At 36.8% G+C, this 68,756-nt stretch overlaps 5 protein-coding genes and 1 non-coding gene across 8 annotated transcripts; 5 read left to right on the forward strand and 1 right to left on the reverse strand.

Annotated features, from left to right (window-relative positions):
• Nucleotides 1–36,805: 36,805 nt before the first annotated feature.
• Nucleotides 36,806–40,142, forward strand: LOC111890436 (probable alkaline/neutral invertase F). Its single transcript, XM_023886555.3, has 4 exons — nucleotides 36,806–37,432; nucleotides 38,411–38,851; nucleotides 38,950–39,508; nucleotides 39,581–40,142. The coding sequence occupies exons 1-4, from the start codon at nucleotides 36,806–36,808 to the stop codon at nucleotides 39,883–39,885; spliced, it is 1,932 nt and encodes a 643-aa protein (XP_023742323.1). The 3' UTR covers nucleotides 39,886–40,142.
• Nucleotides 40,143–41,707: 1,565 nt separating this feature from the next.
• On the forward strand, nucleotides 41,708–43,026 carry LOC111890438 (dof zinc finger protein DOF2.5). Of its 2 annotated transcripts, none has more exons than XM_023886557.3 (2): nucleotides 41,708–41,940; nucleotides 42,041–43,026. In XM_023886557.3, the coding sequence occupies exons 1-2, from the start codon at nucleotides 41,917–41,919 to the stop codon at nucleotides 42,674–42,676; spliced, it is 660 nt and encodes a 219-aa protein (XP_023742325.1). In that variant the 5' UTR covers nucleotides 41,708–41,916; the 3' UTR covers nucleotides 42,677–43,026. The 2 variants fall into 2 exon arrangements, with proteins under 2 accessions (XP_023742325.1, XP_023742326.1); XM_023886558.2 differs by having other exon boundaries at nucleotides 41,793–41,940; nucleotides 42,087–43,026.
• A 3,488-nt stretch (nucleotides 43,027–46,514) lies between these two features.
• Nucleotides 46,515–48,198, reverse strand: LOC111890439 (protein LEAD-SENSITIVE 1). Of its 2 annotated transcripts, none has more exons than XM_042900457.2 (3): nucleotides 48,024–48,198; nucleotides 47,788–47,942; nucleotides 46,515–47,424 (listed from the first exon to the last, which is right to left on the reverse strand). In XM_042900457.2, the coding sequence occupies exons 2-3, from the start codon at nucleotides 47,879–47,881 to the stop codon at nucleotides 46,769–46,771; spliced, it is 750 nt and encodes a 249-aa protein (XP_042756391.1). In that variant the 5' UTR covers nucleotides 47,882–47,942; nucleotides 48,024–48,198; the 3' UTR covers nucleotides 46,515–46,768. The 2 variants fall into 2 exon arrangements, with proteins under 2 accessions (XP_042756391.1, XP_023742327.1); XM_023886559.3 differs by having other exon boundaries at nucleotides 47,788–47,948; nucleotides 48,024–48,197.
• A 6,791-nt stretch (nucleotides 48,199–54,989) lies between these two features.
• Nucleotides 54,990–55,062, forward strand: TRNAF-GAA (transfer RNA phenylalanine (anticodon GAA)). Its single transcript has one exon. It is a non-coding gene; the product is annotated as a tRNA-Phe (tRNA).
• Nucleotides 55,063–55,113: 51 nt separating this feature from the next.
• Nucleotides 55,114–58,349, forward strand: LOC111890435 (probable serine/threonine-protein kinase WNK10). Its single transcript, XM_052769616.1, has 7 exons — nucleotides 55,114–56,036; nucleotides 56,220–56,257; nucleotides 56,353–56,580; nucleotides 56,689–56,909; nucleotides 56,987–57,144; nucleotides 57,230–57,533; nucleotides 57,622–58,349. The coding sequence occupies exons 1-7, from the start codon at nucleotides 55,722–55,724 to the stop codon at nucleotides 58,167–58,169; spliced, it is 1,812 nt and encodes a 603-aa protein (XP_052625576.1). The 5' UTR covers nucleotides 55,114–55,721; the 3' UTR covers nucleotides 58,170–58,349.
• Nucleotides 58,350–59,290: 941 nt separating this feature from the next.
• LOC111890437 (protein yippee-like At4g27745) lies at nucleotides 59,291–60,015 on the forward strand. The gene is made up of 2 exons (XM_023886556.3): nucleotides 59,291–59,483; nucleotides 59,607–60,015. Exons 1-2 carry the CDS (start codon nucleotides 59,391–59,393, stop codon nucleotides 59,832–59,834), a joined length of 321 nt encoding a protein of 106 aa, XP_023742324.1. The 5' UTR covers nucleotides 59,291–59,390; the 3' UTR covers nucleotides 59,835–60,015.
• The last annotated feature ends 8,741 nt before the right edge of the window (nucleotides 60,016–68,756 follow it).

Raw genomic sequence — 68,756 nt, forward strand, 5'->3', positions numbered from 1 at the left:
TGCACAACCCCTCGTGACTCTTGCCGCATTTCCCACAAGTGCGGCCCTTCGCGCCCCCAGACCTCGAATCAGTGGGTCTAGCCCGCTTGGCTGCCGGCTGAGACTGAGCTGGTCGCCGATCCGCCTTCTGTGACTCGGCCTCCTCCCTGGCCTGAGTCTCCAACTCAATCTCCCTCTTCCGGGCATTTTCCTAGAGCTCAGCAAATGTCCGGTAAGTCAAGTTCGCCACGAAATCGTGAATATCTCTCCTCAAAACACTCAGATAACGGCTCATACGAGCCTGCTCAGAAGACACTTGCTCAGGGCAAAACATCGCCCTCTCATGAAACTTCCTGGTGATCATTGCCACAGAATCAGTACCCTGCTTGAGGGTCAAGAACTCCTGAATCAACCGTTCCTTCTCCACCGGGGGAACATACTCCTCTCTGAACATAGCGGTGAACCTCTCCCAGGTCACCTTGGAAATCTCAGCCAAAGAGAAGTTCGCCGTCACAAACTTCCACCAATCCTTCGCTCCCAGGCGGCGCTGGTTCAAGGCGAACCGAACCCTCAAGTGCCCTCGACACGAACACGTACAGAAACATCCCTCGATGTCAGAGATCCATCTCATAGCGGCAATCGGATCCTGCTTCCCGTCGAACTCTGGTGGCTTCGTGTTGCTGAACTCCCGGAACAACAACGAGTCACCTCCCTAAGGTCTGGCAGCAGCTGCAGCAGCCTCAGTCAGCGTTGCGTACCGCTCATCAAAAGTCTCAATCAAAGTGGTCTTGATGTCCCTAAACATCTCAGGAATCTCAGCCCGGATGGCAGCAGCCACCTCCTCGTGAATCAATTGACGGATCTCCTCGTCGCTGACACCACTGCTCTGAGGTGTGTGTCGAGTCCCAACCATGATGCCTCTAAAATACAACAAAAATTATCAGAGACTCGATCGAGCACACACATACTCGATGGTGCAACCCTACTTGTCCTCCTTTGTACAAAAGATTCTTACTTGGAATGCCCACTGATCCAGTGTCTTCAGTAGTACGGGCCCAATACTACTGACCACACCACATCAGCATTCACTCCAAGTCCTCCTCCTTGGAACTTGGATTACAAGTACTCTATTCTCATGAGCTCCTAACTGCTATCTACTCGCTCTCAAAGCATCTCAGCAATAGAAATCTCCTAGGCTTAGGCAACACAAATTAGGCCACTCTAGTCCTAATATGTATACCTAGCCTACTCTAGCATGCATAATGTAACATAACATATAATGTAAGGGTACTTTTGGGGGATTCACCATTCGGGCGCCGGCTGATCGTACACACGGCTCTGCTCTGTTTGTCTCAAAACTCTTTTTACTCTTTTCAAAAATTTTACTTCATTATCAAAATTTTCCTCAAATCCTCAGTTTGAGTTCAGATACGCCCGAAGATGCATCCGAATCCCTCAAACCAAGGCTCTGATACCAACTTGTAACAACGTAAATTTTCAAAACAATTTTTCATTTTTAAAACATACATTTACTCATAAAATATTGTTAAAACATATTGTATCAGATGTTATCATCACAAAACATCTCCCCAGAATCTCAAACATAAACTCCATAAGTGTGTGTACGAATCATGTCGACACCTTCTCGCGCTCATCACTGATACCTGAAACACATTACACAACAGCTGTAAGCATAAATGCTTAGTGAGTTCCCCAAAATAGCGCATACAACAAACATGCCAGTCGAGGCTATAATATGACCTTCCAGTCGATGTATCTCAGCGGGACCCTCCAGCCCCATAGCTCGTTGGACCCTCTGGTCCGGTCATAGCTCGTTGGGCCCTCCGGCCCGGTCTGTATCGTTGGACCCTTCAGTCCGGTCTATAACATCATACAACATACATATAACACATAGCACATAATCTTATACGTAACACATAAGACCCTCTGGTCTACACAATATACCACTCTAGGTAACATATAGTGAGAAGACTCACCTCGGTGTCTCGGTAAGTGTCTGACTCGGTAGAAATGTGATCTAGCCTCCGCCTAATCACATAAATTAAATACTCTCATAGTTACAACTGTACTCAACCCTAAAAGTCAACAAGGTCAATGGTCAAACTTTGACCCGACTCGTCGAGTGTACTAGGGCGACTCGGCGAGTCTACACGTGTCCACTGACTCTCTAAGTCCCTCACTTGGCACGTCGAGTACTTCCCCTGACTCGACGAGTTCCACCTGGCATGAATCGCAGGGCCACCCCGACTCAACTCGCCGAGTCTCAAGAACAACTCGGCGAGTTCCTCCTTGAACTCCAGTCCCCCTGACTCACCCTGACTCACCGAGTTATTCCCCAACTCGACAAGTCCACTCACTGAATGATTTACGAGTAACCTTCATACTACTCGCCGAGTCTGTTCTTAAGACTCGGCGAGTTCATGCCATGCACAAACTCCATACGACTCCTGAGGTTAGATCTGTTCCATATATTCATAGATCTCGCCTCCCCAAGCATGATAATAACGTAAAGTTCGGACCTTGGCACTCAAATAACATCTAAATGGTCCAAAATGGTGATTTAGCCCCAAAAATGATATCCTAAGCTCGTGGCTCCCAAAATGACACATAAAGCTCCAAGGGTTAAGGCCTCTGGACCTCTTTGGGTCCAGATCTAGAACACAAACTCGAGAAGGGACCAAAGGCTCCATTTAATCAACCTCAAAAAGTGTTAAAAAAACCCTAACACTAAGAATCAACACCAAAACTTAAGAAAGTCCGAAAAAATACCTCAATACAAACTCTATGAACTCAAAAACCACCAAAATCGCACCTCCTTCAGCCTCCTCTTGCCTTGGTCACTTCTTTCTTGCAAAAACACCCACAAAAGGATCAAGAATGGCCTCTCCTTCCTCACAAGCGCTCTAGATCTCTTAGGGTTTCTCTCTGGGGGTTGGTGGCCGCAAATGATGGCCCTAAGACCCTATAAATAGGTCTCAAACCCTGGAAATTAGGGTTTCATTAAACAGTATGGACTCGCCGAGTCCACTCATGAACTCGCCGAGTCCAGCTGTGAACTCGCATACGAATCCACGACCATACTCGGCGAGTTTAGACGCCAACTCGCCGAGTCTCCCCACAACACCCAAAAATAAAAGAACAAATTATAATGCCTGGGAACCCGGATGTTACAACCTCTCTCGGTCTATGGTATCCAGCTAACTCAAGATTCTTTGTTCAAGCATTCTCAGATGCTGACCTAGGGGTTGTGGATTGGATCATAAAAGCACTACTGAAGGATGCCAGTTTCTTGATGGCAAATTAGTAAGTTGGCAATCAAAGAAACAAACTTGTGTTTCTCTCTCCACAGCCGAAGCTGAATATATAGCTGCAACATCATGCACATCTCAAGTCGTTTGGATACAAAGTCAACTTAGAGACTACGGGCTGAACATGAAGAAAATCTCACTATATTGCGACTCCGAAAGTGCAATTAGGATTTGCCATAACCCAGTGCAACACTCAAAGACAAAGCACATAGCACTGAGGTATCACTTCATCAAAGATCATGTGGAAGATGGTAACGTAGAGATACATTTCGTTAGAACCTCTGATCAATTGGCATATATCTTTACTAAGGCCTTACCTGAAGCAAGTTTCAATAAGATTCTACAAGGCCTAGGAATGATGGAAGCTGAATCTGTACCGAGATCGGATTCACTTCATTAAATGTTGGAAGCAAAGTAGAGCGAACGCTCAGTCCATTTCGGGTTCGGTTCACATAAGAACCGAAATGAACCGAACGCTCGGTTTATTTCGGGTTCGGTCTTACTGAACTCAGTTCGCTTCATTTTTCTTAAAAAGAATTTCGGTTGTATTCTTTTGTACACTCTTTTACATACTCATTTTTACGTTTTTCTTTTCATTTTTCTTATTTTTATAAAATCCAAAAATAATTCTCTTTTTTTTATTTCTTTTTCTTTAGAAATTTTTCACAAAATACAAAAATATTTTTCATTTTATTTCACTTTTCTCATGTTTTTCAGTATAAAAATTACTCTCGATAGTGAAGCTAAAGCAGGTATAAATTATTTTCTATGTCTTAGTTAAGTGTCCCTAGATGCATGTTGATGCATGTTGACCGAAGCCTCTACAGATTTTGAGTGAAGCCTTAATGACCTGATATATACAAATCATGTCTTCCCAATTAGGCTATTAAGTTCACTCTAATCATGAGCTACCTTACTCTTCTCACATTGAGCTTAGAGTTTTCTGCTTGGTCCTACTTTTATAGCAGAGGTACATTCGGTTCCTTAACCATCTACAACATTTTTCTCCATCACACTTCATATCATACATGTAACCCTTGAGACTCTTAACAATTTTCACTGAGGTTTATGGTTACACAATATCTGTGTTTATGATCTTAGATACGTACACCACGTGTTGAGTGAAACCCACAATCCAACACCAATAATAAATTGGTGGTGAATCTTTATATTCAAGATCTTACTTGTTACCTAATGAAATCTCATTTTATTTTTGAGTGGTCTTTTATGAAATTGTCTAACACCAAGACATTTCTTCCCAAAAAGATCCAGTTTGTTTGTGTCTTTGAGATTTCTATACCATCTTTAGTCACAGCAAAGGATATCCAACCTACTTGTTCAACAGACCACATTGGTCTCACAAGTACTTCATTCTCTTTCAGTCTTATATCAAGCACCGAAACTTGAATTTAAGCGAAATCCACCCTTACAAGCCTTATATATAAAAGATGCCTTTCATTGCTTCTTAGAAAGCACTTGATCGTATTTTAACGGGAAACCTCACAAACACTATGAAGTCTCTCTTTACTTGGAAGGATGAGATTCGTGCCCGGGATCCACTGTTTTATGTCTTAATCGACATCACAATATCCCACAAAGTTTGATTTATTTCTTTATAATTCACACTCTATGCATGAAAATCTTTGATTTTCTGAAAATCTGGTTCTGTTTTGTATAAGCTATTTTTCGTATAGCTTCGGCTCTAAAAGTGTTATGGTGGTTCTCAAACGAAATGATCCGGTTGAAAAAGATTCATGTTGTTTCTGTTGATGACGTTTCAGATAAAGCAAAAAGGGTGAGTCAGCAGTTATCCAAAAGTTTGGCGATTTGAAAAAGGCGATTTGTATGGAAAGGCACGTAAAATTGAAACGTTTTCTCTCTCCTACGTAATCATCGAAGTTGCCAAACGCCTAATCCCCACTGCATCAGAAACCGTTTCACAAAAGCCAAGATTTTGGGTGGATTTTTCTCTCTCCTACTCTCACGTATAAAAAGATTCCTCCCATTTAACTTTACACTTTTACCGCTATCGATTCTCCTAAATCAAAAAGATGCTCTCTTTCATTGTTCATCTTCTTCTTCTCAAGCTACATCAATGGCAGAACCCTCATCTGTTCAAGACACCTCTGTTCATTCCACTCTTCTGACGATCAAGCCTAACCAAAACCTCATCATCGATCTTAACCCGTTAACCTATGAACCCTACATGCTGCAAGTGGTGGAATGCCTTAAATACTCTCCACTGGTTATCGCTCTCTCACAGGTGGAAGTTGTTCCAATGTCTTGTCTCTCTCATATCTACTCCACTGCTTACTATGACAAAGTTGCAGAGAGAATCCACTTTGACATTCACAACGAGAAGACCTCGATTTCCAAGAATCGATTCTGCACACTGTTAGGTCTTACTCATGAACCCACCATGGTAAACCTTGATTGCATCACCACTGGTCAATTATTCTCAATTTTATACAACATGGGGTACACTAAAACCCTAACCAAAGTGATGAAGTTCAAGAAATCATGCCTTCCTCCTCAATGGAATGGCCACTTCACACTCCTATTCAAAAGTCTCTCTGAGCGAAGCGCTGGATCTGACGGTGCGAGCAAGTCATTTATGACCATTCTTTATGGGTTGTACAATAGGGTACATCTTGATTATGGTTCAGTTCTATGGCAATAGCTTGTTCAAAGCTTATCCTCCTCTTCTCGCCATTCTGAAGTTTCATGTGGCAGGTTCTGGTCAATTGTCACAAAATGGGTGATGGATCATCTTCACGTTCCAATCATGGCAGACTCATTTCTCTCCTCCATTGCAACATTCGACACAACCAAGATTCTAGTCACTGATCCATCCAAGTACTTGTTTATTGGATCGATTTCGGCATCCATGTATGCCTGTGTGTCTGAGGAGAGTGCTGTCATTCAGGAGTACAAGAAGCTTCCATCTTTGGGCCCAAGGGAACTCACTCAAGCAATGATTTATTCCATTGAGGAAGTTGATAAGCCATCAAAGAGGGGAAAGAAACAAGAAAGGAAGAAGGAAGCATAGGTTATCAAAGGAGCCAAGGGGCAAACTCCAAGAAAGCGAAAGTCTGAGAAGGCAGCACCTTCACAGCCCAAGCAGAAAAAGACCAAAAAGCCTGCTCAGAAGCTTATCCTTCAGTCCTTGAGCGATTCTGATTCTAATTATATCCCTGTTGGACATAAACAACCTTCTCCTACCGCATCTGAGAGCGAAAGCTCTGATGAGGAGGTTTCGGTTCATGGTGATACCCCTCCTCGCTCGCCTACACCAGAGGTACTCGTTTGCTCTAAAGCACCTTCTCCTCCACATGTTTCCATTCCTATTTCCTTTCCTCCCACTTTCCCAGTTATCACATCTCAACCTTCCTCAAATATTCTCATTCCTACACCTATCTTTGCCGAAGCTACCACTACAACCACCACAGGAGTTCAAACAACGTATCTAATACGGGGGTTTGTTCTTCTCCACCATAACCCCTGTCACCACTAAACCTCTATCTCCTACCCGTTCAGCCGAAACCAACCCTGTTCTTGGAGGTGAGGACTTGGAGTTCGATTCTACGTACTTCAATCCTTATCATGTTCAAAGTGATGATGATGATGATGATGCTCCTCTCACAAAGTGACATCTCAAGGCTATGACTGATAAAATTGATCAGTTACTTTCTTCTTCCTCTGTTGGTCCTTACTCAGAAGCGGCTCTCAAGTCCCTGTTCTCTTCTGCAGTTATGGAACATGACACCTCCATCTCCAACGCAGCAAAGGCTATTGATGCCTCTACTTCTCAATGCCAAAAGGCTTCACTTGCGCTGGAAGCCTCTACTAAAGACTACAAGGACGTGACCACAAAAGTCGAAAAACTAATTTCAAAAGCTCAAATCTTCTTGGATTCCCTTCAAGCATCCGCTCAGAAAAATGCAAATACAGTGAATGCTTCGGTTGATTCTCTTAAATGCTCACTGGAGACTGAGCTGTCCCAACTTGGCGTGGATCGCAAAGCCATTGAAGTTGCTAATGAAAAGCTTCACTCTAAATTTGATGAACGGCTAACTCAACTTGAGGCTGCGCTTGCTGTTGAAAACAAAGTCGTGGATGAGCTGGACAAGCGAACTTCTCAGCTAAAAATGCAGAATCTAAAGCTTCATAATGCAACTCAAGAGCTTAATGATTTAAAGTCGGAAAGAGAAGTGATTCGCAGCTCTGTTGGTGATGTCCATTCAATTCTGCTGCATCTTCTGGACGCCCATGACTCTATCTTAACAATCTTTATTCGAAGTCACTTAGCTAAGAAACTACGACTAGCTTTGGACATTCTTAGTCGAATTGAGGGTGTTTCAGAGACTGTTGTTATTCCAAAACAAGGGGGAGAAAAGAAAAGAGAAGGAGGCAAACCTAACAAAACTCAACCTCCACCCCCTCCTGAACCAAAAGCTACCGCTGGACCGAAGGATAATGAAGCTTCAGCCAGTAAAAGTCAAAAGAAAAAGAAGATCATTGGTGAAGATGATGAAGATGAATATGATGACATTGATGACATCGTTACAGGAGTTCCTTCAAAGCCTGATCCAAAATTCAAGCCTTTTGATCGAGAGCTTCGGGAGAAAATGGACCGTTTGGAGAAAGAAATGAAGGAGAAGGAACTTCTTGAGAAAAAGAAGTCAATGATTCCTAAATGGACCATTGAATCGCTCCAGAGGGAAGTAGGTGATGAACCGAGTACTCATTGGCTCGAACATGTTCTGTCGTTCGGTCTTGAGAACTCGAAGGACGCTCAGTTTGATATGCCAATCAACCGAAAGACATTCATCTTTCATTGCTTCGACTTAACAGCTATCGTTCCCTCACCAGACCCAAAGGTTGACCGGGACTTACTGGAATTTTATCTAGAGTTCACTCAACCACAATACCTAACCTGGAGCCTGAAGAAGATCACAACAATCAGAGTATTGAAGCCCTCTTCAGCTGGGAAATTTATCAATGTCAAATTCAAAGTGACCCAAGGCTCTGATAGCTCGGTCCATACTATTTCCCTGGCTGACCTTCCAAATATGAATCCACATGACTGGATACTCCTCAACAACATCTTGCTATGCAATCTACAGGAGTATCAACTGATCATTAATCACATCAAGCGAATGCTTGTCTGTTACATTCACGAAGTAGCTAAGATGGATCAAGAGATTGCCACTACTATTCACAAGCGTCCTACGGTCAAACAAAATGGAAGAGCTGGCAATGTGAACACGATGATCAAGGGCAAGATTGACACAAACCTTCATACTATGATGTTTATTAGGGGCAAAGGTCAAAAATGTATGTTCGCTCTTATTGACAAGCACCTGTTCTCTACTATCTGCTTGGAGCACATTTTGGAGATCATTCACAGGTGTAATCAAAATAGCGAAGCTAGCAAGAAGTTGTTTACTGATATGCTTTGTTGGTATATTCAGTTTCGACAGACGTTTGTCGCTATTATCCCTCGGTTGTTCAAGATCGTGAAGCAAGTCAAGGTTACTCAACCGAAGTGAAGGTCTCGCCCCAATTGACACAAAGGGGGAGATTGTGTTGGATTAATGTCTAAGTCCATAACTGTAATTGGTAAGACTTGACCCAACCCGGCATGGTCCATTTGGGTTGCATGGCATCATGCATTTGGATAGACTAAAATAAGAGAAATAACACTTAAGGTTTGTTAATATATTATAAGTTCTAATATATTAATAAGATTATTTAACTAGTATTGATCAAGAATTAATCTAGAATTAATTAAGTGATCAAAAGAAGACTAATTAAATATATGGGTTGATTGTGTAAATCATCCATACTTATATAGTGGGCTAATGCTCCATGGATTGTCAAGTTGGGCTAAAACCCATAAGATGCTTTATGGATGCTCCATGGTGTATTTGTACCCATGGATCATGGAAATGAAAGGCCATGTGTTGAAGCAAAAAAGTGACCCTCTTGAACAATCAGCTACCGCAGCCTCCAAGCCACCACAGTCAAGCAAGCTTCATCAGCAATTATCAACCAAAGTCATCAGTACCGTAGTCTCTATCTTGTTTACATTACTTTGTCATTATTGTAAAACACTCTATTTTCCAGTATGACTTGCATGGCTACTCTTAGAGTTGTAAAACTGTTATCTTTTTGAGTCTCTATAAATAGAGCTCATCATCATGTATTAAGATATATATCACATCCAATTCTAATACACATCTCAAAAAGTTCTCCTTCTATTTTACTTATCCAATCTTCTTACTATCTTAATCAATCACAATCTCTCCTCGAAGCAAGTCCTCTGTGACTTAATCACTAAGTTGGATCTCACTTATTAACTTGGTTTGAATGCACTCCTCGTTATGAATCAACTTATGTGTATACTTGATATAACAATTATTGACATTTACATTTCCTTAGTTTTCCGCAACTAACTCACTAACTTCTAACTCTTAATATTATTGTTGAGCTTTTATATCCTTCGAGATTAACTATTCGGCTCTATACATGTTCTAACGTTTGTTCAAGTGTGTCTCAAAGTTTTTCTCTCAGCAATTGGTATCAGAGCCATAGTGGTTGCTTTTTGAAAATCGGAACTCTGATTTTTCAAAGAGCCTTCTATACCACTGAAGCTCATTTCTAAAAAAAAAAAAAAAAAAAAAAAAAAAAAAAAAACCTTCAAAACATGGCACAATCGTTATCTTTGAATGTTTCCAATAGTGTTAGTGGTTCAAATCGAGCCCCAATACTGGTTGCAAATGAATATCATCACTGGTCACAAAGAATGGAAAGATACTTAAGAAGACTTGGTAGAGATGTATGGCGATCCATAGAAGAAGGACCACATGTTCCAGTCCTTATACCAGTCCAAACTGACGGAACTACAACAAGACTTGGAGGAGGTCAACCAGCCATGAGTCGTCCCACAAAGTATGATCTAGATAAACTAGAAAATGATGTTGTTGCTTTTTATGAAATCTCGTGTGGAGTTGCTCCTGACAACTTTGATATTATCATAAATTGCAAATCAGCAAAAGAGATCTGGTATGTTCTCAAAAATCTGTACGAAGGCTCAGAGCAAGCTCAAGACAAGAAGCTCACAACTGCACTCAACGAGTTCAACAACTTCAAAGCTCACACTGGCGAAAGCTTGGAAGACTCATTCAAAAGATTCAACCTGATATTCACCAAGTTATCCAATGCGGGCACCATCCGCAGTAACCATGAAACAAACCTTCAGTTCCTTAATGGCTTGGGAAGGCATTGGACTACGGCCAAAATGATAGTCCAAGGTGATAGAAAGATTCATTCCTTATCACTCTACAAACTCTATGGGGAACTCCAAGCACAGGAATCCACCGTACTCAAAGACTGTGCTGACTTCGGAGGACCTCTGGCTCTCATAGCGCAAACCCCACAAAACCAATCTTACACTCCCTCGTATGATACTTCACTGCAATCATACGAAGCTAATATGGAGTATGACGATGAAGAAGAATTTCAAAATTCAATCTCTCTTGTCAGCAAACAATTTAATCGACTACCACCTCACTCCTTTCGCAAAAACCAACAATTCAACAAACCACCCTTCAATCGTAACTTCAACCCACAAACAAATCACTCACATTATCCTAAAAATTCTCATCCACCACCGCAATCTCACAATACTCAACCTAAGGAAGCACCGCAGCCTACTCAAACCTCTGACTCCGGTACTCCCTTAGAAGACAAGACTGATGTTGTTATTTGTCACAAATGCAACAAAGAGAATCACTTCGCAAGAGATTGTAAGGCCAATGTAGTTAAAGACAGAGCATTCTACCTTAGAATGGCTCAAGAGCTGAAAGAAAAGGAGAAAGCAAGGGCATTCGTAGCCCATGTCAAGAGAGACCATCAAGTCTAGTCATCTGGAGATGAAGATGAAACTATCAGCAGTATAAATGGCAAAGGGAAAATCTGCATGATGGCAACTACGGATGATGATGGGTCTACAAGCATGAACAGAAACTACTACTACATGGCAAAGTATGGAACTCTGAGCATCGTTTAACAGGTAAAACTCATGATCCAAACTCTAAATTATAGCATGCATGATTGTCAACCTTACATAGATAATCTTAATGACACATGTGCTGCCATCCATACAGACTATAACAAAGCCTTAGATGAGATGAGCATTGCGTCCCAGGAGATGTTCCATGTTAGAGGACGATTGGACAACAAAAGACTTAAAATGGCTATGTTAGAAAGAGATTTAGAGTTAGAAAAAGATGCAAGAATGTTGAGTGAAACCCAGTTAGAGATAGCTTTGAATCAAAGAGATTTAGCTCAAACTGAAATTATACGTTTAAATCTTTTAATTGAAAAATTGTTCAATGAAAGTGAAGCTATTGAAAATTTGGTAAATAATGGAACCGTGGACAATACATACAATTGGGGTTGGTCCAATGGTTATCCTACCGCAATGGATTCCTCACCCCGGTTCAACAAAGACAGACTTTATGTCCCTCTAGACCGAGAATTTCATTTCCCAGTCAATGACAAGACTTTTCCCGAAGATATTAAAACTCTCTTTGGGAAACTGCACAATCTAAGCAACAAGTGTGTCATTGAGGAAATTGTGCCCGAGGTTTCTGATCACACATGTGATCAAAGACCTATCAATAACACTACTCTCCTAAGTTTTCAAAATTGATCTGTAGTCGATGAAGAAATTGTCATTGAGGACATCGAAATCTCTAAAGACTTTTCATCTCTGTCCTCAGACCGCAGTGATCCTCACTGTAGTCAAAAGTCTCACATGAGTCCCACTAAAGTCCCAACTAAGGCATACTATGCGGTTGTCAAGTCATCCTCACCGTAGTCTTCAAACAAAAGTTTTGCCACTCTTCAAACAATTTCTCATGAGTTACCCATAGAAAATTTTGAAGTAGGTCAATGTTCCCAAATCCCAGAATCCTCAAGTTCTGATGACTCAAGCCCACGTTTTCACAAAATTTCCAAAGATGCCAGGAAACCGCAGTTGAATAACAAAGACTGCGGTTCACCAAAATCCTTAGCTAAAAAGGCTTTCAAAGAAGAACTTCGCTCCCGAGGCACAAATAGACAAATATTTTCAAAAAACAAAAGGCATGTTAGATCCCAAAAGTCCAAAAGTCCAGAAAAATTTGTTTTCTCACACTATTTTTCAAAAGATCCTACCACCAAGAAAACATCCAAAAAGGAATGTACAGTTTCAACAGTCATTCCTAAGTCATCTGACACGACTAAAAAGGTTTCAAAGTCTTTTCAAAACGGTGTTTTTCAAATCTATTCCTCAGATGATCCGAAATGGAAAGGTATTTTACCCACTCCAACACATTTGAAGTCACGTCAAACTTTTCACAAATGGAAGGGTATTTTACCAAATCCAACAAAAAGGATACAAAGATCTACACGTGCTAAACCTATTTCAAAACAAACTTTTCAGAAAAATGACAACACTCATGTCAGATCTTTTGAACCTCGGTCTAGCCAAAAATCAAACAACTCTTCCTTTAGACCGCTGACCAAACGAGGTATTAGAACTAAAGACAAAATCTCAACCTGTGATTGTCAGTGTAGTTGCAAATATCAGAAATCTCGTAACTTTACAAAAACACACTACACTCCAAAATTGAACAAACGTCCAGGACTAGGCTTAAAAGTTGACACGAAACCAGTCCATGCGTCACTCAGAAAATCACATATTGTCCCAGGCTCCAAACTAGTTTGGATGCCTAAACTAACAATGTAATTCTCAGGCTTTGTGCAAGGAGGAACAAGAAGATGAATGGTTAATTGACAATGCCTGCTCCTTGCACATGACCGGAAGGTTAGAATACCTTCGGGATTTCAGGCCCATATGCAATGGTGGAAATGTTACATTCGGCAACAATGCGAATGGAGTCATCCGAGGTTACGGTGTACTCACTACAGGGAACTTTTCAATTCAGAAGGTTGCTTATGTAGAAAGCATTAAACACAATCTCGTCAGTATAGGCCAACTATGTAAAGCAGGCCATCGATTTGAGTTTGATGATCAATTATGTTACGTTATCACGAGTGATAGGAGCACCTGCTTGATCAAGTCACGATCCGAGGGTACCATGTATCCTCTGGATTCTCTCTCATCATTGGAAAACCGCAGCTGTGTTTTCTCTCCAAAGTTGTATCCGAAGTTAGTTGGTTATGGCACCGCAAGCTTGCTCATCTCAACTTCAAGTATATCAACACCTTGGTTACTGGAGAGCTGGTCAGAGGATTACCCATTCTCAAGTTCAGCAATGACACTCTATGTCCTGCTTGTGAATGTGGTAAGCAGTCCAAGGCAAGTCACCCCATGGTGATTGACTCGTCAATATCTAAACCACTTGAACTTCTACACATTGATCTCTACGGTCCATTAACCGTAGCCAGTCTTCATCACAAAAAGTACATACTGGTTATAGTTGATCACTTCACTCGATTCACTTGGGTATTCTTCCTCAGACTCAAATCCGAAACACCGCAGATTCTCATCAACTTCATCAAAGAGATAGAACTTCAGATCAAGCTTCCTGTAAGACGCATTCGTAGTGATAATGGAATCGAATTCTCTAATCATCCACTCAATAGCTTCTTGGTTTCTAAAGGTATCACTCACAACCTCTCATCTCCTTATACACCTCAACAAAATGGTGTAGTAGAGAGAAGGAACCGTACTCTAGTTGAAGCAGACAAATCCATGCTCAACTTCGCACACCTTCCTCTTTACTTCTGGGCTGAAGCTGTAGCAACTGCATGCTTTCTTCAAAACCGAAGCATCGTGTGCAAACGCCTCAATAAAACACCATATGAGGGTCTCAACAACCGGAAACCAAATGTTCGTTTCTTTCATATCTTTGGGTGTAGATGTTTTGTGATCAATAACAGAGATCAGCTTAAGAAATTTGCACCGAAGTCCAATGAAGGCATTTTTCTTGGCTATTCTACGAACAAGGTTTCTTACCAGGTTCTTATCAGACGTACGAGGCTAATCATTGAGAGCTTCAATGTGAAATTTGATGATTCTTACATCCACAACGCCCCTTCATCTAATGAAACCACTGCCATCATGGAAAATGATATTCCTGCTTCTTCAGGTCCTCTAAACCTGGTTGAAGTCAATTATGATGATCTTTTCGACCCTGTTGAAACTGCAAAACTATCCGAAGTTCTTGTGTCACCAACTTCTCAACAACAACACGCTGATGTTTCTGGTCCGTCTCTATCCGAAGTAGCATATCTCAATACTTTCACCTCTCCGATTGAGGGGGAAAGCTCTACTCCGGATCAAGCAACAACCATCGAGGTTCCAGTACTTGATGATCCTCAAGCTCCTTTCCTCAGAAAATCACTACCATCAAACGTATCTTTGGATTCGGATGATGAAATCATAGAGACCATTGACACTCGAACCGATTCAAGAATCATTTCTCTCCCACTAGCAGTCCAGGGGGAACCTTCTCAGGTTCCAGAGGAACTCCCATCAGCAATCCAGGGGGAACCTCTCCAAGCTGCTCAAGAAAATTTCATTCTCGCTCCAAAAACCAAGATAACTCTGCAGGATGTTCTCAAATCCAGGGGAAACTGCCATCCCCATCCGAAGAAACCTCTGATATTGAAGACATTCCTTCTACCGCAGCCGCTGACCATCTGATGCCTCATCTACACGTATGGACGAAGGACCACCCACCAAGTCAAATCATTGGCAATCCATATGCAGGTATCCAAACTCGATCTGCCAAGGACTTATCTGACCATTGTCACTATGCAGCATTCATGTTCGCAGTCGAGCCCCGATCGATCAAAGAAGCATTATTGGAACCTGATTGGATTCCTGCAATGCAAGAAGAACTGGAAGAATTCGAGAGAAACAAAGTGTGGCAACTTCTTCCCATACCACAAGGTCATACTATTGTTGGAACAAGATGGGTGTTCATGAACAAGTTAGATGAATCTGGTGCAGTTATCACAAATAAGGAAAGACTAGTTGCAAAAGGGTATAGTCAACTGGAAGGTGCTGACTATGATGAAACATATGCTCCGGTGGCAAGAATGGAAGCAATTCGAATCTTTTTAGCATATGCTGCCCACAAAAACATCAAGGTACACCAAATGGATGTTAAGAGCGCCTTTCTTAATGGGGAATTGAAAGAAGAGGTTTATTTGCAACAACCTCCCGGGTTTGAAAATATTGAATTCCCTGACCACTGCTACAAGCTTCAAAAGGCAGTCTACGGTCTGAAGAAAGCTCCAAGAGCTTGGTACGAGACTCTTTCTGAATTTCTAGTCTCTTCAGGCTACAAAAGAGGAGTGATTGACCCCACGTTGTTTAAAAAAGCAAACGGTGACCACCTCATGCTTGTACAAATATACGTGGATGATATCATCTTTGGATCGACTGATCAAGGAATGGTGAATGATTTCGCTAAGCTCATGACAAACAAATTTCAAATGAGCATGAATAGAGAGATTAACTTCTTTCTAGGTCTTCAAGTCAAACAAACTCAGCAAGGGATATTCATTCATCAAGAGAAGTACACCACTGAACTTTTGAAGAAATACTCTATGGACAATTGCTCCTCGACTAAGGTCCCTATGGCCTTCGGATATAAGATCTCTGCTGATCCCTCTAGCGAATATGTGGGTCACAAGACTTATAGAGGCATCATTGGCTCTCTTATGTACCTCACCACAAGCCGACCGGACATTGTCTTTGCTATTGGTGTATGTGCAAGGTATCAAGATGACCCAAAAGAGTCACACATGACCGCAACCAAACAAATTCTCTGGTACCTGAAAGGAAGCAAATTTCTTGGTCTATGGTACCCCACATGCAATGATTTCAGTCTGCAACATTTTACCGATGCGGATCATGCTGGATGCAAACTTGATTGAAGAAGTACATCTGGTGGATGTCAATTTTTGGGAGGTAGACTTGTCAGCTGGTCCTCAAGAAAACAAAGTTGTGTTTCTTTGTCTACCGCATAAGCAGAATACGTGGCCGCAGCCAGTTGTTGCTCTCAAGTTCTATGGATGAAAACACAACTGTTAGACTACGGATACAGAATGTTGCGGATACCAATCTACTGTGATTCTGAAAATGCCATAGCGATTTCTCATAATCCTATTCAGCACTCCAAGACGAAACATATTGAACTACGGTATCATTTCATCAAAGACCACATTCTGAAAGGATCGAACTCATCTTTGTCTCTACCCATGAAGAGATTGTTGATGTCTTTACAAAAGCACTTGACTCTACCAATCTCAATGCGTTCTTACAAATGTTGGGAATGATGAATCCAGACCCTAAATTCTTCTTGAATTGATAGATGTCGCAGACCCTCTTGGTCTCCATTGCGGTTCTAGCTGAAAGACATTTATAACAGATGGTTTTTGTATATCTTGTGTACCGCAGTCTATGTACCGCAACCATATGTTATATCTATCTTTCATGGGTCTTTATTGCTTATTGTCACTAACTTTTTGTACAAGTGCTCTTCTCAGTTTCTCCCACTGCAGTCATCAGCAATGACAAAGAAGCCATCCGCAATGATGTGTTCATCCGCAGTTACATAAATTGTTTCTCAGATTTTTTTGTTTTAAAAAAAAATCAAAATAGTGTGCTATTTAATGATCCTTCATTAAATAAAACATTGAATAAAAACATTCCTTTAGGATTCTGTCACATTCTTTTTCTCTAAACCTTGTGACATACCTATTTTAGGTATGATGACAAAATAAAAGATTTTCCAAATCAAATCCTCCAATATATCTTTTCCTATTACCCCAAACCATCACATCCGTTACAACTTCTACTTTACCCAACGAATTTTTCTCACCCCCTCCACACGTTCTCAAGACGTAATACAACATCTGACACTTCATTAAATGCAGATTCCTTTTTTGGATAATCCCAATTTCAATCTTTATCCCTTTTTATCACTCTGTGGTTAAGATTAAAGATGCTAATCTAAAAGATAAACCCAAACGTTTTTACCCAATTTCACTTAGGTCAAAAACGTTTCCCGCTTCATCAAGTCACTATTAAACCCCTTTCTTCTCCATAAAGAAAAGTTTACGATCTCTAAACCTTCAAACTCTTCTACATTCTTCAAGCTCTCTCAAAAAAAAACTCAACAATGGTGAAATCCGGCACTTCAAAGAAACAATCCAAAGCTTATGGATCATTGAACCAAACTGGTTCTGATTCCCACAATTGCCTCGAGCAATTTCAGAGCCGTTTTCAAAGATCAACCCACATACAATGCTCCCACAAAACTGATGATCAAGTTCTTGAAGAATCATCCCCTGTTTGGACCATTCGATGCGTTCACAGACATTGTTCCACTCTCCACTCTCTATAAATGTGCTTTATCTGCCTATCGCCCAATCGATAACCCCCAGGAAGTCCACCTAAATCTTATCAATGATTCTTTGGTCATTCCGTCCAAAGAAAAATTTCTTAATACCATCAATCTGCTTGTTCATCCCTCCATTAAGTTCTTCACACCATCAATGGCGGACATCACCTCAGCACTGTATCAGATAGGCTATCAAAAGAAGATCAAAGGAATTGGTGAATTCAAGAAGAACGAATTGCCTGCGGTCTGGCAGTTTGTATGCCATTTTATCATCTGCAGTCTATCTGGCAGAACCGGAGGCACGGATAACATGGGCCTAAAGCTTTTGGAACTGGTTTGGAGCATCTACACAAGCCTTGATGTGAACTATGGTCAGATCCTTTGGGAGGACTTTCTGCAATACATTCCCAAGGAGAGCCCAAGGCAGAACCCATCCGAGCTTACTTTTGCTAGGTTCTGGTCTCTTTATATATCTAAGTTGCATGCGGATGCTGGAATTGACATGGGCGGTGACATCAATCTCTTCGTCACCAAGGATCTAAAAAGGTACAACCCTTCCTCTGATCAAACTATTTTTGGTCCAATACGCAGACTTCCTACTCATATTCTTTCTACCCTTGGTCTCGAGACTACTGATGTCTCAGACCACATTAAGGCTACGGAAGGTATTGACCCATACCTTCCTACCCCGCCTCTTCCATCCGCAGCCTTAAACCCTGAAGGTACCGCGGTCCCTTCCTCTACAACTCTTTCTAACATCTCTCAAATACGCAAACACAAGATTTCTTCTCTTCCTGGTCCCCGCAACCCAAAGAAATTTGGAACTCCCAAAAAGGATGCCTCTAAACCATCCAAACCCTCAAAGAAAAAGAAAAACACCACCTGCAATCACAACTGCCGAACCAAGTCGCGATGACTCCAGCAGTGATTCTGAAGAGGATAACCAACCCATTTCTATCCTAAAGAAATGAAAACCTGATCCTACTAGCCAAATGCAAGACCGGACAGATACCTCAGCCTCTCAACAGGCTCCGGTAGTCCTTGGGATGCCTGCACATCCAATGGAAACCATTATCTTTTTCCTTTCAGACTCAGAAAGTGAGTCTGAATCACAGCAAAGAGGAGACTCCCCTTAGTACATTCCCAAAGGGATAATACTAGTTCTCGCCCTAAAGTCTCCAGGGCTTCCCGACTACATATCTTTTCACCCAAGGAATTGAACTCCATCCTGTTGAACGTCACCCAAACACTATAAACACCTTCCCATCTGTAGGGCACTTCTTCCGCCCATGCCAGAACTGAGCCGAGGCCAAACTTGACTATGGGTCAAGGAGACCAAGGAAGCTCAGGAAATCCTACTCTGCTTTCATTACAAACATGTGGTTTAGGCACGGTGAGCACAAATGTGCAAGGATCCGTGAACCTAAGGGATACCTTGGTGCGATTTACAGGAATTGACGGTGAAGACTCGAATGATTCTTGGAGCAAGTATCAACCCTCTAACGAGGTTGAAGCCAAGAAATATGCTACTTTTCGTAGGGCATTCCAAGCTCACAAGGACTAGCAAATCAAATAATAGCAGCTTAAGGAACAAGAGATACAAGATGTTTCCAAGTATTTGGTAGATGCCATAAACAATGCCAATACCATAACCACCATCCTCAAGGTTCAAGACTGGATGACCGCAATGGCCGAAACAGTTTAGAAAGCTCAGGAAGTTGTTACTGATTAGCATATCTCTCAAGCTCCCCCCTCTCCCACTGCCGTAGGTTCACAAGATGACGAACCGGAAATCGAAATGAGCTCTGCTCCCATTTTTGGCTTTGATGATGATGAACTACAAGAGGTAAACAAACCCTCTCCTTCCTAATGATGATCTGATGATGTTTGATGAAGATGAAGAATCCAGTGGTTCTCATCACTCCACTTCTAAGCCATAGGAAAAGAAGAAGAAGAAAAAGAATGTAGTGACTAGGAAGGAATTTCTCAGTCTACAGGCCAAAGTTGATCAAATCTTAGCTGTGGTCAAGACAAATCAACCGCAACTAGAAGACATTCCTGGATCGCAGTCCCTGATGGATAGAATCGAAAGGCTGGAAACTAGAGAGAGAATGGTTGTGGAGCGTATCTCTCTGAAGGTCGAAATGGGGATCAGATCATTTGACAATAATCATCAAGCTTATCACAGAGAATTTATGGCTGCTGCGGAACACCTCATCTCTGAGGTTATCGCAATCAAAACCGATCTCCAAGCAACCATTGCAGATCAAGCCTCACATTCTGAGAAGTTGATTGTTGAGACTCACACTGATTATGAGTCTGCAATCTCCGTTCTCCAAACAACAATCAACAGAATGCAACGATCTCTATCTTCCGACTTCCATGGTCCAGAAATTCTTCAACTCACCAAGGAGATCCACAAACTATTCTTCAATCCCACCATCCCCAATAATCAACAATTGGCCGAAGCCCTCAAAGCACAATTCCAAGTGGTGTTTGAAAAGGTTGATGGCCTTCGTCAATGGCTTGAGGAGGCTTCGGGTCTGAACTCCTCAAGAGGGGGAAATGAAGAAGTCCATCGAGAAGAAGAAGTCCTTCATTCCAACCAATCCATCTCACAACATCAAACTCCCCCTGTCTCCACTAGAAAAATCCCAACACCACAACCTTCACCGCAACCATCTCATCACACTCCACCTCACAACTCTCCACTTCAAACTGAAAACACTCCTGAAAAACCAGAGACTCCCCCTCACTTCAAGAATCTGGTGGAATATATGTCTTCTCCGAGTTCAAATGACTCACCTGCCACTGCTCAAAGAAAAAGTGATTGGAGGGCAGCCAAGCTTGCTGAAGAAGTATGGAGACTTTATGGTTTTGACAAGGTCATGGATGAGTCCCTAATAAACTCTTGGGTCAATCGCCACAGAAGATTGCTTGATGATGACTACGTCCCACATCTTACCTATGCGGAACCCCCCTTAGATGGTTACTGGGATGTCCCAGTCTCACCAAATGCCAAATACTTCACTGTATTTGAGCAGTTCGACCGCAGCCTTCCTGATGATAAAAGACTTCCAATGGAATTTGAGAGACTTAGCCAATTCTATGCTAAGCATGCCTCTCTCGTTGAACATACATGGTCTAACAGTAGACCATCCGCAGTCAAAAAATACAAGATTTGGAAGTTTATGAAGGCTGAGTTCATCCAGTACACTTTGTCCAGGAGGGAACACGACTACATCCGCACCCAGGCTGATTTTCCAAGTATGAACCCTGAAGAAGTCTTTCTCATCGCCAAGGTATTTCAACACAAGTCTGAGAAGCATCCGAAGATGAAGATTACACTTGAAAGGGCCAGTACTTTTCTTAAGGAAACAGTCTGTGACTTCTCCAAGATCGACGCAAACATTCACCCCATCATTTCAAAGATTGCTGATCTGCCACCACTTGACCCCGCACCGATGCCTTCCGAAGGCTTTGAAGAAAGATCTTTGGGTGCAACCAACTATCCTGAGCTTTGAGTCATTTTCAAGTGGAAGACAAACAATGTCAAATATTTCATTCCTATGACTACCATGCATCGTCTCACTAAAAAGAAACTTGACATCTACTGAAACGCAGTTGAAAAATCCAAGCACACCACTGCAGAGGTCAAGTTCAAAATACTTAGAAGAATTAACTGGTTGGATAACATCAGGAAGTTTTGGTGGATCCTGATCAAGTTCCTAAAACTTGATAGCTAATCAAAGTTAAAGAGGTCACTTAGGGGAAATTGTTGAAGCAAAAAAGTGACCCTCTTGAACAATCAGCTACCGTAGCCTCCAAGCCACCGCAGTTAAGCAAGCTTCATCAGCAATCATCAACCGAAGTCTTCAGTACCGCAGTCTCTATCTTGTTTACATTACTTTTTCTTTATTGTAAAAAACTCTATTGTCCAGTATGCCTTGCATGGCTACTCTTAGAGTTGTAAAACTGTTATCTTTTTGAGTCTCTATAAATAGAGCTCATCCTCATGTATTAAGATATATATCACATCCAATTCTAATACACATCTCAAAAAGTTCTCCTTCTATTTTACTTATCCAATCTTCTTACTCTCTTAATCAATCACAATCTCTCCTAGGAGCAAGTCCTCTATGACTTAATCACTAAGTTTGATCTCACTTATTAACTTGGTTTGAATGCACTCCTCGTTATGAATCAACTTATGTGGATACTTGATATAACAATTGTTGTCATTTACATTTCTTTACTTTTCCGTAACTAACTCACTAACTTCTAACTCTTAATATTATTGTTGAGCTTTTAGATCCTTCGAGATTAACTATTCCGCTATATACTTGTTCTAACGTTTGTTCAAGTGTGTCTCAAAGTTTTTCTCTCAACAACATGACAATTAGGGTTTACATGGTGTAACCCTAACTATATAATGATCTTATTCTTGGAGAAAATCGGCCACTATGTGTGAGAAAAAGGGCTAGCCGATTTCATGAAGTGTATATGTTCTCTCAAGTTATTCCAAGTGTATTTGGTGTTGTGTGAACCATTTGAGGTGTCACACTTGGGGCACTAGGCACTCAAGCTTCATGAAGACATTCTACATCAAAGAGGTATATTCTAACTTGATATATTCATATAAATTAATGTTATTATGCTAGTTAGGATGAATACCTTGGAATGTTCATATTTGCATGTATATTAGAGAAAAACATAGATTTAAGGTATTTAGGGTTGCATGTACACTTAAGAGTGTTAGAATGCTCAAAACCCAACAGTGGTATTAGAGCCTAGGCTTGCTTTTTCTTATACTTGATGCAAATAAATTTTTCGAAGCCAAGAAGCTGTCCAGACAGAAAACTCGATGAGTTTCTTCAATAAACTCGACGAGTTCATTGTTTAATGTATGAAATCGACGAGTTCTCTATAGAACTCGACGAGTTTTGGCCCCAGACAGCTTACTTTCGTGTTTCTTGGCTGGAATTGGACTGGGAACATTACCAAAAGCTTTTTTTGGACTTGTAAACCTATTTTTGATGTGGTAATGTTCATGCTAATCCAATTTCAAATATACTTGTCAATAGTTTCATGTTTTGTATTAGTTTAAAAGTTATGCTAATTACATGAAAAAGTTTGATGTGAATTATCTTTGTTCATATGAGTTGCTTAGATTAATAGATAAGTTAATTGATTATGTGTTTTCAATCCATTTTAATCTAAGAGATGATTCTAAAATGTGTTTGTGTAACTTGTCCTCAAGTTACATGAAAGGTCACATTTAAGTTTCTTAAAACTCATAAAAGATGGCAAAGGTTACAAAATGAAGAGCCTTGTTCTCATTAAATGGTTTTATGACTCCATAACTTGTCCTCAAGTTATGGAGGTTCAAGAGTCACTTCATTAAGTAATAAAATGTGTAACCTTAATTAATTCCATAAGTTACAAAATAAAGAAAAGTTACATTCTTTTATTAGTTTAAAGTCTTGCATAACTTGTCCTCAAGTTATGGAACTTGAAGAGTTTTTTTTAATTAAAACTACTTTAAACACATAAGTTATGGAATTAATTAGTTTTGAATAGTTTTAAAACTTGCCCTCAAGTTTTGGAATTTGAAAACTTTTCACTTATGAATACTTTAATTCCAAGTTAGCCCTTAGAATTTTAAAAGTTAAAATTCAACCCTTATACTTTATAATATTATAAGTTAATAATATTTATATATATATATATATATATATATATATATATATATGTGTGTGTGTGTGTGTGTGTGTGTATAAGAGTAAAGTCAGTCTTACCGTTAGTAGGCCTCATTCACGAAGTCGGACTATAAGGGGGTATAAGGTTACTACCTATAAAATGGTAGTTTAATGGGTGTCCACTCTCACACACCGCTTCCTTGACCGGTGGAGGGTCGTTAGCCGAACGGGTAGGACAAGGACTAGAATTCTCCCTTCATTAAAACTATTAATGATAAATACTATGTAACTAAACTCTTATTAATATCCAATCTTAGTTACTTAGGAAAATGTGAATAAGGTGCTAATCCATGAAATTACACTTTGCACTTTGTTTAAGCCGTTAGTGGAGCGTGTGTGGTTAACCGGCACACTAACCTGGACTTAACAAGGTAGGCAAAAGGGTAACTTAATATTTATCATAGTATCGGTGGAGTGTGTGTGGTTAACCGGCACATCGATTGAGGGGTAAATATTAGGGGTACCAAGTATATTTGCATGGTTACTTCACACCTTGTTTTGTGATCCTCGAAATCTCAGTCACAAAACCTGAAGGGCACACTCGAGATTGAAACATGCCATTGAAAGTTCAATCAATCTCAAAAGAATCTGGGAGTTTCAAAAACCAATTAAAACCTAATAATACATTTCGTTTATCTTGGTGGAAATTGGTGAATCGTCATTCACCTACCTTCAAATATCTTATAGCTTGGATTACGGCATCCCTCTTCCGGGTTATAAAATAGTTTGTAGGGTCCTAGACTTAATATTTCATATTGGGTGTTATATTAAGGATTTTTAATCAACTATCTTGAATATCTCCCAAAAGATGTCTAGTTCAGACATCTATGATCCTCCCAAATCTCTTGGAACTTCACTTCCTCTATTTCCTCCAATTATTCTCCCTATCCCACAAGTTCAAGGTCACTCAAGCCCTATTGGCAAGGCAAGGTCTAGGTGTGATCACATCTTGGAGATGAAGTCACATATTGACAATCTGGGAGAGTTGGGTGTCAAAGTCTTGAGAAAGTTAGTGGTTCAATCACTTTCTAAGTCACATAGTGAGTTCCTTTGGGACTCCGATGAAAGAAACTATGACAAGACCCTTAATGATTTGCTAAGATCAACTTCCCAAACTACCATGGACATTGACAATGGTAACATTGGATATCTAGAAAAACCTTCTCTTCCCAAGGAAAGGGATTGACCATAGTCAACTAGGTTGACCAAATGGTAAAGAGAAAGGCTAAGTATGTGATAGTCCCATGTACCACTACCAAAGGGTCCATATGTTGAATTGCCAAAGGAAGGGGTACTGATTGCGAAGCTGCCAAATTTTTTTTCCTAAGGATGTTAAAATCAATAAGTTTGACTCTACTTCAGGTAAAGTCCACTATCTAACTCTGCTAAGTTTCTATTCTGAGATTCTTGATACATGATGTGACTAGGTCACATGATGATGTTTTAAGAATCAAATAAAAGTGAAGAAAGTTAAAGAAAGAGTATGCTAAATCTGATCGCGTAGATGGATTTCTATCGCATAGTTTGAAGATCGGATTCTTGAGCTACTTCTTAGGAGTTATGATATATTGGTTAAGAATAGATAACAACAAAGTTTTCATGTGCTTTGCACTGTAAGGATAGTTTTTCTGCAAAGTTTTTAAAAATAAAAGGAAAATATTTGATTTTATTTACTTTAAGTATCCTTACAATGGAATTTGTGAAAAGAGTGTTGCTTATATGATTCCATTGATAGCAATATTGGAAAATGGATTTGATTCTTTCGTTTGTGGCAGTGTCTAAATTTACCAAATAAGGAAAGATTCTCATCACCCAAGTTTTCAATTGGACCGAAACTTGGAATCGTGCAAGTTGTATAGTATGATGAATGAGAACTTTCAAGCATTGTAAAATTAAGACTAATTCCTTTTTCACATGTTTAAGTGAGTCAAGTAAAGGACTAAGGTATCGAGTACACATTCTTCTGCATTGGCCAAAGTCCACCACAAAAGATGGATAAGACTATTCGTCATGATTTACTAAGTCTAGTAAATATGGTTATACTTACAGACCTAAGTATAATTCTGAAGCATTGAAAAGATTTCAGTGTATGGCAGAACGAGTGAGAAGAATCAAATTACGCAGAAGGATAAACGTTTCTCAAATCTGAAAAGATGAGAGAGTACTTTAGTATCATGTTATATGATCATCTTAATGATTAAGATACCTTATCACAATTCATCCTCTAAGTGCATTCTGATAGCTATGAAAAGGAGCTATGAATTGTTGAAGTGGTTAAATCAAGAAGATGATTCATACTTCGTTCCCAAAACTATTCTTAGAGTTATACTCTAAGATTATAACTTGAGTGAAATGTCTTAAAGAAGGTTTAAAACACTTGTCAAATGTAAGAGTAAAAGTTTTCTACTCTTGTACATTTGAAATTGATAAGTTGTGATGTTTTGGATAAAACAAAGACCAACTAAGGCCAATTGTGTGAAGTGTTTGTCTTGATTAGAATCCACACTATCTCTTGAAAATCTGAAAAGAAAGTCTTATATGTCAAGAGGACAGTGGGAGTCTTAAAGGTCTTGAAAGTCTCAAGAACTAATCAAGAATAAAACCTGAAGTTCTTCACTAGCACACGACTTGAGGTTTATAACCTATCGTGTTGACATATTATGTGCCCATTCCAATTAAAGTTGGCTTTGCATATGAGTTCTTAAAGTTCTGAATTGGTTGCACAACAACTTGGAAGCAATGGCAGGACCTTGAGCTGCTAGATGGCAAGAAATTAAGATTGAGTTCAGTTCACATGAGTTTGGATTTGTCATTATCCTTGTCTTGTGACTATGGTTTTGACAATCCACATGGATAAGAACACATACACCATTAAATCTAAGTGTCATAAGGTTTCTCTCCGATTCATGAAAATGATGGTGAGGAAACACTTTCACTAAGTAGATTTTAGCTAGATAGCAATTGAGATATTTGCATTCACAAAGTCGTTAGTGGAGCGTGTGTGGTTAACCGGCACACTAACATGGACTTGTGAGAAGTGGAAAAGGTCTAAACAATCGAGACTATGATTACGACATCCCTTTTCATAGTTCTTAAAATTGTTTAGACACACCTGTGAACTATCTAAGATAAGGTGTATGATATTGATAAAGTTTTCTCAAAGCAATCTAGTATCAGAAATCTGAACTTTGGTAAGAAAGTCAATAAATTATTGTTTTTTCTAGAAGTTCGGTTGATTTCTGAGTACATGTCAAAGCTAGTGGGAGCATAAGTGTTATGCTAATAATCATCATGTTAGTGGGAGCATGATAATTATGATAAAGGTTGCAAGTTAGCACTGTTAGTTATAGAAAACAAAAGGTTTCAATTGGGAAAAAGTTGTTTTGCTATAATTAAGGGAGAGGAAATTATACTTCATCTCAAATCTATAAGCTTAGATCGTGAGATTTTAATCAAATTTAGTCAAGTATATATATGAATGTTATGTTGTAATGGCTCAACATAAGAAAATTTTATATATGGGTCCATTATTTGCGTTCTAAAATTCGATTATGATTACGGTGTCCCTTTTCATAATCTGAATTATGAGAACTTGGCAAATTGAAATGGAAATATTATAGCAAAAGACTGGTTTAGTCTTTATGTGAGACATCATGAATCGTGTCCCATATGATGCGGATATAGGACCGATTACATGTGCTCTATTCATCATTTCTAAAATTTCCCAAATGCCTGGGGCATTAAGAAGGGAAAAGGTCTAGAACTGGATATGACTAAAAGGATTAAGCAATTGTCGAGGACAATCTAAGGTTTACCAAAGATAGGATGCTCAGGGATAGTTGGAAGTAGGGTGTTAATTTTGGAAGGAGCATATTGACATATTCTGAAAAGAGACGACTCTTGTTCAGAAGTGATAGTCAAAATGGGAATATAGGAAGGTGGAAGTTATCTGTGTAAGATTAGGAAACTTAATGCAAGAAGAATGTTCAAAGGCAATGAAATTTGAATATGAGACTTCAGTTCCATGGAGTTGATCTCCATTGGAATACTCTGTAATGTTTGTTGACAAGTCCTTATGACTTTGTGCATAATCGTTACACGTGGACCAATGCATATAAGTATAAAATCTAACAGATTTCGATAAATGATAAGGATTTGGAATTCTTACATTTACAATAAGGGGTTGGGAGTGTGAAATTAGAATTATGGTTCAATTGGTTTATTTCACAATGTAAAGATCATAGACAAACATAGTGTGCACACTTGGTGTATGGCATGACTATTGTTTAGAAAACATAGTGTACATGCTTGGAGCATGGGACAACTATTGTTTTAATTCAAGAATAAAGTTGATAGCTGAAACAGTATGCAATGAATAATGTGTAATCATATGGTGATAAATAAAAGGTGTTTTATTTATATTCATAAGTTCTGAGACCATATTGGATTCAATTATTCTTGTGTTTCATTTTGCATGTTTTGACTTCCAGAATAACTAGGTCGTTCTTCCTGAATGACTAAGTTATTCAAACCATCCACAGTCGGTCATATGTTGGAAGTAGATATGAATCAAGACTGTCATGGGTTGGGCTTGTAGAGGTCTAAGATGTTGGATAAGGTGATGCTACAACACTCATGAGTGCTCATAAGTTCTGAGTATTGGATTCAACCCACGCTCATTGGAATCACTTCATGGATTTTATCACGATAATATCTTATATTCTTCAAACCTAGAGATATGAGTTGTTACTATGAATTGGTTGTACATTGATTGCACGAAAACGCATTGGTAACTCGGTGTTATAAAACGTGCCTTTGTGTATGATTCAACAAGTAGTAGAACAATCCATATGAGTCGAAGTTTATCGATTCCTTTTACCTTGGGGATAAAAGCGATATCTGTGGGCCCCTCGATGATTTAATGATGATACATGTGAGTGCTTGGCCAAGCCAGGAATGATTTGATTTGTTCAATCAGTTAGTCATCATGAATCAGAAATCGGGAAACAACAAATGGACAGAGAGAATGATTTATAATCCATGTCTCAGTCCATATGATATCTAGAATGGAGGAATATATGATCACTTATCTAATGGACAAGTCATTGACAAAGGACAGAGATTATCGACAAGGTCAGAGTTCGACAGAAGCTTTTGAGAGCTATGATTTCCAGTCGGTTCTAGAAGTCATACGCAATAATAGTTTTAGACTTATCCAAGTGGGGGACTGTTGGATTAATGTCTAAGTCCATAACTGTAATTGGTAAGACTTGACCCGACCCGGCATGGTCCATTTGGGTTGCATGGCATCATGAATTTGGATAGACTAAAATGAGATAAATAACACTTAAGGTTTGTTAATATATTATAAGTTTTAATATATTAATAAGATTATTTAATTAGTATTGATCAAGAATTAATCTAGAATTAATTAAGTGATCAAAAGAAGACTAATTAAATATATTGGTTGATTGTGTAAATCATCCATACTTATATAGTGGGCTAATGCTCCATGGATTGTCAAGTTGGGCTAAAACCCATAAGATGCTCTATGGATGCTCCATGGTGTATTTGTACCCATGGATCATGGAAATGAAGGGTCATGACAATTAGGGTTTACATGGTGTAATCCTAACTATATAATGATCTTATTCTTGGAGAAAATTGGCCACTATGTGTGAGAAAAAGGGCTAGCCGATTTCATTAAGTGTGTATGTTCTCTCAAGTTATTCCAAGTGTATTTGGTGTTGTGTGAAACATTTGAGGTGTCACACTTGGGGCACTAGGCACTCAAGCTTCATGAAGACATTCTACATCAAAGAGGTATGTAATTCTAACTTGATATATTCATATGAATTAATGTTATTATGCTAGTTACGATGAATACCTTGGAATGTTCATATTTGCATGTATATTAGAGAAAAACATAGATCCAAGGTATTTAGGGTTGCATGTACACTTAGGAGTGTTAGAATGCTCAAAACCCAACAAATTGTTGGGATATGGATGTTGCGTCTTGGGCTTGTTTGTTGTTAGCCCAGTTTTGTAACCGGTTTGGGCCTGTCCAACCGTGTATAATTTTATTCTAGGGTTTTAGTATTTAAGGTGCATGTATGCATCCTTTGTAATTAACGCTTTTATTATTCTTATCATAGTATTGTAAACCCTAGCTCGCCTCTACAGTGGAAGTTCTTTATCGAGCTCTGCTGAGGCGTGACTACATTTAAATTATTAGCATTATATTGATTCTATCATGTGTTCATTGTCTTGTTTGATTTAGTTGTTTGTTCTTCATTGATTTACCTATAAAAGATCTAAACGATCTAGAGGTTGTATATCTCATCATATATCATTCTCATAATATACTAATAAATCATTTACATCAATTTATTATTCCAAATAATAAATTCAACTTCTCTCCAAAAGTCATCCTGTCAAGTTGCAAGAATGAATGCAACCCAAAAGGATTGTGATTCTATAAATTTAAGTAAATACCAATTATATTTATGGGCTTAGACACCTAATCCAACACAATTGGACCAAAAGAAGTCTAGATCTAACACCAATACTTCTGGAGTGAGTCAAGAAGCTCATCAATCACTCCAAGGACTCAAAATGCATAAAATAACAACATAACTAGATCTAGCATCATGGATCATCAAGATGTGAGATTTTTACCTCAAAATGCTTGCAAATGATGAGCCAACCCCGAATCTTCAAGCTCAAGACACCTTTCCAAATGGTCATCTTCTTCTCCTTCATAAATCACTGAGAAACACTCTTTAAGGCTTAAAACTCACAAAAACACACTAGGGTTTCAGTTTCAGGACAAAGGAAGGTGGAGGGTGGCTAAACATGGCCAAATAAGGCTATCATAAGGTTTGAATAGGGTGCAAACCCTAAAAATTAGGGTTTCACTCAGTCTTACATACGTCATGCGTACTCCATGTACGCCCACCATATGTGGATGGGATCCGTGATCACAACACCGAGCTAGTACGCTAAGCGTACCACCTAGTACTCCCCGCATACTAGCTAAAGGACCAAAATGAAATTTTTTTGATAAAGATGGTTAAATGCAAAACTTACCAAACTTGAGTGTTACATTTTATTTCTCAAGTAGAGCAGTTGGTTTCATTGGCTGAGGGCAGAGTGTTAAGATTCATTCTTTCAAATGGCTAAGTGATTTCTGCTACGATAGGGTCTGGATGGCAGGGTTGGGAGGTGGTTATCGGTATGGGATGAATCTCTAATCTTAGACGGAATTCAGGAAGTTCGGGCAGGATCGACTAGCATGGTAAAGGAAGTAGTATTGAATGATTTTGATGATGAAATCTAATTTAAATGGCGGAGAGTTGTAACATCTTGTTTCAAGAAGTTTCTTATTTCAGGATTATGGACAATAAATAGATCAAGTAAAGGCCTTGGGCTTCCAGGTAATAAGTTTTAGAACCTATTCGATGTTGATAATGTAGGTTATGCGATCCAATCCCTTGGTTTGTGTTTTGGAGTCAAAGGGTATAACGAGAAAAGTGATGCTTCAGACTTCTTTCTTGGATTAAGGATTTTAGTTTGGTATGTTTTAAGTTAAAAGTAATTAGATAGGATCGTAGGGTTCTTCAATACCTTTCCATGCATATAAAGAACGCCGAAAATGGAGTTGAAACGAAGAAGTTATGACTGTTTGAAGTTATGCAAAGGGAGTCTGGCAGTACGTTGGGCGTACACTAGCGTTACGCTAGGTGTACTAGGCGTAACTTTAGGTACATTGGGCGTACCATCGCAAATTAAAAACCCTATTTTCATGATTTTGAGCCCTATTTAAGGTCTCTAACCCCTTAGGGGTCCTTCCTAACATCAACCTCCACCCTCTTGAGCCTCCAACTCGAAACCCTTGCCCCCATAGATCTAATATTGAGCCTTTCTATGTATTTTGAGTGCATTTTGTGCTTACAAATTATGTTTATGGTTTCAGGTACTTCCGTTTTCAAAAGGAAGGTCCCGAATTGAACTCACTGCATCCCCTGGAGTTTTATTCCGCACTGAATGTTTACAAATTACTCCGATATTTAGAGAATACTTTGACTCTGGTCATTTTTTGGAACAATGAATGAATGATTTTAACTTATTTAAAATGAACTTTTTACTCGGTATTTTTGGGACGTTACATATATCGCTAATATATCTTCAATTTACTCTTATGTACTTGTGGAGCTTAAATGTTATTTTGAACAATCTTATATGAAACTGATGATAACTTTGGATTTGTTTTATGTTTTTTATACTCCCATTGAACTTTGGAATCTATTTGTGGTTGATAATTATATGAAATTGATGATAACTTTGGATTTGTTTTATGTTTTTTATACTCCCATTGAACTTTGGAATCCATCTGTGGTTGATAATTATACTTATTGATATATTTAGGGTTTTCATGTTGACTTATGGTTTCAGTAGAGATTCCAAGCTCTACTAACATGATTTTCTTTTAATTAGTTAACACTCATTTAGATGTCATAAAATTGATTCGCTAAGTCAATTTGAAACACATTTGCTGATAAAAATAGTCTTAGATCATCAATATTAATTTATATATCCTTGTGTAATTACATTTTCAAAAGGTTTATATCCTGCTTAAAATATAATTTTGCATAATAGAATTCATTTAGAAACAATAAAGATGAATCTATTAAGTCAAATGAAGTTTATAGCTTATAATGGAAGGTTAATGCTTCATGGGTGCTTAACAAGCTTTTAAAGCATTAATATATTTAAATCATTAAGTTATGGATATAATAATATGTTTTAATGTAATAAAATAAGTTAATAAGTCTAATTATGTCTATAGTAGTCATTTGGAATGTCTATGGAAGGTTTGAGAGCAATTGCATCAACGTACAATACAAAATAAGACTAAAACCACGAAACAGGCATGTATGGGCTATACACCGCTCAAGTGTTTTTATTGTCCGTTTGACCTCAAACCACTTCCACAACTTCTCAAATAACTTATCTAACTTATCCAGAGTATAAAATAAGTTGGCCAAGTGTTGGAGCTCTTAATATCATAACTAGAAAGGTTATCCCCGATACGCGGGGGCCAGAAGCTTTCAATGTTATTTCCGAATCGATAAATATGACAGACGTAGAAAGTGGAAGGATGAAAAACTCGGGCTTTGCCACGGACCGTTTTTTTCATGTTTTTATGAAAAAAATATAAAAGTTTTGACTGCAAGGACTAGAATGTCAAAATGGCTAAAGAATTAAAGGGGTAGGAATTAACAACTTTTTAGAAAAGGGATCAAAGTTGTCAAACTGTTAAAGTTTTGTGGCCAAACTTTAAATATTAAAAGATTCCTAAAAAGTATTAAAATATTGATTGCAAGGACCAAAAGTGTGACTAAAGAATAAAGAGCAAAATTGCCAAAAAAAAAACTTCTAAATTTACTCTTAAGATTCATTTCTTTAATTTTAATATATATATATATATATATATATATATATATATATATATATATATATATATATATATATATATATATATATATATATATATATATATATATATATATATAAAGTTATTAAGTGACAAGTATAATCTCATGATATAGGTCGACTTTGGGAATCCAAACACCAAAGTTAGAATTAAGTGGCTACTACAACCTAAAGCGAGTTATATTGGGTGTAGATGTCCCTAAACTTATGTTGGAGTTGATTGATTTCATATAATTATACCTTTGTGTGCAGTGTGAATTCCATAAGTAACTTCCTTCCGATTACAACCGCAACAAAATATTCATTAGAATGCATAAATATTTTGAGTAAAGAATATAATGCAAAAAAAGGAAATAAATAAAAAATAACGCTGATATTCTAATATTTTTTTTTATCTATATTTAATATGTAGAGTGTAGACTAGTGAAAAATATACTCAATCATATTCAAATATATTAAAAAATCATAGTCAAAATATACAAAATTATAGTCAAACTTACAAACTTTTATTGGGTATATATATATATATATATATATATATATATATATATATATATATATATATATATATATATATATATATATATATATATATATATATATATATATATATATATATATATATATATATATATCCAAACGACCTTAGGAACAGTAAATTTTTTGACTTTAGGTTTTTACCACAAATGTTTGATTTATTTGATATTTTTTGTCTCTAAAATCAAAACTTTTATATTTTTATGTTTTGATTAAATTTTTATTTCTTTAGGTTTTTGCCACAAATCTTTAGTGATTTTGACACTTTTAGTCCTTGCAGTTAAAAGTTTTATATTTTTATGTTTTTGTCACAAAGTTTTAATGAATTGGTCACTTTTCGTCCTTATAGTCAAAACTTGTACATTTTTATTAAAAATACAAAAAACCTCTTTTTGAATTTTGCCACTATATTTACCCAACTTTGGCAACTTTAACATTATTGCCACAACATTTTTGGATATTCTCCACCAATGTCCATTCTTTTGGTTGTACACTTTTGACATCTAATTTTAAGGGTTATGAACTTTCTCCCCTATTTATGATGATTTACAATTTTCGTCCTCGAAGTGAAAACTTTTATATTTTTAAGTTTTGATTAAGTTTTTGTGCCTTTAGGTTTTTGCCACAAATCTTTAGTGACTTTGACACTTTTTGTCCTTACAGTCAAAACTTTTATATTTTGATGTTTTTGCCACAAATTTTTACTGACTTTGACACTTTTCAACATTCCAATCAAAACTTTTACATTTTGACATAAAAAACACATAAAACCTCCTTTAGACTTTTATCAATATATTTTCCCAACTTTGACAACTTTCATACTATAGCCACAATATTTTTGATTTTTCTCCATCAGTATTTTTTCTTTTGGTTATACACTTTTGACATCTAATTTTAGAGGTTGCCGACTTTCTCCCCTATTTGTGGCGATTTACACTTTCAACACATCTTTTAAATTTTATCGATTTTTAACTTCAATGACATAGTCCAAAAGCGGTGGAGCCACGCGTCATTATAAAGTCATAGGTGAAACAAGAGGAAATCACTCACGCAGTCACGCCTCTTACCCTTCTGCGTTTAAAAATATTGGAAAAATTAGACTTTTAAGACACACACTATTGGGCTGACTATGGGTCGAAAATGGATCAAATTGCAGATGACAAGGCGAATTCATGATGGACTAGACCACATCGCAGGTGGGCTAATGGTCTGTGATTTAATTAACTATTTTTGAAAAAATGTTAATTTTTAACTATTTTTTGCTAAGTAATTAATTATTGTAAATTCCTCTTTTGTTAAAAATCTACATCTAAATGATCATTTTATATTATCTCATAAAATTGTGTATAAATTAAAATATTAAACTTATTGCAGAACTTGTGAAGTATTTGCATCATATCGTGACAAACTCTTTGTAAAGCGTTGTTATAATAATAAAAAAAGATTTTCATTTGATTAATGTCTAATATATTGATAGTAAGTTGTTTGTTAATAACTTAATATGAATGTTTGGTTAAACACTAAGATGTATGACATACTACGGGCCAGCCTAGAGCGAGTGTGGGCTTGACAACCGTATAGGGCTACACAGTACAAAGCATCCTATGGCCTAGTTATAAAATAAGTCGAATTTAGAGGACAATCAACTTATGTCGTGTGAATCGGGTATATTTGTACTTTGGACTTTGGAGGTGTTTTATTATTTATCTGTGGGCCTAAGAAATGCTCGGACCCATCTTTCATCACTTGTATGACCATTAATTAGGAATTTAGGATACTTAATTTTATCATCAAATATATAAATTTACATGTCGATTATTTATTGGTTATATGTAATTGGGTGTGTTATTTATTAATATGCTATGTGATATAGACATCATATTCATAGATAAAAGCCCTTAATTTATATGAAATAACGGTAACGTTATTATATCGAAATAAATTTTTATATGTTACAAATTTAAATTAATATATAAATGCTACATTTGTTTCTTTATAAGAATGTGTTGGTTTAACATTAATTTCTTTAAATATCTAGTAATGAATAACTACTTTTCAAACAATAACCACTCGCGTGAAAGATAGTTTACAATATATTTTCACTTGAGTTGCCATCGAACCATAAAATATATATTCTTTCATGGATCTTTTAGGATCCTGTTATTTCTTCTATCATATTCAAAATTTAAACCACATTTGACCTCATCTTATTCTTTCGATCGCAATATACTAATTTTTTTTTTTCTCTTTATGCTATATTTCAACCGTTGGCCAAATCATAGGTAAAAACATACCTATGAGGCTTTGTTTGGGACTACTTAGGTGTTAATATTGAGTTTTACCTGCTCACAAGACAATTATTCTAGACCACATGCTATAGGTCATTGACATGCAACTCCCTTGTGATTGTCTTCTTTTACATAATGACCACTCTTCATTTAAAAACAACTTAATTAGGACAAATCTTATTTTACAAATAGCACATTTTATACCAATATTATATACATAATTTGGAATATTGTTATATGACATTCTACATCGAGATAATTCTTTTCACGAGATTCAGAGAAATTTGAAATTAGGAACAGATTATGCAATTGAAATCATAGAGACAATAGGCAAAAAAACAAGAATGAAGTTTGATTTTTTTTTAATCTTTTTTGTCTGAGTTCAATTTTGAACTAGCATTTCAAAATGGATATGAATCAAATGATCCATATGCAACAACTTTTGAAAAAAAAAAATCTGAACTTTATTTTTGTAAAAAAAAAAAGGTTCCATAATGAACATTTTCAAACAATATAATTATTTTAGTGAAAATATTGATCATCTTGTGTTGTACTATTGTTTATGGAAAGTAAATATACACCCAAAAATGAAATTAAACCGGGAAATGAAAGATAAATATGCATGACGACGACGACGTTTCATAGCACCTGAAGTTTGTTATGCCTCCATGTGTTCTACTCTGATTGGTTATAAAACTTGCAACCATACATACCTCTTTGCGCTGTGAAGTCCGCTCAAATATTTGTCTCCAGAATTAAACCCTGTTTCTAAGTATTAATTACTATAGATGCCACACCCCCGTTGCCTCTGAACCACAGTGAAATGGCATTGACGCAATTCTTTCAATTTAGAGAGTCTTATTCCAACAAAGGACACCTCACATTTTCTAACCGCCAAACTGAATAAATAGTACACAAAGCTTCCTTACATTCACGCTTCTTTCATTTCTAATCTCTCTCTAGATTCCTATACTTGCTGTACAGAAATGGCTTCGAGTTCGAGCGAAGAACGTAACCACAAAAATGCTTCCAGTTTGATCGATGAACTGCAATTTGATATGGACGATGATCAACCGATGGTTGAAACATCAGGTGCAGAGAAAAGTCTATCAATGAAGGCGTCTGCGGAGCAGAGCGATACGGCTGATGAGATTTGGCGAAATATCGAGAATAACCGCGTTCGGTTTCCGACGAATCGTGATGATCGTAGAGAAGGATTGAAGAGAACTACTACATTGAAATCTCCACCTGGAGCTGAAGGAGAAGTCGTCGTTTCGACGACTGATGATTCATCTAATCAATCTACACCTACGTCACCGACGGGGACCGATGGAGGAGGACGCGACGGAGAGTCATCGGACAAGGAGAAGGCAGGACGTGGTTCACTTGAGAACAAATCAATTTTGAAGCCGTCGCCTAGCGTCGGTACGAGTCTCCTCAACCTTGTCAATGAGGGGACTGGTGCAAAAGCAAGTGGTACAGAAAACGGTAGTCCGTCGATGATGGATGAAGCATGGGAACGACTGAGAAGCTCGTTTGTTTATTTCCAGAAAAAACCAGTCGGAACACTAGCTGCAGTTGATCCTAGTGCGGAGGCATTGAATTACAATCAGGTACATACTTCAATTATATTTGATTGATTCTTTTGATTATAAACATAAATTCGTGCTTCTATCTATGTATAGCCATCTGTTTACTCCATGCATGTTTCTATGGCTCAACACATTTAACTATCCATACGGAAGACAGATCTGATAGCTACTAATCAGTTGCACATGTTATTCTCATCTTTCTCTGTTTTAAGTAGATCATTTCATTACGTCATACAGCTAGAGCATGGATCAATTTAGTTATCGTGCATGTCTCTCATTTTAATCCAGTGCATGTCAGTTTATGCAGGATCCATTTGTTTACATTTACGTTTTTTCTGTCTCCGAGTGAGTGAGTGAGTGTGTATACATGATTTGTTTACTTGTGTATTTGTGTGATTCTTCTTGGCCTTGCCTCGTGTAATAATGCAAGCTCTGCGTATTTGGTAATGTTTTTGTAGAAACATTAATCATACTGGAATAAGTTCAACAGGAAATGCTTTCTCTGAGATCAACTAATCTGTAATTCTATGCGTATATAGTCATGGATATGCTCTGTTAATAAAGCAGTACCAAAAGACAGTTCCAGTATTTGGATTAGCTAATGATAGGATCATAATGCTGGCTATAACATTATGGATCAGCTTATAATCTACTGATTTAGCCTTCCAGGACAATAACATGCATTCTTACATAAAAACAGTTTGATATAACATTTTAAACAATGTCCTGGATTAGATTGAATTAGCTTCCTTTTAAGGTAATTTTAGTAGAAGAAACCAGAGGAATTACTATTCATGTAATGTTTTTTGGTTGATCAATCAGTCATCACTTTTATAAATCAATAAATATATGGACAGTTAGTAGTACTAATGCTCTGCATATGTTCATTTGTTGTGTCAAGTCAAGTGTCCCTAGATCCACTTAATTTGGTTAATTTCCGTTACAACTGTCTGGTAGAATGGTTACAGAAACACGATTTGATGTGAATTGTGCATGCAGGTGTTTGTGAGAGACTTCGTGCCTACTGCCTTGGCGTACCTCATGAAAGTTCCAGATCCTGAGCCAGAGATTGTGAAGAACTTCTTACTAAAGACTCTCCATCTGCAAGGATGGAAAAAGACAATTGACAATTTCACTCTTGGAGAAGGTGTGATGCCTGCCAGTTTCAAAGTCATGTATGACTCATACCAGGAAAAGGACGTACTGAAAGCTGACTTTGGTGGCAGTGCAATCGGAAGAGTTGCGCCTGTTGATTCAGGTTTCTGGTGGATTATACTGTTAAGGTCATACACCAAATGTACAGGGGACTACACATTGGCAGAGAAACCCGAAGTGCAAAAAGGAATGAAACTCATTCTCAACCTTTGCCTATCTGATGGGTTTGATACTTTCCCAACTCTCCTCTGTGCAGATGGGTGTAGCATGATTGACAGAAGGATGGTATATTATAGTATCTGTTGTAATTTTTCCTTATTACTTCATAATATAGTAATATATACTAGTATGAATTAAGTTTTAAATTAATACTATGTTAACAGGGAATATATGGATATCCGATTGAGATCCAGGCTCTGTTCTTCTTCGCGCTTCGGTGTGCACAACAAATGCTTAAACAAGACACTGATTCCAACCGTTTGATCGGGCGGATTGAAAGAAGGATTACAGCTCTAAGCTACCACATCCGAAACTACTACTGGCTAGATTTCACACAATTGAACAACATCTATCGCTACAAAACAGAAGAATACTCCCACACAGCTGTCAACAAGTTCAATGTGATCCCGGAGTCTATTCCGGATTGGGTGTTTGATTTCATGCCGTTGAGAGGAGGTTACTTCATTGGAAACGTAAGCCCGGCTCGCATGGACTTCAGGTGGTTCTTAATCGGCAACTGTATTGCTATCTTGAGCTCTTTAGCCACTCTGGCACAGGCTACAGCTATTATGGATCTTGTTGAGGAACGCTGGGAAGATTTAATTGGTGAGATGCCCTTGAAAATTGCTTACCCAGCCTTGGAAGGTTATCAATGGAGGATTGTGACTGGTTGTGATCCAAAGAACATTCGTTGGAGTTATCACAATGGTGGTTCTTGGCCAGGTAGGTAATTAATTAGTACGTAATTACTTGAATAAATTAAAATAAAGTTATGTTAATTTTGTTCGTGCGTAGTGCTATTGTGGTTGCTGACGGCGGCGTGTATAAAGGCGGGAAGGCCACAGATTGCAAAGAGGGCGATAGAGCTGGTGGAGCAGCGGCTTTCAAAAGATGGGTGGCCGGAGTATTATGATGGGAAGAAGGGGCGTTATATAGGGAAGCAAGCAAGGAAGTATCAGACATGGTCGATCTCAGGGTACCTGGTTGCAAAGCTTATGATTGAGAACCCCTCTAATCTTGCTATGATTTCTCTTGAAGAAGATAAGAAGATAGAAAAGCCCAGGCTTACTCGTTCTGCCTCTTGGTCTTGTTCCAGGTAATAACAACATTTTTCAGAAGAATTCAGAAAAACAAAACATTAACATTTTCCTTTTCTTTTCTTTTATCGTATGCAAATTAATGCTACTCGTCGTATATGGTGCGTGGTGACTTGTCACAATTTTGCATGGGGAGAATTGTTTTCTATATGTCTTGGTTTTTGTAACCAGTACACTATATCCTAGAATAATCAAGTCTGGCAATTTTCAATTTCTAGCCAGTCAATGAAGCAACTTTTTTCAGCTTCTTGGATACAAAAGAGTTATCCAGATTTTGGTGAGACTTGTTTCATGTTTCCTTGACAATTTTATTGCTTGAATTACTCAGAGTGCAGCCCCCACTTGGAATTTTTTTATGCATGTGCCTTGCCTAATATATATATATATTTTGGATATAAATATTGAAAATTTAATACTATATTCAACTATAATATCCAACACCTAGCTCAGATGCACGAAAACTAGGTTAAAAACAAATGTCCTTTTGAGATGAAGGACAAGTATTAGAAAGTAGAAAGATATTTGGTGGTTGTAAAGATAATAAGTAAAATTAGCAAGTCCAACAAAAGCAACTACACCTTTTGCATTCACTTTCCCTTTGTTGGCTCACAAGTAAAAAACAAACAAAAAGTAGCAACTTTGGTTATGCTTGGAGCATCATTACATATATTTAAATCACACTTTTTTTTTTCTTTTTTGAAAACATAATGTGACTCGCAGCAAACAAAACAAAACTTTTTCGCTTTAAAGGGTTTTGTAAAGGATAAATCAATATCCCTTTGCAAATAAGTTGTTTATATCACTTGAGTTGGTATAATGAACAACAATAAAGCAATTACTTGGGTTGAAAATATGGCATCACAATCACATCAATCAATATTTTCATTTTTTGTAATTAACTTTTGACTTTTCTTTTGTATTACAGTAACTACATGATGGTCTATATTTTTTTTATATCATCTCTTATGAAGTTACCAAAGCGGTATCAAGTGGTATCCTTCCTCTTTGAGATCGAGGGTTCAAGTCCGGTCCTGAACATAAGTAGAATATGTGTTGTTAGGTGTCCTTCCTCAATCTTATTTGTGATTTCTTAATCTTAGGTGTGAAATTCAAAAAAGGAATCATCATATATGTTGTTTTGGTAATGGGCATTGCTTAATAATGCTTTAGGATCTCCCATGACCCATCTACGTACAACTTGTGGTTTTCTTCCCAAATGGACGTATCTAAATTTGATTGGAAACTGGAAAGCATGAATTAATAATGTTTTCTTGAAATCTCCTGATCAATACATACTATTTAAGATGCAATGATGCTAATTCATTGAACACATGTTGTTTAAAAATGAAGCATCATTACATTTGTCGCCTTTTTTGACATTCCTACCTTGTATTCTTCTTCACCAACTTCCTCTCTCTTTCCAAACTTAACCTAATCTTGACAAGTCGAAACTTGAAAGTGTCATATCATTATCTATAACAGTGTACATAAATATTCCTCCCGCTAGCTAGCTAGCTGCTAAAACCATCAAAGTTGAATCTCGAATCTTGGGAAAACCGATAGTGTAAAGAAGAAGCTATGGTATAATAATATGATATGATGGTTGAGAAAAAGACAAACATAAACATGCCAGAAATTTCGAATATGGAATTATAAAAAAATATATTAAAAAAAAAAAAAAAGGCATTTACGGGTTGTATATTGTTTACGAGGTCAAAAAAGCAAAAACCCACCATCGTCCATTTGAAACAAATTAATTCCTTCCCACTACATTTTTTACATAATATATAATATTAAAAACTCAGAAACCGACTCCCACTATCACTATTATAATTTGATTTCACAAACATTAGTCAACAACAAAGAAAATCCCTTTCCTTTATCTTTCCTTCATCGATCTGTCGTTATCATAATCTTTAACCCTCACCAAATAAATCCAAAAACCAACATTCTTTTCTTTTCCTCGCACACAAACCCACATTTCATCTTCCTCTTCAACAATACCATTCAATTCAACTTGTCTCTTTTGGATTCATGGACGCTTCTCAATGGAAACTGGTGAGTTATTAATTATGTCTTGGCTGTGTTACCAACTGTACAATGTTTTGAAAACAATTAAAAGCCATTTCTTGTTTTTTCTGTTTGTTTGTGGTTTTAGGAAGCTGTTAATAATAATAATAATAATAATAATATTGATCAAGTAGAAGAGAGGAAGGTAAGGCCACAAGAACAAGAACAAGAACAAGGTCAAGCTCAACCTGCAGGTGGTCCTCTCAACTGTCCAAGATGCAAGTCAAGCAACACAAAGTTCTGCTACTACAACAACTACAGCTTAACACAGCCAAGATACTTGTGTAAGGCTTGTCGAAGGTACTGGACTCAAGGTGGCTCCCTCAGAAATGTCCCTGTTGGTGGTGGTTCAAGAAAGAACAAAAGATCTTCTTCATCATCCATCACCACTGATCAAGATACTCAACATCTTAACTTGTCTTTCCAAGTCCAACAACCAGACTATCATCATAACCATAATCATAATCATGGTTTCTCTCAGTTTCTAAAGCTACCCAAGGTTGAAAATAGTAGCAACCAACTAATTAATCCCTTCGGTTCAAATTCAAATCCAGTGTTCAATGTCCAGGTGGATGAGATTAATGGAGGGTTTCAAGAAATATTGTTACCATTTGGAGTCATGATGAACCAACAACACCTTTCATCAACAAGAACAATAAGAGAGGGTGATGCTCAAAACATGGGTTCCACTGGATACTGGACTTCAACTTTTCTCGGTGATTAATTAATTGAACCAAATTATCTGCAAGTTTAATTAGATTGTTTCATCTTTCTTTGCTAATGCATATGATATTTGAATGGTCATCATCACATGGTTGTATGGTCAATCTACTTAATTACAAGATTTTGTAACTTAATTGTACTTTACTAATTACGTCTAAATGATCAGCACTGCACTGCACTGCACTGCAGCATAAGTTGTGTTGTGTTGTGTTGTGTATCTTTAATTACATTTTCTTGGGGATGGGAAATCTCTTCTTCAATGTACAATTAGCTAGCTAGCGTCCTAAGTTTTTACTTATTGTGTGTTTGCCTTGTTTTTCTTTTTATGTATACAAGCAGTTTTTGTGTGTATTCAACGCTTCTTCTAATTAGGCTTTGGGTTGTTTCCTTTTGATTTAATCAGCTTAACAGGTTAATTAGCATTTAATGGGTCTACTTAATCCGAACAAAATGACTTAATGGGTTAAATTAAAAAAAAACCCCAACTTAATATATATTGTTAAATTTGATAAATATTGTGAAATTTGTTTTTGTTATAAACATAAAAATAAAATGTCATTTAGTCTCAATACAAAAGTTATATACTTTTTTTTGAACGGCGGGCAAAATATTATTTAAAACAAAAAAACATAGAAAGACACAAGCGAAAAACTCGAGCCGAATTATAAGAAACAGTCCAAAATAGGCAAGGAGTTCCAAGCATGACAACTTAAACAATTACAATTTGACCTATTTTTAATCCAATTAAAAGTATTAAGCTAATATCATCAGCCATCAACATGATCGCCCGCCACCATCAACATGATCGCCCGCCAAACGCCGGTGGCGGATGCAAAATGTTTTTGTAGGGGTAGCACTAAATTTTTTATTTCGAATAAATCTAAATTAGTAGTGACACTCGTATTTTAAGCCGGTGCATCTAATAGAAAAAACATAAAAAAAAAAAAATTATTTTACACTGCGTGCCAGAATCGGAGCAGTGGCCCGGGACCCCCGGGCTCCACTAAGGTCCGCCACTGTCACCCGCCTCTCATTTATGAAAATCCAAGCATTCCTCACCTTCCAAATCAACCAAAGAGTTGTTTAAACTAGATACAATATCAGCTTCATCGTTTTTTTTTATCTCCGATGGTTGATTTGAGAAGCCCCATCAAATCATGACATAAGCTCGATAAAACTTATATATACAACCGGGGGCGGACGCACATAGAGGTGTGTATGTGCCTCACTTATTGGAAAAATTCTACATATTTAATATATAAATTGGTTGAAAAAAAAAAAGTCTTTTCTCTTGTTTTAGTGAAACAGTCACCCAACAAAACATTAAACAATAGAGTAACATACAAATATGGTCTGGTCCCTATATTTTACTTAGAGTTTCTATTTTAGTCTATTTTTTTGGAATATTTTCAAAAATCTTTCTTAACTTTGGTTTCTATTTGGCTGTCCCCTATTCAAATAAGATGACTTTTGATCCTTTTCTAGAAATTGTAATTAATAATTAATGATTAATATGTCATGAACCATTTCATTGCAACCGAAAAAAAAATTGTATTTGAATGTATTTTTGTGCTCCCAATCTATTTAAATCCTAGATCTACCACTATATTTTAACTATGGTTTTTGGTATTACTTGTTCTATTTTGCTAGTCTCATGCACACCTTATGTATGCTTAAACTATTCCAAACCAAGAAAAGGTGTTGGGTATACTTTATAATAAAATAAGGGTGTTATAGGGTGTGTGTTTATATTTTTGTATGTTTTCCTACGTAGGTGTGTACTTGTGCACATTTAAGTTTGGTTGCTATTAAACAATTGGTCCATTCATATCATTATATTGAATTATTGTTGAATGTTGATCATCTTTATATGGTTTGAGTTTATGGGTTGGTGTTTTGAGAATGGTCAGAGCCAGACCATGTTATTTGTTAAATAAAATAATCCATGTAATTTGTGTGGAATGAATATGGGATATCTATTCTTGTGGGGTTTACTATGATCATAACTTTGTACTATTGTCGATACCATTTGTAATTAATTAGTTTCTTAGACAGCTCCTATAGCACATCATCATCATGTGATAGCTTGTTGAAAAGAGTTAATAAAGATATTCAAACTTAAACATTAATTTATTAGTTATAAGGTAAAATTGTTATATTATATATTTGTGTGTATATTGTGGTAAGTTGTTATGCAGGAGAATGATATACACGGGTCAATGGATCAATGGGTAATACCCGAAGTCTAGTGGGTCGATGTATATAATGTGTTAAATGGTTTCATTTGTAGCTACCAAGATATTTTTCCCGTCTGTTTCTCTCAGTTTCTCTTTCATCTTGAGTTAGGGTTTTCGTTTAGGGTTTGTTCATAAGTCATTGTCACACTAGATTTGTAATATGAGTGTGAGTGATTTTGTAGAGAGGTTTTACTTGTAATCTGTTGATGTAAACCATCTGTTTCATAGTGAATGAAATGATGATGTTGGGAAGATCTTGTGTTGATTACGTTTCTTTACATGGTATCAGAGCTTAGGCTCCTTCGTTGTTCATGTGACGTTCGTTGATTTGCGCTTGTTCGTCTCACGATCGCACTGGTAATTTCTGAACTCTTTTCTTTATTTGCTCTTTGATTGACACAGTTGTTTGTTTAATCATGAGTTCGTGTGAACTCTGATCTTCTATTTCATCAACTGTGTTCTTCTTGATGTTCGTTTTGATTTAGGGTTTTCTCTGGAAAATCAAATCGAACATCTGTTTCTTTTGGATTTGGTACTGCGAGATTGTTTGTGATCTTGTAGGTTACTTCTGTGAAGATCAAATCAAGGTTGTCTACAAGACTGGTTGTGAACAACGATTAAGCCAAATCGATTAATCTCTGAGTCTGAAATAACTCACTAGGGGTTAGAGTTCATCACTGATAAACCCTAGTTGAGAACGGACAAAGAGAGTCGATCCCTGCACTTGACTCGTCCTAAAAGGCTTTGTGAGCAATTTCTTGTTCTTTTCTTTCTGTCTTATATATATGTTTGTGAAGATCCTGGTGTTCTGTGTGTATTAGTTGTTTTCTTTTGTATATCTGGTTTATTTCTTCCTCTGTACTGGTTGTCTTGGGCCCCGACATACGTGGTGACCATCTGGACATAAGATCAGTTCAGGGGCAAGTTTTCTTGATTTCCTTCTTGTTGTTTTTGGTTCATTTGCTTCTATGACGGGTGGCTCAACTGATCCACCTAGTGGAAGTGGGAAGGATGATCAGATTAATTTTGATGATCCTCTCTACATTCACCCTTCTGATAATGTTGTTACTTCTATAATTACAATCAAGTTGACTGGTAATGAAAACTTTAGGTTATGGAGGAGTTCCATTTCTAGGGTTCTTAAGGCAAGAAATAAGTTAGGCTTTGTTGATGGTACTTGTAAAAAGAGCAGTGTTGATGAGTCAAAGAAAACTAAATGGGATACGGCTAATGTTGTTGTTTGTTCTTGGTTGTTGTCTTCCATCTCTGACTCAATTTATCAGAGTCAAGCTTATTCTAAAGTAGCAGAGGATATTTGGGAAAATCTTTTTGAAACTTACAATAAGCCTGATGGATCTGTGAAGTCTAGTGGGTCGATGTATATAATGTGTTAAATGGTTTCATTTGTAGCTACCAAGATATTTTTCCCATCTATTTCTCTCTGTTTCTCTTTCATCTTGAGTTAGGGTTTTCGTTTAGGGTTTGTTCATAAGTCATTGTCACACTAGATTTGTAATATGAGTGTGAGTGATTTTGTAGAGAGGTTTTACTTGTAATCTGTTGATGTAAACCATCTGTTTCATAGTGAATGAAATAATGATATTGGGGATGTAAACCATCTGTTTCATAGTGAATGAAATAATGATATTGGGAAGATCTTGTGTCGATTACGTTTGTTTACATAGCTTTATAATTATAATAAATAGACACATGTTTGAATGTAATTTTGATGAATTCATTAGTCCCATTTGTAATAAAAACCTAAAACAAAAACCCGTAACAATCTACAAACTATATCCATCAAATCCAAAAAAAAAAACAAAATGTAAAAATTAAGCCAATGAGATGAATTCCATTCATTTTTGTTGTTTTAGATGATCGAGCTTCACCCCCAAATCCTCCACATTTACCTTAACAACATCATCTCTAACTCCAATATCAGTTGCGTATCTGGTGATGCAATACATGCCAGCTGTCACAGTAACAACCACCGGAGTTGGTATCACAAATTTCAGTGGAGACGTCAGAATAGCCGCCACCGGAACACCCAATACAGATGAAATCTGTCCGCTTCTTCCAAACCCTGACCCAGCCTCAGCCTCCTTTCCAACAATCAAAATCCCTGTCTTGCAATATAAAGCAAAATCCTCACAGTTGTTCCTAAACACATCATAATTCCCAAATCCATTATGAAGCAGATACATGGCTCTGTGGATGACTGTATCCACTTCATCATCTGACGTGGCAGTGGTGCAACTGCCACCTCGTACTTTGGCACAGAATGCAACTTTGCTTACACCGTATTCAAACCGATAGAGGTCCCCATTTTGGAGGAAGCAGTCCAGGCAGGATATCACAACTCCACTTCCTGGTTGTCTAAATCCACAGTCTGCTGCATATGCTTTACATGTTGTTGAGGTTGTTTTTGACATTATAATGTCATCAGAAGCAAAACAGCTTTTCTTAGGATCACTCGTAAAATGGACCACTTTGTTACCTCCAACATAGATGCCTGCATTATATTAGTACAAATTCAGGATTCTTTTCTTTTCAAAACAAGAGCCAAGTTTATGCTTTTGGGATCAAACAATCTTTAGCTACCATATTGATATCAAACACTAAAAAACACATATCATACAACTTCTCATCAATTGCATTGGAGACCAATACCGAAGATGTACAAGATTAGAATTGAACTCAAAAAAGCAAAAATTCAGCAATGGAGTTTTAAATTTGAATTACTTGAAACGAAAACAAGTTTATGGATGTATGTATGTATATTCAAGATGTTGAAGATATTGACAAAACCCTCATTCGAATCGATGAGAAATGGAGACATACTGAGAAGCAGAGAGAAAGATGAAAAACGAAATACCATGGTGAGAGTAAGCAAAAACGGCTCTGTAAGTGTAGATGTGGTCGCCTGGTTTGATCTCATTCCTTTCGATTTTGTTTGAAAGAAACCCCATTTTTTTTTCTTAATCTCTTTCTATATCTTCTACTTCTTCTTTTTGTTTTGATCGTAAATTCCTGCAACTGTTTCAGTCCATCACATTCCGAAACTTGTTGAAATAATAAGAGAAAATTGCAATTGGGCAAAAACACACTTACTTGGAGGAATGTGATTGGCTCACAAAAACAACCGATCAACCGTTACCAAGATGAATGTGATTATGAATTATGAAGGCATAGAAGAAGATAGAAGATGGGGGTTTTTATATCGTGTGTGTAGGGTTTTCACTTCAGTGGCAAGTCCCCACATTTTCTTTGGGTCCTATTCAAATTCATGCCCGGTTCAGTTCTTGTTTGGGTATCCACGAAAGAGTATATACGCTTATTTTAAATATATTTTGTTTCCTCAGATAATAATAAAATTATAGCATATTTTATTTAGTATTTACTAGTATAATTCTAATTGTTTTTTTTTTTTTGGATTTAATAGCTTTTGAATACGTTTTTGTGTCAATTTATTATATACCAACACTTTGATTTGTTAAACACTTTCAATTTATCATATACTTATTTTCTTTTAATTGTTTATCATTTGCATTATGTATTTATGTTTTCTCTAAGGATCATTTATATTACTATAAATTATCTTCTAGGTTACATATTCCTTTTATATGTTAAGATTGTGTTTACTTTCCTATTGCAAGAAAATAGATCGCTTAGGCCGGAAGGTATACCTTTCTTTCATTTTTTTTTTCGGCTTTATATTTCATCATCTTTTACTTCCTCTTATTTTTATCTTTTTAAATATATTTTATACCAATATTATATATATATATATATATATATATATATATATATATATATATATATATATATATATATATATATATATATATATATATATATATATATTTGTAAAAAATTAATAACCATAAATTTCAATATATTTTTTTATAATTTTTTAGTATATATATAATCTAATTAAATATTGTAAAAACTGGAAAAAAAAAAAAAAAAAAAAAAAAAAAAAAAAAAAAACGTCTATAAGATGTTGCCCAATCAGGACAGGAGAGAGAACACGAGAAAGGTACCTCGCTCGGGAAACTATCGCACCCAGGTCTTGGGTATAGTTCAACATTGATATGTAGTATAGTAGTATATTATGTGATCTTAGTATTGCTAAAATTGATGAAGAGAGCAGTGACCTTAGAATTTCTATAAACTATTTCTTTATTAAAAAATTTTGAAGAGAGAAAATGCATTTTTTTTTCTAGAAAGATAGATGATTAGAGGTGTATAACCATCTACAATCCATAACACTATCTTTTATACTAACACATATATTTACTGTGTAAAAGATAATGGTAACACTAAACTTATCCAAACTATTACATTATAATTAAATTTAAAATGAAGATTCTATGCATATTTTTATTTATCTTTATGATATTACAAAAACAACTCTTCTATTTATTAAGCTTTTAGAAACTCTATACGTAGCTTTTTATTAGTATAGATATATAAAGTATATTATTAAAAATCTTTAAACAACATTAATTATTAATATATAATTATTTGACGTATTATTGAAACAACCATTTTTATTATAATACAAAATTAAATTTAAAACAAATCAAAAATAAACTAAATAGAAGAAATAAACTAAAAATGTGTAACTTTAAAGTTGAGGGACTAAATTGTACTAATGAAACTTTAACACTATATTTAATATTTATAAATAGTATAACACTATATTTAGTGTTATACTATTCACCAACAGTGTATATAATGTTAGGTGTAGTGTGGGGATGGATCACTATAATCTAACTTTTAGTATAAAAGTATATTTTTAATGAATGGTTGGAGATGTCCTAAAATATATTTTCCCAAAACTTTACGATATTGAATTGCAGCAGATTATGTAATTTCCAGCAGGTTATATGTTGATGTGGAAGGGGTTGTCCAGAGGTCTTTGTAGTGAAAATGGGCTATAAGAATGGGTTTAGAGAGTTTGAAACTTGCTGATTTATTGCATGTTTATAATGGTTTATCACACGTTTTGTTCATGATCGGTGGACTTGGATCGTAGATAGTTTGAGAAGTTTTTGTTGGGTTTTATACAAACAATCATGTATGTGCATGCAACCCTAATTTAGATCTATGTATTCACTATTAGACATACAACAAATGAACACAAAAGGAAACCCTAACATGCATCTAATATTTCAACAATCACAAACAAAAGGGATTAGAATACATACCTTTGTTGCTATATAGTAATAACAACTAAATCTTGAAGTTCCTTTGCTCTTGAGAACAAGTACCACAAATCTAGTACCTCGAATGTCTCACAAACACACAAGATTGAAATGATGAATATGAGAGAGAGGAGAGAATGTAACTAGCACTAGAAATCATCTCTTCTAGGGTTTCTCAAAGGGTTGGACGAATTCTTAAGTATAGGGGGTCTTTTTATACTTGAGGCCAACTAGGGTTTCAAGGTGGAAACCCTAATCCCTTATCTTAGGGCCTAAGCAAGCCCATGGACCTCCTTGCATTAGGCCTTGGACGATAACTCCTAGATCCATCTAGGATTTTCGATCTAGCCCTAACAAGGGTAATCCAATGGCCCAAAGCCTCAACTATCAAATAATTACAAAACAACTCATGTACTTTTAATCAGTGCACTTAATCCCAAAATTAATTCCAAATTAATTTCTGTTTAAATAATAATTAATAATATGATTCCAAATCAATATATTATTCATATAATATATTAATAAATCATATTTATGCCCCAATTTCTTATTCTTAATAATAAACTTTAGGGTTTATATATAAATTACGAAAATTAAGACATTAATTTTAAATTTTAAATAAACCAAATAACTAGATTTAATATTTATCTGTTAATTAACTTTTAATTAATTAATTAAATCTTGTAATGATTATCTAATTAAATTAAACAATTAATTTAATCCTAATCCAAATCCCTCTAGATTTCAAAAATTAGGGAATACGATAATTTCCTTATTTTTCTCAGTTATCCAATAAGGCAACTATTATCCAAAACAAAGAAACCCTAAAAGGGACTAGCAAATTTCGAAATTTTAAGGTAGGAGGCTAGGGTTTCCAAAACCCTAACCCTAATTTCAATTAGGGTTCATGGAGGCTAGGGTTTTTCGAAAACCCTATGAACCAAAACCCTAAAATCGAAAATTTTGGCCTTTAGGGTTTAATGGCTATAAACCCTAATTTGCAATTCAACTATTATAGCTATTCAATTTAAACAAAACCAATCACTCTGATACCACTGTTGGGTTTTAGGTAAAACAAATAAATTAGAAAACAATTCCTAAGTTCACATGCAACCTACTTTGGATCTATGTTTTAACTATTGAACATATAACTTTGAATTGCAAAACAAGAACCCTAAAGGAGAGAGGCTATTTTCAAAAATAACTAACTAGGGTTTAAGAGTTACATACCTTTCAATTGTTATAGTAAACAATTGATAATCCTCTTGAACTTGATCTTCTTGGAAGCCTAGCACCACAAATGTAATGCCTCTAATGGAATCACACCCAAGAACTAGCAAGAAGGAAACTTGAAGGAGAGAGGGTAGGGTATGCAAAAATCGGCCTAGGGTTTCTTCCAAGGTAGGAGTGGCCGAATTTAGGAGCTAGGAGACTCCTTATATAGCTGAGGGATCTAGGGTTTTGGGAAAACCCTAATACTCCTTTGCTTGGGGCCTAAGCTAATCCAAAGGCCTTATCCAAAGCCCCTTGGACGAAATCCTTAGGGTCTCCCCTATAGATTTCATCCACCTCCCTCCAAGGAGGTTCTGGAGCCTTCCACTTAACTATCTGATAATTGCAAACTAGTCCCTGCACTTTATAATTAATACTTTTAACCCCAAAATTAATTCTGATTAATTTCTGGCTAACTATTAATTAAACATAATGATTTCTAATTAATATATTAATATTAATAAATCATTTATATTAATTTATTAATCTTATAAATTAATATATCTCCTTTCATAATTTCCTTGTCCAGTTGCTAGGTTTGAGGGCAACCTAAAAGGACTGTGTTGCTATCAATTCAAGTACATACCAATTATAGTTATGGGCTTAGACACCTAATCCAACATCGTGAACCACCAACAAAATGCAAGGAACATGGGGGGGGGGGGGGGGGGGAACCGTGTGAATTGTTGCGGGAGGAGGCATTTGGCAAACGTAGGGGAGAAGAAGGAACTGTCAAAAACTTGTAAATAGCAAGTTATTGCGGCCAAGATTGCATCTGAGGAAAATCGGAGGGCTGAAAATGAGGGATCGGTTATCTACTCCCAATGCTTGTGATATTAGTAATAGTGGGAGGAAAATGAATTAATGTATTTCAAATTAATATTATTTTGATGATTCAATGCCATAAAATTATAATGGAATCCATCACCACCTAAGCAAAAATTGGCATCAATTCTCTATTCCATTCAACAACATATGGAAATGCTATCATCCATCACCTACATCTTAGAAAATTCCTCCACCACCTATGAACGGCTATCAAATTTGAAAAAACAATTTAAAATTTAATAACCCAGTTTGAAAAAACTAATTTACAACACAACTGAAATGATTAAATTCAAGCTCGCCAACAATCAAACATATACCACGTACTAGAATTCAAGTTGAGATGATGTGGTTATAACTCAAAGTCTCAAACTACCCAACCTGATTTAGATTACCACCTTTGAATATCATATTCAAGAGGCTGATGATGAAACCGCAGAAGCGTTTTTTTAGTAAAATACGTTGTTAGAAGAAAGCAACAACAAAGCGGGGATAACTCAGTTGGGAGAGCGTCAGACTGAAGATCTGAAGGTATCAAAGTCGAGTAATAATAGTTGGACGTTGAAGATCTTGTAGAGTTGCAAATTGGCGATACGTTAAACATGAAAATTACCCGATCGATATTTGGGATTCAAGCGATATTGAAACCGAACGATGCAACACAATGATAGATGTTTGTGATAAAGTGTATAGGAACCCGAGCTCAAATTCGGCTCGCCATGAAACCATATAAGGAGGTTGGACACGTACCAACAACAAGGATGATGATATTTATCTTTTCAAGGGATGTAACAGAAGTTTGACTGATCGTGAATCAACAATCTACGAAGATAGAGGATAAATATGACATCGGTCCTGTTTATGACACTTATTATGAATATGACATTGATATGGAAGGTGAAACATATGTTGACATAAATGATTTGGTCGTATAAATTAGGAGGGCACCTTGAAAAACATGATGTGAAGGATAAGTCCAAATACATTAATATAAAGGCCAATAGGTTTGGCATGCATAATTTTATCGAGTCAAAAAAAGACTTAACAACCACTTGAGAGAAGATATTTTTAGAAATTAAGTGTACATATAGTTTTTTTAATAAATACAAAATGTATGGTTAAATGATGGATTTCATTCGCAACAACATACAATCAATGTTTTAAAAACCGGTTTTTTTAGTTGAACCGGTATGGTGACCGGTTCCCGGTTCAACCGGTTCGACCGCCGGGTGAACCGAATTCTATATTTTTCATGTTTTTTTATTTTCCTACACATACATATATAAATTATGAATTTGATTTTAAAAGTTCAAAAATTAAATATACATATAAAAATAATTTGTAGATAAATTCAAATACATTAAAATAACACATAACCATAAGTTTTAGTGTTTTACATCAATCCATATACGTCAAAATGAAAATAAAATATAATACCGAAACAAAAGAGAGTTTTAGATGAATACAAACACATCAAAAAAATTTATAAAATTTACCATATGTTTTTATTTAGAAAAAACTAAATAGATTTGAAAAAAAAATCACCAAAGTTTATTATGTAAATGGTTCTTTTTCATGTGGTTTTATTAGGTTTAACCGATTCAACCGGTTTATTTTGACCGGTTCAACCGGGTTTTTCTAAAAACCGACCGGTTCAATCCGGTTCAGAAATAAATATAAAACCGGTAATAGTTGAAACACTCTCTCTTCCGGTTCCCGGTCCAACCGGTTCGACCGATCGGTTCAAACCGATTTTTAAAACATTGCATACAATACCCAAGTTATGGAGCACGGAGGCCATAACTTATGGCCTTCCCACCTTTGTCAATTACCTAGTGGTGCGAAGAAACATGGGAAGATAATAAAGAAAGAAAGAAGAAACATGGAAAAATGGGAAGATAATAAAAAAGAGAAAACCAATTGTATACCAAAAGGTTCCAAAAAATAGGAAAGAAAAGAACTTTAAAATGAGATCATCAATATTTAGATATTTTCCAAAATAATAAGTTCAAGTTTGTGAGTTTTCAAGAAAGATCGTAACATTAAAATTTCAGAAATCGCATCATTAAGTGATCAAAGTCATATATTTTGAGTGGAAGGAAATTGTTGATGTTTTGATCAAAAGGGATACAAAGAATAATGAGTTTTTAGAAGGACTTACACTTTGAGATGGAACAATGTTGGACATCTCATAAAAAATAAAATACCTAACATGAAAAACAAGGCGCTAATGAAATTTACTAATTACATGAAAATTCTAGTGTGGAATTTTTTTTATCAATTGCATACCGGTATTAATAGTGGGAAGAAAATGAATTAATGTATTTCAAATTAATATTATTCTGATGATTCAATGCCATAAATAAAATTATAATGGAATCCATCACCACCTAAACAAAAATTGGTGTTAATTCTCTATTCCGTTCAACAACATATGGAAATGTTATCATCCATCACCAACATCTTAGAAAATTCCTCCACCAGTTATGAACGACTATCAAAGTTGAAAAATACAATTTAAAATTTAACAATCCACTTTGAAAAAACTAATTTACAACACAACTGAAATGATTAAATTCAAGCTCACCAACAATCACACATATACCACGTATTGGAATTCAAGTTGAGATGACGTGGTTATAACTCAAAGTCTCAAACTACCCGACCTGATTTACATTACCACCTCTCAATATCATAATCGAGAGAGTGATGATGAAACCGCAGAAGTATTGTTTAGTATAATACGTAGTTAGAAGAAAGCAACAACAAAGCGGGGATAGCTCAGTTGGGAGAGCGTCAGACTGAAGATCTGAAGGTCACGTGTTCGATCCACGTTCACCGCATTAAAATCTTTTGTTTTTTAGTTTAAGATTATACGCACTGACTTGCAATTTTTTGTTTTTATGTTTGTTTTCTGTTTCACATTCCACTTCCACTTCCACTGACAGACAGCAATCAGCAATCTAAACCCGTACAGGCGTACAGGTGTTTGTGTGATGCGATTTTTCCGCCGCTCGCCTCCTCCCTCTTCCATTTTCTCCTTTCTCAAAAACTCTGAAATTATCCATTTTCCCTTTTTCTTCTCGTTTTGTTCCCTTTGAATTCCGTTACCAATAATTTTTTGATCTTCAACCTCCAGATTCCCCACTTTTCCTGTAGAAAGGGATAAAAAGAACTCCACTACCAAAATCTCCCTTTTTCCGAATCCATATATTATGACATGATGGTTTTTGATTTCTTCTAAGAACGCAGGGAATGCAAAACAAGGAGATTGATTGTAACGATGATGACAGAAGAACGACAGGAGGGAAAATGATGGTTTTAGATTGGTTTGAATAGATTGAAGGAAAATTGGAAATTCAAGAAAGAAAGAATCATCAGGAGGATTTAATTTTATTTTTTATGGTGTGATGGCACATAATAAAAGTCCCTTGTTTATTATTGTTTCCCTGTTGTGGTGGTCGTCATCAAGGAAGCTTGCGAATGATGTTGTCCTTTTCGGATGTCGATCTCGATTCAATACGCGATCGGCATTCGATTATTCGTATTCAATTACTTCCGAAACCCACGTCCCCTTGTGATCTCTCTAATCTTATTGCGTTTTTCTTTTTCTTCTTCTTCTTCCCAATCTTTTTATCTTTCTGCTACTGGGATGAGTAGTTCTGGTGGTGGGTTGAACCTAGGAGAGGGGTTACTTTTTCCTGGCAAAATTTGTTGTTGTAAAGATAATAATGGGTTGTTTGGAGCTGTTTGTAACGAGTCTCCTGATTCAGAAGCTCATTATGTTGAAAAAGACCCCAGAGGTCGATACGTTCGGGTATTTCGTTTTATGTTAATTTGCTTACACATATATAATATCATCCATCCATTTATTATCATGCCTAATTACTTATTAATTAATTATGTTGTTTTCCTGCAATTCCGACTGAATTTAAGTGTTATATATATATATATTATCCATTCATTCATTCATGGTTTTTGTTTCATGTTCCATTTACAGTACTCTGAAGTTCTGGGCAAAGGTGCATTCAAGACTGTGTATGGTTTCATAATGTTTAGTAGAAGAAGCTCTAGTTTTTGATTCCGTTTGTAACATTTTGTTAATAAAGGATTTTGATTTTGATTTTTAATAGGTACAAGGGATTCGACCAGCTTGAAGGAATTGAAGTTGCCTGGAATCATATGAAGATTGATGCTGTGATGCAGTCACCACAAGACTTGGAAAAATTATATTCAGAAGTTCATCTTCTTAGATCATTAAAACACAATAACATCATCAAGTTCTTTGATTCATGGGTTGATCATAAGAAGAAAAATGTAAATATGATAACTGAGCTCTTCACATCCGGAAGCCTTAGACAGTAAGAAAGAAATAATCCATTCGATATCATATATATATATATATATATATATATATATATATATATATATATATATATATTACTCGACTCTTAATTTGCACTTATTAGATATCGGAAGAAACATAAAACAGTTGATTTGAAAGCCATCAAGAAGTGGGCAAGACAAATTCTAAATGGTCTTCACTACCTTCACAGTCAAAATCCACCTGTGATTCACAGGGATTTGAAATGTGACAACATATTTGTTAATGGGAACAATGGAGAAATCAAGATCGGTGATCTTGGATTGGCAACTGTCATGCAACAGCCAACTGCCAAGAGTGTTATTGGTATTAATATTTCTTAAAAAAAAAAACATGTTCTTCAAGTGTAGTATGAATTTAATGTTGTTTTTTTTTTTGACTAGGAACACCTGAATTCATGGCACCGGAGCTTTATGAAGAGGAATACAACGAACTTGTTGATATATATTCTTTTGGGATGTGTTTGTTGGAAATGGTGACATTTGAGTACCCTTATAGCGAATGCAAAAATCCAGCTCAAATCTATAAGAAAGTAACATCAGTAAGTTTTGGAAATGGTAAAATTATGAATGGAATGAAATAAGTTAAATGATTGTTTGTTTGTTTAAAAAAAAAAAAAACTACAGGGGATTAAACCAGGTTCTCTTAGCAAAGTGGGTGATTCTGAACTGAAGGGATTCATAGAAAAATGTCTGGTTCCAGCAACTGAAAGATCATCTGCTGGAAAGCTTCTTGAAGATCCTTTTCTGAAAGAGCCAACACCAACAGCAGCACCAAGATCATTGAATTTCATGGAGATTGATCAATTAAACACCAAAAATGGAGTTGCTGAATTCAAGAGGATTCATCAGCAAAACGAGTTCAGGTTGAAAGGGATAAAGAATGATGACAATTCGGTTTCTTTGACCTTGCGGATTGCTGACCCATGTGGTGAGAAGCTTTTTAATTTAAAAAAAAAAATTAAAAAAAAGTTATAAGATAAAAAAAGAAAGGGATTGATTGATTGATTGATTTGCAGGTGGGGTGAGGAACATACACTTTTTGTTTTACCTTGATAGCGACACTCCACAATCTGTCGCGATTGAGATGGTGGAACAGCTTGAATTAGCAGATCATGATGTGTGTTTTATTGCTGAGTTTATCGATTACTTGATCACAAAAGTCATACCTGGTTGGAAACCTAATTCAAGGGGGGATAAAGAAGATTCAGAAACATCGGATGCATCGATGGGTGAAAATGATGTTAGGATTTGTGAAATGGAGGTTAGGGATTTGTACTATGGTGGGTATGGATTAGAATGTGTAAAAAGGATTAATGAAGATTTTGCAGATGAGGTTGAGTCGATGAGCATGATAAACAACGCTTCATTTCTTTCTTTATCATGTAATGAAGATGAAGATGAAGATGATGATGAGATGGAAGTACATAAAGATATTGAAGAGGATGATGTGGAATTGAGGCTAGGAATTGAAGCAATTGAAGCACAGTATCAACAGCTGAGTATAGAGCTCAAAAGATTGAGGGAGGAGGCAGTGGAAGCAACCAGAAAGAGATGGATTAAATGAACAAATTAATTAATTAATTAATGTGATCGTAAATTAATAGCATGTGTGTGTGTGTGTGTAGGTTTAGCTAGGGTGGTTTCTGGAAGTTCTGTTAAAAAACCATAATGTTTGGGCTATAACCCAAGAATTTATTTCTTTCTCTTTTTATTTCAAATGCGTTCTAGATGTTTTGCTTCGTTACATCTTAATGGTAGTCTTGTTTCTTTTCGATAATGACGTTTTTATATAGGGATTATTAGTTTATCTTCTTAATTATATATCTAACAAAAAGAAGATGAAACGAATCAAATATACTTGTGATAGTAGAGAGTTTCTAAACAAAAATTGTTTCATAATGAAATTGGATTCCTTTTGTGTTGTTAGGAACATCACATGACGTTAATTTTATATATTCACAAAATCATTGTAGACTATTATATATATATATATAATTCCTAATGCACACCAATTATTCATAGTCAATTCTAATAAAAAAGATGGTGAATAGATTTGATAGGTAATTATGTCAAGTCCATAGGATACTCTATAAGTGAATACTAACAACATCAAGAATACACGTACAGAACTTAGACCCATGTATTACATGGGTTATTTAAAAAAAATATATATAAAATTTTAACAATTTTAAAAGGTTGAATTTGTAAGAATAATGAGAAAAATTTTGAATTATTAAAATTAATGAGGCTTTAATGTATTGAATATATTATATATATATATATATACCATTTTTAATAAATACCTTACATATATATTACTTTACATATTAAATGTGAAATTTTAATTTAATAAAATGAAAAATACAATAAAATGACAAGTAAAAAATAGAAAATTTAAAAATTCTACAAAATGTCATGTGTCCAAATGAATAAGAAGAGAACATATGGCAAAAAAACCTTCATTTATTATAGTAAATTATATTATACTAGTTATGACCCGTATATTTATTATAGTAGATTATATTATATTTGACGTTTAAGTCGACAGGAAAACCATTTTCTTGAAATAGCCTCTTGGTTTGCAATTTGGAATGGCGTTTTTCGTTTTCCATTTACCTTTTATTTAATTAATTAATGTCCTCTTTTTTTTATTTTTAAATTAAGGTGAGATTCGTATGTCATATCAATTATCACCATCAAACCACTATTTTATTCGATAATTTCTTGAGTGATTCGGTCTTTATTCCTTCCTTTTACTCAACCTCCATCCCAAATTAAATCCAAAATGGCAGATACGGTCGCTCCTAGGTTGTACGCCTGCTACAACTGTCACTCCCATGTTGCCCTTCATGACGATATTGTCTCCAAAACTTTCCAGGTATTATACTTAGTATATATATTATGTATCTTCATAAATTGTTTTCATCATATATGCATGATGATTACATATCTGAGTTTAGTTTTGTTTGTATATAAATTATAAAATATGGAGTATTTATAGGCAAGACATGGGAGAGCTTTTTTGTTTTCTCACGTGATGAACGTGGTGGTGGGTGAGAAAGAAGACCGACATCTGATTACTGGATTACATCGAGTGGCAGATGTGAGTTGCTCAGATTGTGGGGAGGTGTTAGGATGGATGTACGACAAAGCATATCAGGAATCTCAAAAGTATAAAGAAGGAAAAACGGTTTTAGAAAAGTTTAAGATCGTCAAACACAACTGGTAATTAATTGCATATATGTATCATTTTTATTGTTCCTTATTTGTGAATTGTGATTGATCATTTGTAGGTATTATTAAGTAAAGCACTCTTGTTAGGTTCTCTAGCTAGCTTCTTAAAATATGTATTTTGAAACTTGTTTGCTTTTCAAATGGATCGTTGTGAACAAGTAGAAAAAAGAAGTTTGATATAGAATCTTGTTTTGATCATCTGTTTGTGTTTGGTACAGATAAGGTTTGTTAGGATATCTAATTTAAGGTTTGTTCCGATATGTGTGTATTATCAATTAGTTTGTCAAAAATTACAGCTAGTTTAAACTTTAAATTATAATGAATATTATTGGTTCATTGGCTTTTTTTTCTTTTTTTTTTCTTTTTTTTTTTAAAATTAAAGAAATTTAATTTCTCAATATTTAATTTCTCAAAATGAAAATAAAAAGACGAACAAGTAAGTTTCTTGGAAGTTGGAACTACTTATGAAAGAGGACCATTACTAATCATCATAAAAAAAGAAAATAATTTTAATATGAAAATAAAGAATCTGGTATAAACGAAAGCGAAAAGAGATGAGTCAACGTGAGTGTTATAGTCGATAAAGTGGAATCCAACAAGTTTCCTACAACCAGAAGAATTTAATATTAAAGAAAACTTCTTGAAAATAAATTCACAAATTTATGTTGAATGTCCGTTTGATCCTTGAAATATTTAAAAGTATATGTTTTTTTAAATATAAAAATAATATTGTTTTTAAATTTAATATAATAATTTGTATACTAAGTTGATATACTATGACCGTCCGTGTTTCTAAGCTAAACATTAATTTAATGGTATAATAGTTAGGGTCAGCACTTATAACCACTTTTTAATAATAAATAGGAATTATTTGAATATTATGTGCCTTATATTTAATTATAAGATATAATAAGTTAAAAATAAAAATAAGCGTCAAAAATAAAATAATAGATAGGTCTAATATCTATGAAGAAAGTTGTAGTGGTCGGAACAAGGATTCCGGAGATATAAAGAACGCCGAAATCCGAGTTATAACGAAGAAGATATGACATGTCGAAGTTTCGCGTCAAAACCGGCACGACACTTGGAAACGTAAAAAGTTAGTTTATGATAAACTACTTTATGTGTTACACTGCCGAACCGGACGACGGAAACGTCTGAGGGCTCTTGTGACTCAAATTGAATACCATCACAATGAATATACATGAATCATAACACAAATCATCACCATGCATTGGAATATTACAATTGATATTGTTTACATTCAGTACATTGTTTTAAACATTACAATTCCATAACATGAACTGTCTGATAGATAATTTAAGCAAAACACCATGACATTTCCTGATACTTATTCTTCGGCTTACCTGTTACCTGAGAATACAAGTTATTTTGGAAAAACGTTAACATATGGAATGTTGGTGAGTGCATAAGTAATGTTATGGAAAAATGATTTTTTTGTGAAGTTTGAAAAACTTAGAAAATCCGATATTTTCTAAAAAGAGTATTTGTTTATAAAAAGTGTGAAGATCCGTAAATATGTTTGTCGATTTTGAAAACATGTATAATTGTTGAACTTTGTATACATCACATAGGTGAAAATGTTGAACTTTTCGGGAAAACCCGATATTTTCCCAATACGCAAATTACATGACTTGTTTATTGTTATACTGATACGACGAATGTTTTTGATTACCCAGGTGACATTGGATTAATTAAGGTTTGTGAGTTGTTACAATCACACATTAATGAAAATGACTAGTTTATAACTACAGGTTACGAACGATCCTTAAGGCGTCGTCCGTACTACTCACATAATCCAACCACCCTGACTTCTCTTGATTAACGCCACAAATCTGTTTACTTGAATTCTCATAAGTCGGTCAACCGAGGAGAAAGGAGGGTATGAAGCCCCCTTTATTTCCATAAGTTATTCAAGGCTATCGGGAATGCGAAAGGCACTTGGCCCAACTCGCATTTGACTTCTCGACCTCACTAGCAGTACTAATGGACCATTAGGGCTCAATAGCACAATAGAGTTATTGAAAGTCCTTTTACATGGAATTGGGTCATAGGAGGCCCGTTAACATGTAAACGCGTTCCCTTCGGGCCCAAAGATCATGTTATTGGGCTAGCAAGGCCCAAAAAGCACGATTTGAAACTTTCAAGCCCAAAGTTTGTATGTTGACTCATCATAGTTGTCGCGTGTTTAACGAATTACTTGGGTTATTGATTTTTGTTTTGTTATTGATTCGAGACCGAATCAATTCGTTTTGTAACGATATTTGTTGTTGAGAGTGTATTTGTTTTTCTGTTTCGTCGGTAGTCGTGGATCTTGTATTTTGTCTTAATGAATTAATTTGTTTAAAAGTAAGATTTTTACCTTTTCACAACCTTTCTTTTATAAAAATAACACTTTTAGTCCTTTATATAAAAGAATTTCATTTTTAGTCCTTAAAATATTTTTTTGACACTTTTGTATCATAAACTTGTTGAAAAGACATTTTTAACCCCAAATTTATTTTGTAAACAACTTTAGCCCTTCCAGAATGATGTTTTCTCGGTTAAAACCCCCAGTTTCGCAACTTTTACAGTTTTGGCCCAAAATAGAAAATTTTTACATTTTTGATCCTTTTTGAATTTGAAAAGCATTTTTGGCCTTTGAAATAGTTTTAATACACTGCAAATCCCCTGTTTTACAGAAAATTACATTTTCAGCCCCTCAAACTTATAAATCTCGCATTTTGAGGCTTATTGGGCCGAAAAGCCCAAATCTAGCCCATTAGGTTCAAAATTTACACTTTAAGTACCTTAAAAATGTTGTTGTTCAGAAAAATTATTATAGAAACTGTTTGGAACCTTTTGACCCTCCAGAAAATATAAATTTGTCGGTTTGTACCCTAAGTTTTGTATTTTGACATTTTAAGCCCAAAGATGGGTTTAATGTTAGATTATGTTCATCATGACCTTATAAGCCATTTTTCTTGACTTGATTAGTGTATAATAACTGAAGTTATGTTTATTTCTTTTCTCATGCCTTAGATCTCGGTTTTTACACACTTTTTGATAACATATTCATCACAAAACACATGATATCACACACATACATGCATCAAATCTCACATAGCATACATTTACACATAGATCTACACATTTACTTGTATTCTCCCCCATAAAACTCATAAAAACCGAAAAGGAAGGGGTATGAAACTCACCTTGGGTGTGGTTTCGGTTTTGGAAGGAAAAGATGAAGAAGAATTCGATCCTAGCAACTTTTCTTGGAGGATCTCGAACTTAGTGTGCTCTTGGATGATGATTTTGTGGAATGATTTCCTTGAAGACTCCCTAGATCTCGAAAATTTTGGAGAGAAATGAAGAGAGTTTCTTGAGAGAATTTTAAGTGAAGTGTGTGTGTGTTTGTTTGGGTTCGGCCGAGAGGGAGAGAGGGAGAAGAAGAGAGAGTGAGATTGCATGGAAAGATGAGAAGTGCATGGATGTTTGAAGTGTAATGCCTAGATATCCCTCATACAAAAATGATGTGGCATGCAAGAAGTCAACTCTTCCCTTTCTTTTGGGCTTGGGCCGAGATTTGGAGAGAAAAAGGAAGGAATTTGGGCCCTTAAATGCCTAAGTCCAAATCATAGCTAGTTTAGATAACTATTGGCCCAAAATAATCAAGTAATGATTTTTATGGCCCATTAGGGCTAATTACGTTAGTTATGGTCCAATGAGGTTCATTTAAATATTTTATTTCATTCTAGGCCCAATATGGCCCAAAATATTAAAATAAATGAAAGTGGGTCCAATTAGAGCCCATTCAAGAGTTTTAAGCCCATGATATTCCAGTTGGAAGCTTATTGGTCCATTGGGCCCAATAAGGAAATCCTAGTCCAAAATGGACTTAAACAAGGATTTCTAGGGTTCCCAATTATTTGTTGACTATTTGCAGTGCATGTATGATGTGTTTGATTGAGATTTGGTTGTTAATGAATAAGCATCTTACATGCTTTCCCATTGTTGGTTTACATTTGTTATCATTGTTAAATGTTTACAAGGCTTCAAATTCATAACTGTGACATCATCCCCCCCGTTAGAGGGAGTTTCGTCCCGAAATTCTTTTGAAAGCTAGATTTGAGAATGCTTAGAATAGATGAGGGTACTTTTGCTTCATTTGGTCTTCGCGTTCCCACGTGAATTCTGGCCCACGCTTTGCGTTCCACCGTACTTTCACGATCGGGATGCGACTTTGCTTAGTACGCTTCACCTCCCTGTCCATGATTTCGACTGGTTCTTCAATGAACAGGAGATTCTCATTGATTTCAATTTCTTCAAGGGGAATGACGAGAGTTTCATCGGATAGGCACCTCTTTAGATTGGAAACAAGGAACACGGGGTGTACACTACTGAGCTCCGTGGGTAGTTGCAGTCTGTATGCCACTGGACCAATTCGGGCAAGAATCTCGAAAGGTCCAACGTATCGTGGGTTCAGTTTTCCCCGTTTTCCAAAATGAATGTGTAACAGCCCAGATTTCCAGGTATCTTTTATTCATATATTTTTGGTGTTTTGTGAGGGGACTCGGCGAGTCGGAGCTCAAACTCGCCGAGTAGGATCGCGGTTCTGGACGCGGGTTCGCGCCTAGACTCGGCGAGTCCAAGGAATGGACTCGGCGAGTCCGCGCTGTTTAATGAAACCCTAATTTCCCGGTCCTAAGCCCTATTTAAAGGACCTTATGGCCCTTCATTGCGGCTACCTTGACCTTGAGAGCACCAAAACAGCTGAGAGTTCTTGTGAGTGAGATAAGAGGCCATTATTCACCAATTTTGTGTGTGTTTGCAAGAAAGGAAGGGAAAAGTCAAGCTAGAAGAGTTGGGGAGCTTGGATCTACTTCCATTTCGTCAGAGGAAGCTTCTTGAGGTATCATTCAGAGCTTATTCTCGTGTTTTTGTTGATATGGTCAAATCTAGGGTTTCTTCATGCCTTGTTTGCCTTGTATTTAGAGTGTGAGAGGTCCCATGGGGATATGGTACCTAGATCTGGACCTTAGTAGGTCCAGAGAGTCCCAAATGCCATGCTTTATGTCCTTCCTTTTGGGTTGGAGACTTAGGTTGCCATTTTAGAGGTCATTTCTTCAAAAGAAGCCTTGTAGGAGTTGCATGGTAGCCAAGACTATGACTTTACGTGATGAATGTGCTTAGGAGGGCCAGATCTATGAGTGGATGGAGCGGATCTGACCTCAGAAGCGAGATTGAGTTGATGCATGGCATGGACTCGCCGAGTCCGAAGAACAGACTCGGCGAGTAGCATGAAGATTGTCCTTGACCACTCAGCGAGTGGTCTTGCTGAGTTAAGGGTTGACTCAGTGAGTCAGGGAGAGTTAGAGAGGGTTGACAGGTGGACTGAGTCGAGTTGGAACTCGCCGAGTTGTTCTTGAGACTCGGCGAGTTGAGTCGTGGTGGCCCCGCAATTCATGCCAGGTGAGACTCGTCGAGTTGGGGGTGTACTCGACGTGTCAGGAGAGGATCCTAGAGAGTCAGTGAACACGTATAGACTCGCCGAGTCGCCCTAGTGCACTCGCCGAGTCCGGTCAAAGTTGACCGTTGACTGATGACCAGAGTTGACCAGTGTTGACTTGATAGGGATAGTCAACCTTAGTGGTAAAAGTGTTAATTAGAGATATATGATGTTATAGGAGGATTATAGCTCGGAGGATCGAGCACGAGTGATTTCCAGGATTCGCGAGTTATCGAGATATACGAGGTGAGTCTTCTCACTATACTTTACCTTGAGTAGGTAATCAGAGTTATGTGATAGAGTATTTGTATGCTATATGTATGTTATGTGTTGTACTGCATTATTTCTATGTGATTTATGTTGTGCATGTTTACAGAGTTGGAACCGGAAGGTTCCCAGAGATAGAACCAGTGGGTTCACAGAGTAGGGTCTACGGACCCACAGAGTTATAGCCTCGAGTGGCTAATATGTGTTATGTGTGGTATTTTGGGGAACTCACTAAGCTTTGTGCTTACAGTGTTAGTGTTGTTTGTTTCAGGTACTATTGATGACCGTGGGAAGGCGCCGACTTGATCTGTACACACGCATGGGATTTTTATGATATGTGATCTTGGGATTTTGTATGATATGGATTGGAGTTTTAAACTTGATGTTTTATGAAAATTAAATGAAAATGTTTTTATATTATGCGAAAAATTATTTTGAAATTCACGGTGTTACAGAATGACTCCTTTCCAGGGAGAACCTTTTAACAGTACTCGATCCCCGACTTGAAACTCCAAGGGCTTTCGCCGTCTATCAGCATAACTCTTTTGTTGGTCGCGCGATGCTTGTAGTCGAGCTCTGATTTGAACTATCTTTCCCGTGTTTTCACGTATGATCTCCGGTCCCGTTAACGTCTTGTCTGATGCTAGTTCCCTTGCCAGCTGGGTGTCGCCCACCTCAGCCCAACACAACAGTGATCTACACTTACGTCCATATAGCGCTTTGAAAGGAGCGACTTTGATGCTCGAATGGTAACTATTGTTATACGAGAATTCAACTAAGGGTAAGTGGGTATCCTAGGACTTCCCAAAGTCTATCACACATGCGCGAAGCATGTCTTCGAGCGTCTGGATGGTTCGTTCGCTTTGACCATCCGTTTGTGGGTGATAAGCAGTGCTCATGTCGAGATGGGTTCCCAGTGCTTTCTGAAGTGATTGCCAAAAACGTGAAGTGAACCTACTATCTCTGTAACGACCCAATTTTCACGTCCAAAAATTTCGTTATAAAACATTACATAAAAGCATTAATAGTTAAATTCACATCGAAGTCAAATTGAAAACCACAACATTCGATCAATCAAATATCAGAGTATCAATCCCAGAATAAACTCGTAACTGCGGAAACAAGAGAGTGTGTGTGTGACATGCTGCTACCATGCCGGCTCCTTTCCCCTAGCTGAGGAGGTACCTGAAACCAAAACTGAAAACCGTAAGCACGAAGCTTAGTTAGTTCCCCCACTATACCACATACCACATAACATACATACTGCCAGGCTATTCTGGGGTGCCTGACTACCCGGTACGGCCATTCTGGGGTGCCGACTACCCATGCGGCCATTCTGGGGTGCCGTCCTACCCGTGTCAAGCCATTCTGGGGTGCTGACTACCCATCGGTCCTAACAACCGATCCTCGGGGACTAGTCCCCTCCTACTACCTCTATCACATATAACATAACAAGCCAACATGCAAACATATCATCACGTACTGTCAGACATTTCTGGGGTGTCTGAACTACCCTTCGGTCCTATCAACCGATCTCTACTTCTATCTCATATAACATATCATGCTAGCATATAACATATCAGGTAGTAGCAAACCTAGATGATATCACAAAGACAATCATCTAACATACGACTCCTACTGGTGGGTCGACATTGTGGCCGTAGACCCACCGCTACTGGAAGGTAACTCACCTCGAAGTAGCTGCTGATCTGATCGGGAACTGACTGTCTACTGCTGCTGCTGCCGCTCCGAAAATCCTCCGGCTGCAAATCCCACAACATACTCAATCAAACACTGCTAATTGTCCTTTGGGTAAAATGACCATTTTACCCCTGATCATGCCCTAAGTCAAAGTTAGAGTCAACTTTCAGTTGACCCGACTCGCCGAGTTGGCTCTCCAACTCGCCGAGTCCCTACCCAGACAATTGTCCTGAATCCCGTTTCTACTCGTCGAGTTAGGCGATGACTCGACGAGTTCTCCTTCTAAACTGATATTCAAATCCTTCATCCTACTCGCCGAGTTGTATGAACAACTCGTCGAGTTCATCTTCATCTGATGAACACTTATGCTGCGACTCGCCGAGTTGTATGAACAACTCGCCGAGTCTGTTCTTGATCTAAGGAGATTGCCTTGAACTCGCCGAGTCAGGGCATTGACTCGCCGAGTTCCTCCATGGATGAGTTCAGCTTCCAACTCACTAGGTCACACCCCGTGACTCACTGCTCACACTCGACTCTACGAAAAGGGGACAACTCGAAGACTCGCTGAGTCTGATGAACGACTCGCCGAGTCGTCGCCATGCAATCACTATATACACGATTTTGCTCGATTCCAGTCCATGCCATTTACAGATCTGGGTTCCTAGAGCATGAATGACACGTAAAGTTTCCAACTTTACGTGTAGATACTCACCAATGAGGGATTTAGGGCTCAAAATGCCTCAAAAGGGTAGATCTAGGGTGAACAAGCAACATGGGTCCATAAAGGTAACAGATCTGAGCTCCTGGAGCTCAATCTTGCCTAGATCTAAAGGCCAATCAACCTATTACGACTTCTATTGCACATACAAGCTTGGGGATTGGCTCAAGAATGACTTAAATGAAGTAATAAGCATAGAAACAGGGGGGAAAACGGGTTATACCTCAAAGGAACTGCTGAGAGAGCACAAAGATGCTTGGATTCCTTCCCTTCCTCTTGATCTACTTCCCTTTTGCCTCAAAACCTTCAAGAACACACAACAATTGCTTCAAACTCTCAATGAACAAGCTTAGAACGAGGGTTGGAAGCTCTGGGGGGGGGGGAATGGGGGCTGGCTTGGGGCGGATATGTTGTTTAAATAGGGCGCAAACCCCTGAAACTTAGGATTTCATCCAACAGCGGCGACTCATCGAGTCCGGGATATGGACTCGCCGAGTCACCAACTTAAACGCGTCCCGGGGTCCCGTCTCTACTCGACGAGTCGGACCTATGACTCGTCGAGTCCAAGGCTAAAAATGGAAAATACTCAAATAAGATTTACGTACCAGGAACCAGGTGCTACAATCTCTATCTGAGATGATAGATACTGGCACTCCGTAAAGCCTCACGATTTCTCGAGTGTTTATTCTCGTCAGCCTCTCCATCTTGTAGGATTCTTT

This window comes from Lactuca sativa, chromosome 3, assembly GCF_002870075.4.
Source record: "Lactuca sativa cultivar Salinas chromosome 3, Lsat_Salinas_v11, whole genome shotgun sequence".
NCBI classification, from domain to species: Eukaryota; Viridiplantae; Streptophyta; class Magnoliopsida; order Asterales; family Asteraceae; genus Lactuca; species Lactuca sativa.

Bases quoted from the DNA above. Each gene is read 5' to 3' on its own strand.
- LOC111890436 (XM_023886555.3), top strand. From the start codon at position 36,806: ATGGCTTCGAGTTCGAGCGAAGAACGTAACCACAAAAATGCTTCCAGT. The intron at 37,433-38,410 runs GTACATACTTCA...TTGTGCATGCAG, and splicing joins AGGCATTGAATTACAATCAG to GTGTTTGTGAGAGACTTCGT. The intron at 38,852-38,949 runs GTATATTATAGT...CTATGTTAACAG, and splicing joins GCATGATTGACAGAAGGATG to GGAATATATGGATATCCGAT.
- LOC111890438 (XM_023886557.3), top strand. From the start codon at position 41,917: ATGGACGCTTCTCAATGGAAACTG. The intron at 41,941-42,040 runs GTGAGTTATTAA...TTGTGGTTTTAG, and splicing joins ACGCTTCTCAATGGAAACTG to GAAGCTGTTAATAATAATAA.
- LOC111890439 (XM_042900457.2), bottom strand. From the start codon at position 47,881: ATGGGGTTTCTTTCAAACAAAATCGAAAGGAATGAGATCAAACCAGGC. The intron at 47,425-47,787 runs GTATTTCGTTTT...AATATAATGCAG, and splicing joins TTTTGCTTACTCTCACCATG to GCATCTATGTTGGAGGTAAC.
- LOC111890435 (XM_052769616.1), top strand. From the start codon at position 55,722: ATGTCGATCTCGATTCAATACGCGATCGGCATTCGATTATTCGTATTC. The intron at 56,581-56,688 runs GTAAGAAAGAAA...TGCACTTATTAG, and splicing joins ACATCCGGAAGCCTTAGACA to ATATCGGAAGAAACATAAAA. The intron at 57,534-57,621 runs GTGAGAAGCTTT...ATTGATTTGCAG, and splicing joins GCGGATTGCTGACCCATGTG to GTGGGGTGAGGAACATACAC.
- LOC111890437 (XM_023886556.3), top strand. From the start codon at position 59,391: ATGGCAGATACGGTCGCTCCTAGGTTGTACGCCTGCTACAACTGTCAC. The intron at 59,484-59,606 runs GTATTATACTTA...GAGTATTTATAG, and splicing joins TTGTCTCCAAAACTTTCCAG to GCAAGACATGGGAGAGCTTT.